The sequence below is a fragment of the Zea mays genome, chromosome 10 (genome assembly GCF_902167145.1).
Source record: "Zea mays cultivar B73 chromosome 10, Zm-B73-REFERENCE-NAM-5.0, whole genome shotgun sequence".
NCBI lineage: Eukaryota > Viridiplantae > Streptophyta > Magnoliopsida > Poales > Poaceae > Zea > Zea mays.
In genome coordinates this window covers 126337326-126402411 of record NC_050105.1, presented here as the reverse complement: position 1 = coordinate 126402411, position 65086 = coordinate 126337326, and the positions used below count along the sequence as shown (strand labels likewise).

Here is a 65086-nt window from a genome sequence, read left to right as displayed (position 1 = left end):
TTCGCCGTCTTCCGGGGCTTAGCCCGAGTCCGAGCCCTGGGTCGGGCGGAGCGGAGTTCGCCGTCTTCCGGGGCCTAGCCCGAGTCCGAGCCCTGGGTCGGGCGGAGCGGAGTTCGCCGTCTTCCGGGGCTTAGCCCGAGTCCGAGCCCTGGGTCGGGCGAAGCGGAGTTCGCCGTCTTCCGGGGCCTAGCCCGAGTCCGAGCCCTGGGTCGGGCGGAGCGGAGTTCGCCGTCTTCCGGGGCTTAGCCCGAGTCCGAGCCCTGGGTCGGGCGGAGCGGAGTTCGCCGTCTTCCGGGGCCTAGCCCGAGTCCGAGCCCTGGGTCGGCCGGAGCGGAGTTCGCCGTCTTCCGGGGCCTAGCCCGAGTCCGAGCCCTGGGTCGGGCGGAGCGGAGTTTCCTATGGCGCCTTTGGCAAGGCCTGACTGCCTGTCAGTCTCACTCTGTCAAGTGGCACTGCAGTCGGAGTGGCGCAGGCGGCGCTGTCCTTCTGTCAGACCGGTCAGTGGAGCGGCGAAGTGACGGCGGTCACTTCGGCTCTGCCAGGGGGCGCGCGTCAGGATAAAGGTGTCAGGCCACCTTTGCGTTAAATGCTCCTGCGACTCGGTCGGTCGGTGCGGCGATTTAGTCAGGGTCGCTTCTCAGCGAAGGCAAGGCCTCGGGCGAGCCGGAGATGTGTCCGCCGTTAAAGGGGGGCCTCGTGCGAGACGGAAATCCCTCGAGGTCGGCTGCCCTTGTCCGAGGCTAGGCTCGGGCGAGGCGTGATCGAGTCGCTCGTATGGACTGATCCCTGACTTAATCGCACCCATCAGGCCTCTGTAGCTTTATGCTGATGGGGGTTACCAGCTGAGAATTAGGCGTCTTGAGGGTACCCCTAATTATGGTCCCCGACAGTAGCCCCCAAGCCTCGAAGGGAGTGTTAGCACTCTCTTGGAGGCTTTCGTCGCACTTTTTTGCAAGGGGACCAGCCTTTCTCGGTTGCATTTTGTTCCGGTGGGTGCGCGCGAGCGCACCCGCCGGGTGTAGCCCCCGAGGCCTCGGAGGAGTGGTTTCACTCCCCCGAGGTCTTAATGCCTTGCGTAATGCTTTGGCTGGTCTGGTTGTTCCCTCATGCGAACTGGCCGTAGCCCGGGTGCACGGTCGGGGCCCAAGCTCTCGGGCTGGTATGTTGACGCTGTCAATGGTTCGGCCGGAGCCGGGTTTGCGAGAGCAGCCCCCGAGCCTCCGCACAGGGAGAGAGGGCGATCAGGGACAGACTCGGCTTTTTTACATACGCCCCTACGTCGCCTTTCCGCAAGGAGGAGGGGGGGAGAGCGCCATGTTACCCTCGATGGGCACCGAACATGGTGTCTCCGGTGAGCTGCAAGCGGGTAATCCGAGTGGACGTCCGTGCCCCGTTCGTTGGGGGTCGGCTAGGGGCCCAGAGGCACGCCCAAAAGTACCTGCGGGTGATCTGTCGGACCCGGTCCCCTGGCGACGGGGTCCGAGGGCTCGATGCCTCCCTCTGATGGGATTCCGTTACAAGATCGCTCCCGCTGGTCTCGGAAATGTCCTAGGGTACCTCGGGAGTGCAGCCCGAGCCTTGGTTATGTATCGAACGTACCCCTGGTCATCCCTCGCTCGGCGTCTGAGGCGACTGTGAACCCTTCGGGGGCCAGCCTTCGAACCCCTGATCAGTAATGGGCGCGGAGCCCGAGTAGCCTGAGGCGGCCGTGGAGCCCTTCGGGGGGCCGGCCTTCGAACCTCTGACCAGTAGTGGGTGTAGGGCCCACGCGCTCTGAGGCGACTGTTGAACCCCTCGGAGGGCCAGCCTTCGAACCTCTGATCAGTAGGGGGGGCTCGGAGCCCGGTTCCTTCACAGGGAAGGATCCTTTTCGGGGTATCCCCCTTTCCCGGTCCCTGTTGCAAGAGATAGAGAAAGAGGAAAAAAGGAAAAGGGTACGAAATCAAACGACGTGGCGTACCTTTTTTGGCGCGGTTATTACGGCGAAGGCGAAGCGTTGCCCGCTTCTCCTGCCAGAAGCGTCGCCTGTCCTGCCGCGGAGTTAATGCGACGGGGCGAGTGGTTGGCGGGGCGGCCGTTGCGCGTGCGCGAGCCGTTCGAGGAACGGATCACGGGCGCCCTATCTTCACGCCGTGAGAGGGGGTTCTCTTGCTGCCCCTGGATGGGACGTGAGTCTGGCCGACGACGTGACCGCCACTCCCACCCCCTGCCACCGTCATTATTGCCGGCCCACTTTCGGCTGCATTGACCGTCGCGCCAGGCTGGCGCTGCTGGGTCGTGCGCTGGGCCGCCTCGAGTCGCGGTATTGGTTCCGCAACCGAAGAGGCGCGGTGGTGGCGCAAGTGGCGGTGCAGTTGCTTGCATGCAGCATCTGGCGCGCCGGTCGCGTGACGCGTGGGCCTGGGCCTCCATGCTGGCGTGTTGGGAGTCGGAGAAGCGCGTCCACCTTGCGCGGTTGCATGCCGCCTGCATGGCTGCCCGCCCCTTCCGCCCGTTGGTCTGGGCAAAAGTGGGGGGTCGCTTGTAACTGCTGGGCGGTTGTGTGCGCCACGCGCGGCGGTTTGGCTTCTTCTGTTCTGAGCCGGTTTGCATGACATGCGGGACCCAGCCCCCGCGCCGCAGGGGAGGGCCTTGGAGCGTGTTGGAGAAGACTCAGCCCGTGACGTTTTGGGGCGCACGTAGGGAGAGTTGCCTTTAAAAGGAGGGTGACCCCTTTCGGAAGGCGACCATGTCTTCTTCCTCCCTTATGCGTCGTGTCTTTCCATCTTCCAAGCCCCCGGATGGGGGGTACCCGCCGTCTTTCCTCCTCATCGTTGGAGGAACGCAACTCCGGGGGAGTTGGTACCTTTCAGCCATCGTTCGGCTTCAAGGATTTTCATCATGCAGCCCGGCTGCACCCCTCCACCGGCGGTCACCCAAGATGGTGACCTCCAGCTTGATGGTGGGGGAAAGCGAGCCAGGCTGCGGCCCCTCCCCCTCCCTCAGCCTCAAGGATTTTCATCACCAAGGCTGGGGAGGGGAGTGTGCCGAGTTGGGGTCGGCCCCCGCGTGGGCGGTGGCCCGCTCCTTCACTCAGTGATGGGGGGGAGGAGCGGTTGTCGTCCGTGGCGCTGGCAGCTGCAGCGTGCCCGGCTTTTGGACGCGAGTGGCTTCGGAGCCGCTCGCGGCGCCGGCGTCTGCCACGGCAGCTGGAAGAGGTTCTTCCGCCGGCGTGATAGCCATGGCTGGCCACGGACTGACCTCCAACTCTACGGCCTTCTGCCCGTCCTTGCCTCACAAGTTTTGGCATGGGCGGGGGCCTCCTGGCGGCAGCATCCGCCCTGAGGTCAGTGCTGCCGCTGTTCGGCCCCCCGGAGCAGAAGTCGTCGTCGTCACCACTGCTGGAGCAGGTGACGGCGCACCGTTCGTCGGTCTTCTGTTGCTCCGCAGGCCCGCCCCCATGGAGTGGGGTTGTTCGTACCTGCGGAGGGGGAACCGGAGTTCCATTTGTAATGGCACTTTGAATGCTAGTGTCTTTGTTCATCATGGCTGTCGAGGCCTGAACATGTATGTAATTTTGGCACGGAGCCGTGTTTTTCCTCATTTTCGAGCACTAAGTCTCGCCTGTTGATTATCTGAACCGCTTCACCAAGCATGAGTCGCCCCGTGTCAAGGTGACGAGTGAGGTATCCGTATCCCGGAGGCGTAGGAGTCCCTCGGCTCGATCGGCCTTGTTGTCTGAGGCTCCTCTAGCTTAGTTAAAGAGACCCCTTGGCCGCTCTTCGACGAGCCGAGGCCAGGGGTAGCGATATCAGCACGAACAGAGGCGGAGTTGGCTCGAAAATGAAAAACCTGGTTGGTCGGAGCCTAGCCGGGTTGTCCGTCAGCGGGACCGACGCCGGAGTTGATCAGCCGAGGTCTCAGACCGGGCTGGCGCCCTTGAAGATGGTTGGCCGAGGCCCCCTGGGGTAACCGGCCGAGCCGCCTGCTCGGGCCGGATTCCCGGAGAAGTCCCTGGACCGCGTCGCCGTCCGAGGCTGGGTCGGACCTCGCTGAAGGTGTCGTCGAAGCCGAGGGTGCTAGCCCCCTTCCAGCGTGAAGACCCGAGCCTGCAGGATCAGATTGTCTTGTAGCGTGTGCCTTCTGCGGCCGCTGAGGCCAGAAAACACACCCTCGCTGCGTTGTAAAGCTGCGTCTCCTTTCCTCTTATTTCGAGCATCTGGACTTTTTGTCGGTAACAGGGATGTTTGTGCGAGCGAGAGTTGCTTCTCGCGGAAGGTGATGAGTGAGGTATCCGTATCCCGGAGGCGTGGGAGTCCCTCGGCTCGGTTGACCTTGCCGCTTACGCGTACTTTCACCCGTCCATGAGGCCCTGTCACCGATTCAGTCGAGAAGGCTTGAAGGACCGCTTCGGTAGAAGAGCTTCCGAGCGTAAAGACTTGTCCGGTCCGCGGAATCACTTTATCCGAACGCGAGTTACTTATCGCAGAAGGTGATGAGTGAGGTATCCGTATCCCGGAGGCGTAGGAGTCCCTCAGCTCGGTCAGCCTTGGCTGCTTACGTGTACTCCGTCGTTTTCAGGATCCGCTTTTCGAAGTAGTCAAAAAGCACGAAAGATATTCTGCTAAAAGAGATCTTTTTTCGAGAAAATTTCGACGCAGAGGGGGTCTCCCCCCTTTTAGCCCTTGAGGGAGGGTCGGGCTTCGCCGAGGCGAGGCCGACCCTTCCTTGATGACTAAACTTTGCGTGGGTGCGAGGTATATGAACAACTTGAAAACATCTTAAGGGTAGAAGCGACGTAGCTGTTTGATGTTCCAAGCGTTGTCGTAGATCTCACCTTGATTGTTGGCCAGCTTGTATGTTCCGGGCTTCAGAACTTTGGCGATGACGAATGGCCCCTCCCAGGGGGGCGTGAGCTTGTGCCTCCCTCAGGCGTCTTGCCGCAGCCGAAGCACCAGGTCGCCCACCTGGAGGTCTCGGGGCCGGACCCCTCGGGCGTGGTAGCGTCGCAGGGACTGCTGGTACCGCGCCGAGTGTAGTAAGGCCTTGTCCCGAGCCTCTTCCAGCTGGTCCAGCGATTCTTCTCGGCTAGCTTGGTTGCTTTGATCGTTGTAGGCCCTCGTCCTCGGGGAGCCGTATTCCAGGTCAGTGGGCAAGATGGCCTCGGCCCCGTAGACCAGGAAGAACGGCGTGAAACCTGTGGCTCGGCTTGGTGTTGTCCTCAGGCTCCAGACCACCGAGGGGAGTTCCTTCATCCATCGCTTGCCGAACTTGTTGAGGTCGTTGTAAATCCGGGGCTTGAGCCCTTGTAGAATCATGCCATTGGCACGCTCTACTTGCCCATTCGACATGGGATGAGCCACGGCGGCCCAGTCCACCCGGATGTGGTGACCCTCGCAAAAATCCAAGAATTTTCTGCCGGTGAACTGGGTACCGTTGTCGGTGATAATGGAGTTTGGGACCCCGAAGCGATGGATGATGTTGGTGAAGAACGCCACCGCCTGCTCGGACCTGATGCTGTTCAGGGGTCGAACCTCGATCCACTTGGAGAATTTGTCGATGGTGACCAGCAGGTGCGTGTAGCCCCCGGGCGCCTTCTGCAAGGGACCGACGAGGTCCAGACCCCATACAGCAAAGGGCCAGGTGATGGGTATCGTCTGCAGAGCCTGAGCGGGCAGGTGGGTCTGCTTCGCATAGAATTGGCACCCTTCGCAGGTGCGGACAATTCTAGTGGCGTCAGCCACCGCCGTTGGCCAGTAGAAGCCTTGCCGGAAAGCATTCCCGACAAGGGCTCGAGGCGCTGCATGATGGCCGCAAGCCCCCGAGTGTATTTCTTGCAGGAGTTCCTGACCTTCGGCGATGGAGATGCATCGCTGGAGGATGCCCGAGGGGCTGCGGTGGTAGAGCTCCTCCTCATCTCCCAGCAAGACAAACGACTTGGCGCGTCGCGCTACCCACCGAGCCTCGGCTTGGTCGAGGGGTAGCTCTCCTTGGCGGAGATATTGCAGGTACAGGGTCTGCCAATTTCAATCAGGCGTGGCTCCGCTCTGCTCCTCCTCGACGTGCAGTGCCTCGCCCTCGGGGGCCGAGGGTACCTCGGGCTGAACCGAGGGCGCCTCGGGCCGAGCCGAGGGTGCCTCGGGCCGTGCCGAGGGTGCCTCGGGCTCGGGCGTGTCGTCGATCTTGGCGGAGGGTTGATGCAGATCCCGGGAGAAGACGTCCGGGGGAACCGTTGTTCGTCCCGAGGCTATTTTAGCCAGCTCGTCCGCAGTCTCGTTGTAGCGCCGAGCGATGTGGTTGAGCTCGAGCCCGTAGAACTTGTCTTCTAGGCGCCGAACCTCATCGCAGTAGGCCTCCATCTTCGGGTCGCGGCAGTGGGAGTTCTTCATGACTTGGTCGATGACGAGCTGCGAGTCACCGCGGGCGTCGAGGCGTCTGACCCCTAGCTCGATGGCGATCCGCAACCCGTTGACCAGAGCCTCGTACTCAGCCACATTGTTGGACGCCGGGAAATGGAGGCGTAGCACGTAGTGTAGGTGTTTCCCAAGGGGCGAGATGAAGAGCAGGCCCGCGCCGGCTCCCGTCTTCATCAGCGACCCGTCGAAAAACATGGTCCAGAGCTCCGGTTGGATCGGAGCCGTCGGCAGCTGGGTGTCGACCCATTCGGCTACGAAGTCCGCCAACACCTGGGACTTGATGGCCTTCCGAGGGGCGAACGAAATTGTGTCGCCCATGATTTCCACCGCCCACTTTGCGATCCTACCCGAGGCTTCTCGGCACTGGATGATCTCCCCCAGGGGGAAGGATGACACCACAGTTACCGGATGAGACTCGAAGTAATGTCGCAACTTTCGCCTCGTCAGGATCACTGCATACAGCAGCTTCTGAACTTGTGGGTAGCGGATCTTGGTCTCGGACAGTACCTCGCTGACGAAGTAGACTGGCCTCTGAACGGGCAATGCATGCCCCTCTTCTTGCCTCTCGACCACAATCGTGGCGCTAACCACCTGAGTGGTCGCGGCGACGTAGACCAAGAGGGCTTCTCCGTCAGCTGGGGGCACCAAGATTGGCGCCTTTGTAAGGAGCGCCTTCAGGTTCCCGAGAGCTTCCTCGACCTCAGGGGTCCAAGCGAAACACTCGGCCTTCCTTAAGAGGCGGTACAGAGGCAGACCTCTTTCGCCGAGGCGTGAGATGAAGCGGCTCAGGGCCGCGAGACATCCCATGACCCTCTGTACGCCTTTTAAGTCCTTGATGGGCCCCATGCTGGTGATAGCTGCGATCTTCTCCGGGTTGGCTTCGATGCCTCGCTCGGAGACGATGAACCCCAAGAGCATGCCCCGGGGCACCCCGAAGACACACTTCTCGGGATTGAGCTTGACGCCTTTCGCTTTGAGACATCGGAATGTCACTTCAAGGTCGGAGAGGAGGTCGGAAGCCTTCCTTGTCTTGACTACGATGTCATCAACGTAGGCCTCGACCGTGCGACCGATGTGTTCGCCGAACACATGGTTCATGCACCGCTGGTACGTCGCGCCCGCATTCCTCAAACCGAACGGCATGGTGACGTAGCAGTACATGCCGAAGGGCGTGATGAAAGAAGTCGCGAGCTGGTCGGACTCTTTCATCCGGATTTGGTGATACCCTGAGTAGGCATCGAGGAAGGACAGGGTTTCGCACCCAGCAGTGGAATCCACGATTTGATCGATGCGAGGTAGCGGGTAGGGAACCTTCGGACATGCTTTGTTGAGACCAGTGTAGTCTACACACATCCGCCATTTCCCCCCTTTCTTCCTCACAAGCACAGGGTTGGCAAGCCATTCGGGATGGAATACCTCTTTGATGAACCCTGCTGCCATTAGCTTGTGGATCTCCTCGCCTATCACTCTGCGCTTCTCCTCGTCGAATCGGCGCAGAGGCTGCCTGACGGGTCAGGCTCCGGCCCGAATATCCAGTGAGTGCTCGGCGACATCCCTCGGTATGCCGGGCATGTCCGAGGGACTCCACGCAAAGACGTCGGTGTTTGAGCGGAGAAAGTCGACGAGCACTGCTTCCTATTTGGGGTCGAGCCCGGAACCGATCCGGATCTGCTTGGAGGTGTCGCCACTGGGGTCGAGAGGGACGGCCTTAACCGTCTCCGCTGGCTCGAAGTTGCCGGCATGACGCTTCACGTCTGGCACCTCTTTGGAGAGGTTCTCCAGGTCGGCGATGAGGGCCTCGGACTCGGCGAGGGCCTCGGCGTACTCCACGCACTCCACGTCGCATTCGAACGCGTGTTTGTACGTGGGGCCGACGGTGATGACCCCGTTGGGGCCCGGCATCTTGAGCTTCAGGTAGGTGTAGTTGGGGACGGCCATGAACTTCGCGTAGCATGGCCTCCCCAGTACCGCGTGGTAGGTTCCTCGGAACCCGACCACCTCGAACGTCAAGGTCTCCCTTCAGAAGTTGGAGGGCGTTCCGAAGCAGACGGGAAGGTCGAGTCGTCCGAGGGGCTGGACGCGCTTCCCAGGGATGATCCCGTGGAAGGGCGCAGCGCCTGCTCGGATGGAGGACAGATCGACGCGCAGGAGCCTGAGGGTCTCGGCGTAGATGATGTTGAGGCAGCTGCCCCCGTCCATCAGGACCTTGGTGAGCCTGACGTCGCCGATGATGGGGTCGACGACGAGCGGGTATTTCCCCGGGCTCGGCACGTGGTTGGGGTGATCAGCTTGATCGAAGGTGATGGGCTTGTCGGACCAGTCTAGGTAGACCGGCGCCGCCACCTTCACCGAGCAGACCTCCCGGCGCTCTTGCTTGCGATGCCGAGCCGAGGCATTCGCCACATGCCCACCGTAGATCATGAAGCAGTCGCGGGCCTCGGGGAACTCTCCTGCTTGGTGATCTTTTTTGTCGTCGTCGTGGGCCCTGCCACCCTCTGCGGGTGGCCCGGCCCTGTGGAAGTGGCGCCGAAGCATGACGCACTCCTTGAGGGTGTGCTTGACGGGCCCCTGATGATAGGGGCATGGCTCCTTGAGCATCTTGTCGAAGAGGTTAGCACCTCCGGGGGGCTTCCGAGGGTTCTTGTACTCGGCGGCGGCGACAAGGTCCGCGTCGGCGGCGTCGCGTTTCGATTGCGACTTCTTCTTGCCTTTCTTCTTGGCGCCGCGCGGAGTAGACGCCTCGGGGGCCTCTTCCGATGGGCGGCCCTGGGGCTGCTTGTCCTTTCGGAAGATAGCCTCGACCGCCTCCTGGCCAGAGGCGAACTTGGTGGCGATGTCCATCAGCTCGCTCGCCCTGGTGGGGGTCTTGCGACCCAACTTACTCACCAGGTCACGGCAGGTGGTGCCGGCAAGGAACGCGCCGATGACATCCGAGTCGGTGATGTTGGGCAGCTCGGTGCGCTGCTTCGAGAATCGCCGGATGTAGTCCCGGAGTGACTCTCCCGGCTGTTGTCGGCAGCTTCGGAGGTCCCAGGAATTCCCGGGGCGCACGTACGTGCCCTGGAAATTGCCGGCGAAGGCTTGGACCAAGTCATCCCAGTTGGAGATCTGCCCCGGAGGCAGGTGCTCCAACCAGGCGCGAGCAGTGTCGGAGAGGAACAGGGGGAGGTTGCGGATGATGAGGTTGTCGTCGTCCGTTCCACCCAGTTGGCAGGCCAGGCGGTAGTCTGCGAGCCACAGTTCCGGTCTCGTTTCCCCCGAGTACTTCGTGATAGTAGTCGGGGGTCGGAACCGGGTCGGGAACGGCGCCCGTCGGATGGCCCGACTGAAGGCCTGCGGACCGGGTGGTTCGGGCGAGGGACTCCGATCCTTCCCGCTGTCATAGCGTCCCCCACTCCTGGGGTGGTAGCCTCGGCGCACCCTCTCGTCGAGGTGGGCCCGACGGTCGCGACGATGGTGCTCGTTGCCGAGGTGGCCCGGGGCCGTAGGCGCGGTGTTGCGCGTGCGCCCGGTGTAGACCGAGGCTTCCCACATGAACCGGGAAGTCGCGGCATGAGGTTCCGAGGGGTATCCCTGCCTTCGGGAGGCAGAGCTCTCGGCCCGTCGGACCGCAGCGCCTTCCAGGAGATTCTTGAGCTCTCCCTGGATTCGCCGACCCTCGGTGGTTGATGGCTCCGGCATCGCGCGGAGGAGCATCGCTGCGGCTGCCAGGTTCTGACCGACCCCGCTGGAGGCGGGTGGCGGCCTGACCCTGACGTCGTTGGCGACGCGGTGCTGGAAACCCTGGGGCAGGTGACGTATTTCTCCGGCCGGGGGTTGGCCCGTCCATACCTGCCCGACGTCCCGGCGGATCGACTCAAGCGCTCCTGCTCCCTCGTCGAGCCTGGCCTGCGCCCCGCGGACTTGCTCGAGCTGTGGGTCGTGACCCCCCGCCGGAACGGGGACCACAGCTAGCTCCCGCGGGATGTCAGCGCGAGGCACCGGCCTAGGGAGGTCACCGTCCTCCGGCATGCCGAGATGGTTGCCTTCGGAGGGATCCCCTAGCTCGACGTGGAAACATTCGCGGCTTGGGCCGCAGTCCTCGTCGTCAAGGCTGCGGCTACCGTCGGAACAGTCGGAGAGGCAGTAGTCGCATGCGGTCATAAAATCCCGCATGGCACTGGGGTTGCCAAATCCGGAGAAATCCCAACAGACGCTGGGATCGTCGTCTTCCTCGGACCCAGAGGGCCCGTAGGTCGAGACGTCCGTCAACCGGTCCCAAGGCGACCGTATACGAAACCCCAGAGGGGTTGCACTCGCCTCAACGAGAGCGCCCGCCAAAGCAAGATTGCTAGGCGGGTTGAGGCCGAGTCGAAATGACGTAAGATGGGAATCAGTCAGTACCTTTTGGTCGACGAGGAGCGACACAGTCACGTCGGGGACTGATTGCACCGTCGTCTTAGGTACGATGGCGACGTCCTGCAAGCCCTCCGCGAGCGCGCTGGCGTCGTCCACTTGCTCAGGATTGGCATGTCGCGGGGGGACAGCGCTCGCCTTCGTCTCGAAGGCGAGGTCGACGCCCGGCGTGCCTTCCGTTGGGGCGCTGGGGACGTCGATTCGCTCGACAGCCGACGAAGTGCGGCCTCCCGCTTGGCCTCGGTTGCCCCGCCTCCTCCTCCGTTGGCGGGGGAGAGGACAGGGCGAGCTCGAATGTTGTTCTTCCACCACGCGGGGAAGATGTCGTCGATTCCGCCGCCGACGGGCGAGTTGTCGGCCGCCATTGTCGTTGTCGCGCGGCGGTGGAAGGAGTATCATGTCGTAGCTGCCGTCGAAGGACATGAACTCGAGACTCCCGAAACGGAGCATCGTCCCGGGCCGGAGAGGTTGCTGGAGACTGCCCATCTGGAGCTTGACGGGAAGCTGTTCGTCAGCACGCAGCAGGCCCCTACCTGGCGCGCCAACTGTCGGCGTTTCGAGACCGGGGGGTCCCTAAGCCGACGAGTGAGTGTGTCGCGTGCCCCAGCCCAGATGGGTCGAGCGCCTGGGCGAGCGCGAAGGGGGGAAAGCGAGGTGGCCGGAGACGGGCGTGAGAGAGGTGGAAATCCCGCGGCCTTCGTGTTCGTCCCGCGCCCAGGTCGGGTGCGCTTGCAGTAGGGGGTTACAAGCGTCCACGCGGGTGAGGGAAGCGAGCGGCCCCAAGAGAGCGCCTGTCCCGCCCTCGTCCCCGCGCGGCCAACCTCCTCTAAGAAGGCCCTGGTCCTTCCTTTTATAGGCGTAAGGAGAGGATCCAGGTGTACAATGGGTTGTAGCAGAGTGCTACGTGTCTAGCGGAAGGAGAGCTAGCGCCCTAAGTACATGCCAATGTGGCAGCCGGAGAGATCTTGGCACCCTGCTGGTGTGATGTCGTGGCTGTCGGAGGAGCAACGGAGCCTGGCGGAGAGACAGCTGTCGGAGCGGTTGAGTCCTTGCTGACGTCCCCCTGCTTCCGTAAGGGAGCTGAGAGCCGCCGTCGTCACAGGGCTAGCGGGGCGCCATCATTGCCTATCTGGCGGAGCTAGCCAGATGGAACACCGGTCTTGTTCTCTGCGCCCCGAGTCGGCTCGGGGTAGGGTGATGATGGCGCTTCCTGTTGACGTGGCGGGCCTGTGCCCTAGGTCGGGCGACGTGGAGGCTCCTCCGAAGCCGAGGTCGAGTCTGTCTTCCATGGCCGAGGCCAAGCCCGAGCCTCTGGGTCGGGCGAGGCGGAGGTTGTTCGGCAGAGCCCAGGGCGGAGTCCGAGCCCTGGGGTCGGGCGGAGCGGAGTTCGCCGTCTTCCGGGGCCTAGCCCGAGTCCGAGCCCTGGGTCGGGCGGAGCGGAGTTCGCCGTCTTCCGGGGCCTAGCCCGAGTCCGAGCCCTGGGTCGGGCGGAGCGGAGTTCGCCGTCTTCCGGGGCCTAGCCCGAGTCCGAGCCCTGGGTCGGGCGGAGCGGAGTTCGCCGTCTTCCGGGGCTTAGCCCGAGTCCGAGCCCTGGGTCGGGCGGAGCGGAGTTCGCCGTCTTCCGGGGCCTAGCCCGAGTCCGAGCCCTGGGTCGGGCGGAGCGGAGTTCGCCGTCTTCCGGGGCTTAGCCCGAGTCCGAGCCCTGGGTCGGGCGGAGCGGAGTTCGCCGTCTTCCGGGGCCTAGCCCGAGTCCGAGCCCTGGGTCGGGCGGAGCGGAGTTTCCTATGGCGCCTTTGGCAAGGCCTGACTGCCTGTCAGTCTCACTCTGTCAAGTGGCACTGCAGTCGGAGTGGCGCAGGCGGCGCTGTCCTTCTGTCAGACCGGTCAGTGGAGCGGCGAAGTGACGGCGGTCACTTCGGCTCTGCCGGGGGGGCGCGCGTCAGGATAAAGGTGTCATGCCACCTTTGCGTTAAATGCTCCTGCGACTCGGTCGGTCGGTGCGGCGATTTAGTCAGGGTCGCTTCTCAGCGAAGGCAAGGCCTCGGGCGAGCCGGAGATGTGTCCGCCGTTAAAGGGGGGCCTCGGGCGAGACGGAAATCCATCGAGGTCGGCTACCCTTGTCCGAGGCTAGGCTCGGGCGAGGCGTGATCGAGTCGCTCGTATGGACTGATCCCTGACTTAATCGCACCCATCTGGCCTCTGCAGCTTTATGCTGATGGGGGTTACCAGCTGAGAATTAGGCGTCTTGAGGGTACCCCTAATTATGGTCCCCGACAATATGTATATACGTTTTTGAAAAATAGAAAAATATAATCGTGTCGGGCCGGGCCAGCACTACGGGACAAGGCTACAGCCCAAGCACGGCACGACGTTCTTGGCTCTTGCAAGCATTAAGTCGTTTTTGAGACCATATTGGCGCAATGGACTTCATGGTGTTTGAGGTTGCTGAATTGGATGGAGCAACAATGATTTGTCACACTAACAGTTAAATTAAAGGTTATTTGTTGGTTTTAAACGTTAGTAATTGCTACGAAGTAGCATAATTTATATGGAGCGCATCCAATTTTTATTGATGTCTGACTTTAGTAATCACTCCATATTTTGATCAATCTTTTTTATAAGTTTGAGTTCGTGTGACTTATTTTAGAAACTTGAGCTCACAAACTTTCTCTTATTTGGTCTCTGTATGTTGGAGTTATGTCATTTTATAATTTTTGTCCGTTCAGTCAGTCGTTGTGAACTCTTTTCTAATCGCTCACTTTATTAACCGTGTTATACCATGACATATTGCATGGAGTAAACAATAACATCAGTTAACCAAATCAAAAAAATATTATACAGAGAGCAGAGACAATCAATAAAAAATCTTGTAGATAATTTATATGGGTATTGTTGTAAGCCGTCGCAAATCACGGGCAACCAACTAGTTGGTTATCTATACTTCAGAGTTTGTTTAGCGTTACGTTTCTTTTTCATCCTCCTTTTTTTCTTGGGGTGTCTCTGAAAGGGTGTGCTGCTGGTTCTACCAGGACGCTGCGACACTTTCCCTCCCATGGGAAATCTAGTTTACGCGAAACGCGGCATTTGTTTGCAGATGGATGGACATGGGCATTCGCAAACGCAGCCTTCTGTCCTCCATTCTGGAGAACAGGAAGGAAGCATGCCCTCCCTTTTTTTTGTCCGGGTGGCACGCAGCTCCTGAGGCATGGCTACTGTTCAAGGATACTGTATGTGCAGATCATGAAGATAGGTGAGTGAGTTGCGTTCTGGTTGGGGGTAGTCTGTACTCTGTAGGTAGACTGCGATCTGATAGCACGATGCATCTCATTTGCTAGGCCAACCGAACTGACAGATGTGCATGCAAGAATCCACCTCACAGCTATGATTTTCCTCTTGATTACAATTACTTGTTCACTTGTCTCACTCGGAATGATGCATACCTAATCAATGTTGCTGGCTTTCGTAGGCCTGTTAGGCTGTTACACTCCCATTGCATGGTTCATGTATTAATCTTCGTAGAAGGATCCATCATCTACCAATCTCAGTCAATTCTGACTTGAATGCAATCTCCGTGCTGACTTGACGGCGACGCAAAAATACTGTTCTGTTTCTATTGGATCATGATTTTCGTTGGTTTGGTAGGAAGGCTGTCGTCGGTTCCTGGCTTTTGCTCCTTCAGGATTACCAACTAGTACATCTTAGTTAAGCAAGCAAACTTTTCTGAGTTTTTTTATATGAAAATGCGTGCTTGGTTTGAGTTGCGAGTCGCTGCAGAAAAGGTTAATGCTTGCATAAGATTACAGTGACAGCTCAACTAAAAGGAAAGGAAACTACAGATGAACTTACCTGAAGTACAAGTACTCTAATGTTGATTCCATGATGACAAGTTCTTTCCATATATTCCTTGTTCTAGTCGGGTTGGTCGTCAGTTATTACTACTGCAATCTTAGGAATAGATTTAGTAATTTATATATATGGTGTTTGGTTCGAGGAATAGCGTCAATCATCTCCTCACTTTTTTTGTTTGATTTGTTGAATGAAATGAGTGTCACACCGGTGGATGCCATAGCGGAGAATGCAGTGAGCCATGGAGTGGAGTCAGAAGGAGATGAAGTCTGAAGCAGGGGTTGGCGTGCGCCATTCTGGGTTGTTTTGGTTGTGTGCGTGAGTTGCGTTGTGGGCCGGCCCATGTAAGCGAACTATATAAGTTTTGTCTCAGACTTGGAGAGGGGTTAAGAAATAATTGAAGAAGAAATACCACCAGATACTTCGTTACCTGTTTCTGTCGGCGTCCACGCTCACGTCGCGGCGATCTCCACTCGCCGGCGGCCACGGGCCATCACAACCTGGTATCAGATTCAGGCGTCCTCGGCGTGGCTTCCCTTCCTCGCGTTCCCGCATCGATTGCCGCTACGGCGCCCCCACCGAAGCCATCGGCGCAGACCAAGCTTCTCCTGGAGGTGATGACGAACAAGGAGCGCGATGATGTCGATCGTTGGGATCGGGTGATGGCGCAACTCGATCGGCTCACGGAGAAGATGATGAGTATGGATGAAGTTCAACAACAGTTGCTGGCGCAAGCGGGGTTGGCGGCAGATGTGGCTCGGCAGGCGATGGAAGAGCGGGTTCGCTTCGCGCAGCAGTTGGATCAAGCAGAGAAGGCGCTCGCGGATCTTCGTCTGGAGCAGATGGCGTGGGATATGGAGTCAGCGCAGTCTGTGCGCAGTGCACGGCATCGCGGCGGGCCTCCACCATCTCCGCCGCTTGCTCCTCCAGGTCCACAGCGCAGGTATGTGGAGGTGCCATTGGGTCGTCCGCGAGGGAATGGCAGGCGGCGGGTTGAGGATTTTGAAGGAGGGCATCTTCCCATTCCACGTATGCCATTTCCTAAATTTGAAGGGGAGGAACCTCGTATTTGGATTGATCAGTGTGTCGATTATTTCACTTTGTATCGGGTACCTGAGTCGGTTTGGGTGATGTCAGCATCGTTGAACATGGAGGGGAATGCTAAGCGGTGGTTTCAGATTTTTAAAATTCAGTATGGTCCGTGTTCCTGGGAGGAATTTTGTGAAGCGGTGATGCTGAAGTTTGGGTCGGAGGAGTATTCACAGGCTATGCAGTCCTTGTTGGAAATTAGGCAGACCGGATCTGTGGAGGAGTACAAAAAAGTGTTTGATGAGGCGCGGTATGCAACTTCTGTCCATAATCACGATTTAGATGAGACTTTGTATGTGGCCCATTTCATTAAGGGGTTGAAGCAAGAGCTGCAAGGACCAGTTAAGTCTCATTTGCCAGCTTCGGTGGAACGAGCAGCGTTGTTAGCCAGGATCCAACAAGGTATTTTCGACAAACAACGACAGAAATCATTCAAGCTGGTCAATCCGGGTCGACTGGGGAGTGTTGTGTCCAGGTCTGACACTAGTGGGTCTACTTCCTTACCTGAGTTGTCTAAAGAGAGATTGGTGAAGGAGTATAGGAGGCAGAATGGTCTGTGCTATACTTGTGGTGACAAGTTTGAACCTGGCCATCAAGCTCGCTGTCCCAAAAAAAGTCCAGATGCAATTGCATGCCCTCACTGCCGAGGATTTGAGTATGACCCTCTCGGAGCAAACGTTGACACAGATTGCGCAGGAGGAGAAAGGGGAAGAGGAGAATTTTATGTTGTCACTTAATGCTCTGAGTGGTACCACAAATGAGGAATGTATGGCTGTGCGAGCCTTATTGCAAAATCAGGTGATGTTGGTGTTGGTTGATTCGGGGAGCTCCACAAGTTTCATTAGCAAGCAGTTGGTCGATAGAATGGGGCTGCCAGTGTATCCTTGTTCGTCAGCTAAAGTGAGGGTGGCCAATGGGGAGATTATGTATAGTGATACGATGGTACGATCATTGGAATGGTGGGCTAATGGGCATACATATCAGAGTGATATGAGGGTGTTGGGGCTAGGTGCCTATGATGCTATTTTGGGCTATGATTGGTTGCGTCGACACAGTCCGATGAATTGTGATTGGGATGATAAGGTGATTAGCTTTGTGGACAAAGGGGTGGAAGTTCAGTTGGTGGGCAATACGGTACAGCAGCAGGTGGTGGAGGAAGTTTCTACTCTACAGGTGGAGAAGTGGCTGCGAGGAAATGATATCTGGGTGTTTGCATTGTTGGAGGAGGTACGTGAGGAGAACAACAATGAGATCCATCCAGAATTGCAGGTGTTGTTGGGGGAATTCAGTGACATTTTTTTACACCAACTGAATTGCCTCCATCTCGACCATTTGACCATCATATTCCTTTGCTCCCTGGAGCTATCCCGGTCAATGCTCGACCCTACAAATATTCTCCTCATCATAAGACGGAGATTGAGAAGCAAGTTGCTGCGTTATTGAAGTCAGGACTGATCACCCCCAGTGTGAGCCCATTTGCGTCTCCGGTCCTTTTAGTGCAAAAGAAGGACGGTACGTGGCGGTTCTGTGTGGATTACCGTAAGTTAAATGATATGACTATCAAGAATCGGTTTCCAATGCCGGTGGTCGAGGAGATTTTGGATGAGCTTGCTGGCACTCAGTTCTTTACCAGTCTGGACATGACTTCGGGGTATCATCAGATTCGCATGGGAGCCTCGGAAGAGTTTAAGACTGCGTTTAAAACTCACCAGGGCCATTACCAGTTTCGAGTCATGCCTTTCGGGCTTACTAACGCTCCGGCTACATTACAGTGTGCGATGAATTTGGTGCTAGCTCCTTTCCTTCGGAAATTTGTTATGGTCTTTATTGATGATATATTGATTTATAGTTCCACTTGGCACTCTCATTTGGAGCATCTGAGGTTGGTCTTTGCTGCTTTAAGGGACCACAAGTTCTATCTCAAAGCGAAGAAATGTGTGTTTGGTAAAAAGGAGCTGATTTATTTGGGTCATATTATATTGGGTGAGGGGGTGGCTACTGACCCTCAGAAAACCGACGCTATGCTCAAGTGGCCGCACCCACAGACTGTCACGGATTTGAGAGGCTTTCTGGGGTTGACAGGGTACTACAGGCGCTTTGTGCAAGGGTACGGGATCATTGCTCGGCCACTCACGAAGTTACTGCAGAAAGGGGCTTTTAAGTGGACATCAGCAGCTGAAATGGCTTTTCAGTGTCTGAAGCAGGCTATGGTCTCCACTCCGGTATTGGCATTACCTGACTTTAACATACCTTTTGTTGTTGAGACTGACGCCTGTGATGATGGGGTAGGCGCAGTGTTGATGCAGCAGGGGCGGCCTATAGCTTTCTTGAGTAAGGCATTGGGCGTTACTAATCAGAAGTTGTCGATCTATGAGAAGGAGTTTATTGCCCTGATTATGGCTGTGGATCGTTGGCGTCATTATCTGCAGCGGAGCGAGTTTGAAATCCGAACTGATCACAAGGCTCTCAGCTTTTTGGGTAGTCAGGAGCTTCACTCGGACTTGCAACGTAAAGCCATGGCAAAGCTTATGGGGCTGCAGTTCAAAGTCGTTTACAAGCAGGGTAAAGAGAACAAAGTAGCTGATGCGCTGTCTCGTGTGGGCTGTGTGATGACATTGACAGCAGTAAGTGAGGTTCAACCTCTCTGGGTCCAAGAAGTTACGAATTCCTATGTGACTGACCCGGCTGCGCAGTCACTTTTGGCTCGGTTGTGTGTCCATAGCCCGGATGAACAGGGCTACTCTCTCTCCCAAGGAGTCATCAGGAAGGGCAGTTTGATTTGGGTTGGCCAAAATTCTGCTCTCAGGACGAAGCTGGTGGCAGCATTGCATGATAGTGCAACGGGTGGTCACTCAGGAGTGCACGCCACTTATCATCGACTGAAGAAGTTGTTTGTTTGGAAAGGTATGAAGACTGATGTGGAGGATTTTGTCCATCAGTGTCAAATTTGTCAAAAGGCCAAAGGAGAGCGAGTCCACCCGGCTGGTTTATTGCAACCACTTCCGGTTCCTCAAGGTGCATGGCAAGATATTGCAATGGATTTCATAGAGAAACTGCCCAAGTCCAGTGGATATGACACAATCTTGGTGGTGGTGGATCGTTTCTCGAAGTACGCCCATTTTATAGCTTTGAAACACCCTTTCACTGCTGCACAGGTGGCCCAAGTTGTTTTGGATCAGGTGGTCTGCTTGCATGGTCTTCCGAGGTCTATTGTCAGTGATCGGGATAAAATATTTACAAGTATTTTCTGGAGTCAATTATTCAAGTTGTTGGGCACTAAGCTGAACCTGAGTACGACATATCACCCACAGACGGACGGTCAAAGTGAGCGGGTTAACCAATGTGTGGAGATGTACCTGCGGTGTGCAGTTCATGCCCAACCTACGAAATGGAAGAATTGGTTGCCTTTGGCGGAATTTTGGTACAATACCACATACCACACTTCCCTAACTTGTTCTCCTTTCAAAGTGTTGTATGGTTATGACCCTCCGTTTGCAGCAGCACCTCATATTCCTTCTGATGCTACCGTTGATGTGGCACAGCTGTTAGCAGAAAGGGCTCAGTTTACCGTGATGTTGAGGGAGCAGCTTGCAGCAGCCCAGAACCGCATGAAGCTGAAGGCCGATCGTCTGAGGACTGAACGCACATTTCAAGTGGGCGATATGGTTTTGCTCAAACTCCAACCGTATGCCCAACACACTGTGGTCAGTAGGCCATGTCCTAAGCTTGCCTTCAAGTTCTTTGGCCCTTACAGGATATTGGAGCGGGTGGGTGCCGTGGCTTACCGTTTGGAGCTGCCGGCTACTGCTCAGGTGCACCCGGTGTTCCACATCTCACAACTGAAACCATATATCCCAGACTACACTCCTGTCATTACCACTCTTCCTACTTCCTCGGATCTGAGTGATCACAACGTCCAGCCTCTGGAGATATTGGATCGCAGGTGGAGTCACATTCCAGCGGATGCCACAACCTGGGAAGATTACTATGTTCTGCGTCAGCGTTATCCAGATGCTCTTGCTTGGGGCCAAGCAAGCGTTGCAGGGGGGGCAGATGTCACACCGGTGGATGCCATAGCGGAGAATGCAGTGAGCCATGGAGTGGAGTCAGAAGGAGATGAAGTCTGAAGCAGGGGTTGGCGTGCGCCATTCTGGGTTGTTTTGGTTGTGTGCGTGAGTTGCGTTGTGGGCCGGCCCATGTAAGCGAACTATATAAGTTTTGTCTCAGACTTGGAGAGGGGTTAAGAAATAATTGAAGAAGAAATACCACCAGATACTTCGTTACCTGTTTCTGTCGGCGTCCACGCTCACGTCGCGGCGATCTCCACTCGCCGGCGGCCACGAGCCATCACAATGAGTTGATCCATCACCATCTTATTCCTAATAGTTAGTCAGTACTAACATGAGGAAATAGGATCATCCCACCAAATTTGAGAAATGTACTCATAATGCACCACCTTATCTTGTATGGAGTGATTTCTGAAACCAAACACCTCCTTATTGACTTTAGAAACAATAATAGGGTGTTTGATTTGAAGAATCAATCAATTCTAGATGAGGTGATGCATCATGAGTTCAATCTATAAATTTGGTGGATGAACTTATTTCTATATTATTACTAATTATTAGTTTATAAGGAATGAAATGGTGATAGATCGACTCATTCTATTTCACAAACCAAACATGAAAGTGAGAAATGAGAAGATTATGGACTACCACATTTCTCAAACCAAACACGCTATAAATACTGATTATGATATATGTTTGCTTCATTAAGCCCCTGTACCCCTCTGTTCACAACCTTAATGGCTGGTTTTAATATCGCTACGCAGATGATGTAAGGCCATACCAAAGCCATATTTTTCATGAGGTTGCATCCAATGGCAGTCCTAAATTAGACTCTGACGTCGAAAGGCAAAGTAATAAAAAAAATTGGCAGATAACATGGTCGAACAGACCAATCAATGTGAGCTTAGTTTTGTGAAGGCTGAGCAGCTGAACGGAGGTAAAACCGGGCAGGCACACGTTGAGAACTATTCGTACGACAAGGATGTTGTAGAGATCAAACTGCCAGACACAGTTCTTTCTCCTGATCATGGTGCCCATTAATTTTGTTAAGGATGTCTGCATCGATGAAGGAGTTCGTCCTGATCAAAGGGCTCCAGCAGACAGGCTAGTAGATCAAGAGGTGTCCATACACCTTGATTACTCAGAATGTATAAATGGTGACCTCAGGGAAGAGATTAGTGCTGACTCTACAAAAACTGCGCTTGAACTAAAACCACAAATGGTTATCCTGCCTGTCATGTGTGAAACTGATGGCAATACTGGGGAACAGAACTCATGCAAAAAGCATGATCTTGAAGATAGCAACACTGCAGATGTATCTCCTGGTTCTAATGAGGATGAATTAAATCCCAAACAACTACCATGCCATGAAGTTGCACAAGATTGCCAGGAGGTTGGCAGTGTCATTCCGGAGAGCAATGAAAATCAGGACCGGTTTTTCACTGCAGAAGCAACCCATCAGGTACGCGATTGCTTAACTAATATACAGTACAATACATCTGCAAAAAAAAAAATTTGAAAGGATGGCAAAAATATTTACGGCAATTTTTGTTAGAAAGATAAAACTAAAAACAAGTTTTTTTCTCTGAAAAATGTGATTTGGTACTACGTCTGCAGTGTTTATTTGGTTTCAATAAACGAGCAACCGCACGTATAATTTTAACCATTTCATTGCTTGTATACCTCTCTACACCATCGGAGCACATAACACGGTTGATCTTAATTTGGTACAGGTTTCATCGAATGATTGTTACGGAACTGGAATTGGTATTGTATTGGAGACCAGTAACGTCATTCACAGCGATTTACCAGCACAGCCAGCCGCCGCCGCCGCTGATTTCTCGGCGGCGGCGACACCTGAGGAAGTCGCTGTCAGCGCCGCATCCGATATGGAAGGGTGCAAGCAAGCTAATCACTACAACCCTTTCATCGCCTATGGATCACTATCACTAGACGGGACATGGGACCAACCTGGTTACTACTACCCTCTCCCTGCTACCGTTGTGGATGCCGCCTCTACAGCGCCCACCTGTCCTGTTGAAAAGACAGACAGTTTTAGCTGGGAGGGTTGTTTCATCCTGTTGGAATGGGCGGTGAAGCTGCTGAAGCCACCATAATTGAGGAGAATAGGTTAGATCGTGCTGAAGAAAGTTCAAGAGCGTTGGACGACGTCCAAGCATCTGAACAGTGTAACGGCCAGAGAGAGAGTCACGTACCTTATTCCGGCAACGTCTCTCTTCGATCGGAAAGTAGCACAACGAGCGCTCGGTCCTTTGCATTTCCAGCGTAAGTGCAGAGTATCATGGACATTAATATCATTTGTACGAGGCTTTCTTTTTTTTGTTCTCGTTTTCAACTTTTCATGGGTTCAAGCGTCTTTCTTCTATGTCCAAGCATCGGCCATGGTGTTCAATGATCTTTCTTTCTTTCTCTTTTTTTGTTTTCCAATTCGCAGACTGCAGAACGAGTGGAACAGCAGCCCCGTGAAGATGGCGAAGGCCGACCGCAGGCGTGTAAAGGAAGACCGGGGCTGGGGCTACAGAATCCTTTGCTGTAAATTCTGAATGCGCTTGCCCCTCCCTGCATCCTCTTTTTTTTCTTTTTGCCTGTCGAGTGAATTCTGAAATTCGTTCAGATGTTTCTCTCCTCTTTCTTTTCCTGGCCCCCCAATGCCCTGCTAGTTGTTCTTATTTATCTCTAGCAGGTTAATGGCTTGTCGTCGGATCCGGTAGTGGCTTGTAATTTACAAAACACTATGGTGAGTGAGGAATGAAGGTATAGTTTTGATATAGAATTATTTTGTGTATACTACTTGTTGAAGTATTGTCATTCCTGATGACAATCTGCCGCCAGAACATAAGCCGAGAACTGGTGCAAAATACATGTAAACCACTGGAGCTATTACAATACAATCAGGCATATGAGCACATCTGCGACCTGATACTGATGCAGATGTGCATACTACATGGCATCTATCCTCAAGCATGAACACCAGTGACAAAATCGCCCATCTGCACATGGATGATCGATCCATGCTGTTTCTGCAGATTGGGCTAAGCAGGTTGTCCAGCAGCTCGAAGGCTAGATTAAGGCTGGGCACACAAGGCATCATTCCTATTCCATATGGGGCAACTAAGTGCCCAAACCCTCTCCTAATCTACTAGGGCTAGCAACTAAAGCCTGAAGAAGGAAGCAGCCAGGTAGCTCTAAGCCTCTAACTATATGTACCGAGCACGCCGGGGAGGCGGGGAAGAAGTAATCTACGACGTACGGTATAGCTCTCTCTAGGGCTTCTTGTTCACCTGCAGCGGCGTGGCGCCGTTGTTGATCGGCCGGCGGCGCCTCGCCTTGGACGCGTAGTCCCTCCTCAGCATCTCGTACACCTCGGCGACCGCGTACCCGTGCTTGACTGCCGCGCGCATCTTCACCGTCCGCGTCGTCGCCGCCGCCGCCGCCGCTCCCACGGTGGAACTAACCTTCTTTCCTCTGCTGTTCATCATCCCATTATCGCTTGGATTTAGCACGACAACTGCAACAACAGTGAAGATGGACGGATCAACAAGGCGGGCGCAGTCTCAAGTGCATCGACTGCGGCTAGCTGCACAGCAAGATGAACCAGCAGGACTCACCGTGGCGACGACCACATGCGATGGGGAGGTGAAGAGTGAGCAAGGAGACGATGAGCAAGATGCTTACAGCGAGACTACTCATTATTGCACTAGTTCTTCTGATGCAGCTCATCGTGGTCTATGCATACATCAGCTCGATTGGTGGCTTGTGTGTGGGGCGATATAAGCCCTCAGTTGCTAAGATAGGAAGAAGAATTTGTCGAGGAGAGAGGAAGCGCGCCGTGGGGGTTGTGTGGTCTTTTATAGAGAAGAAGATGACCCAATGCTTGTACTAGTGTAGCTAGTACATCTAGCTAGGAACGGATGGGTGGATGGATGGATATGCACTTGTGCAGTCAAAGCAATCTGGAGAGAAGAGCGAAGAATATCTGTTCCAGCCGTACTCCAGTGTTAGTTTTGTTTAACAAACCCTAGGTAATAGTTTATGGATTAGTCCTGATTGCGCCTGGCCAAGTATCAGCCGAACCCAAGCATCCAAGACCAAGGTTTTTTTGAATTAGTTCTGAACAGGATTTGTACTCTCTGCGTATATTTCATCGACTCAAATGTGTTAGCAACGAAACATAGAGATAAGCTGATAGTAACGTTACAAGACCAAATACAAATAATTTAGGATGGAATACATGATTTCCTTAGGGTCAAAGTAACTGTAATGAGGGCTAGATGTTCTTGTTGTGCCTTGGCAAGTTCCTCCTGCCGCTTTAGTTGGTCTTGCAGCCGTTCTATCTCCAGATCCTTCGTGTGATGCGTCGACTGCTACCAGATGAGGGCTACAGGGGAAAGACCGCTTTGAAGGTCGTGCCGCCTCTCCCATGCATGTCAATCATGTCATTGAATAAGCGATACCTTAAAAAATAATATATGTTAAAAATAATGCATTATAGCAGCACACATTCACAGATTAAAGAACATATATGACATCTCACCGCCCATGGGTGATATAGGCCTTTATGCCTCCGCTTGCATACGCATCCGCCTCGTCAATCGGTCCATGTCACCAATCGTAGTATTCTCCATAAGTCTTGACCATCTTCTGCCCAATAACTCTCCTAAAGATGGAAGCAAACCATGAACCTTAAGTGCACCAGAACTTGACAAACTAACCATGTCTTTAAGGTTATTCACAATGGGGATTTCATGTCACTGTTTCCAAAAATGCCACATCAGATTTATGGATGAATGAAATACCCTCTCTCAATAGAGAGTTTTATCTCACTATTTCATATGTCAACATACTTCTTAAATGCTGCATATAAATAACCAATAGGATTTACTCAATTATATGAAGATGAAACAAAACACTCTCAGTGGAGGTTTCACACAGTTTCCAAGATCTTGGAAACGAGTTAACATGGTTTCATCCCCATGAAACTCCATGAAACTCTTCCTTCTTAAATGATGTGACATGTCATCAAAATAGCTGATGTGGCAGGCTAATTAATACATGAAACACCCCATAAAACCTCCATTGTGAATAGCCTAAGAAATGCATGCAAAATACGAAGAGTGTCCCACCAATTGAGCCGGCGGCACCGGGGTGTGTGCACAACTCACCAGGCTGTGAAGGGTTATTCGAAGCATGAGCTTGTTGATATACTTGGTGTGTTTTTTTCTTGCCATGCGTTTGATCTGGTGTCTATCTGGGCCATACGCCCATACGTATGCCCTCCGATGAGGCCTCTGCACTCTCGGTTCCTCTTTGACTTGGCGATCCATTCGGGCGAAGCCCGCATCTCAAAAAAGAGCACGGTAAGCTTCTGGCCGGTCTTTCAACCACCAAACTACCAAAGCATTGGCGATCCAGTTGCATGCGTCGGCCGGATTTCTTCCGGGTGTCTTTGGTCGACGTGTACGCACGCGTACGCCGCCGCCACTCTGGCAAGCAGCTAGCTCTTGGAGGCTCTGGCAGTCGGCACACACTGTTCGTGCATCAAAGTGCTGGAGAGTGTTGACGACTTGACGCCTATGTACACGACCCCCACATCCGATCCCCAGCTCTGCACCACAGATGCACCGTCGCTTTATTATTTACCGTACTGGACATCTCTTGCCTGCTTTTCCACCTTTTGAATTTCCTTTTTTTACCACCACACAGTAGTACTAGAGTTGGTGAGACCTGGCGGGCCGGCAGCCTCGGCGTCTCGGGTTCGGGCACAGCACGAGCGGTGTTCTGCCCAAGCTAGCCCCGACCTTGTGGCAGCGCAGGCGCAGCGGTGGGTGGCTTTCGGGAGCCGAGCTCGCTGCCAGTTGGTGGTGGTGGTGCTGGCTGGCTGGCCGGACGACGGAAGCAGCGGCCCAGCTGGGATAGCACCGCGCCCGCGCCCGCGCCGTGGACCGTCGCCGGCCGGCCACGTGACCGAGCGACGACCCCGACCGGCAATCCACTGGTTGCTTTAAATCATTGTTATCAAATTTTACCACGGGCCAGCAGTAATCTATCAGTTGAATCTGGAAAATTACTCCGTACTATTATTTAGGAGTAGACGCTATCTTACATTCTTACTTGCGGGGCATCCGATGGCTGTGAGCCTGTGAGCTAACGATAGTGGTGCTTGAGGATGCAATGCAGGTTCGATAACTGAAAGCCATGTTGTGTAACTTTTGCACCTCCAACCGCCGTTCAGCAACTTGTGATTGTGGGCGGTCTTCCTTCGGCCCAACCCAACTTCACATACCAGGCTCCCTATAAAAAATATGGACCGATGTTTTGATGTTTAATAATCAAACAAATCTTTGGACTGATATCGTTTGCTAGTGTTTGTAGGCAGAGAATGCAATGTAGAAATCGGTAGCTATTTCTTCAGTATAGTGCAACTTGTATCTGATGCTCCATCGAACATGTTTGGTGTTGTTGAGCAGCATGTTTTTATCAGTTTCTACGTGTTTCTTCATTTGGCCTTCTTCCATCTTATATCTTGGATTCATGTGTGTTCTTACAAGTCTTATAATATCTTCCTTGAGGTGTTGATAATCTGAATCACCACTCTGTGTTCGTACAAGTCCACATTACATCATTCGAACAAGTCCATGTTACATCTTTTGAACTATAGCAAAAACGCTAGCAAATAATGTTAGACCAAATGACTGCGTTGTTCGTCAAACGCCAAAACTTAATTGTCAAATGGACTTCAATCCATTTTTTTCTTGCACAATGGTTACTCTTAGTTGTATTTTAGAACCTCTCAAGATGAGCTATTTCGGTTGACCAAAAACTAATCTCAAGATGAGCACCTCTTACTGTGGACTGATGGTCAAATAGAGTGTGTCAACCAATATTTGGAGACCTATCTAAGATGTTTTGTGCATGCCTGTTGCGCCCAATGGAAACCATGGTTATCCTTAGCTGTATTAAAGTATAATGCAAGCTATCATACTTCCCTCAATAGTATACCGTTTGAAGTGTTGTGTGGACACAAGACTAGACACTTGGGGATTGATGTGGTGGAACCTTGTGTTGTGCTATATCTCACCGTCAAATTTGGCTCAATGAGAGAAAGCTGGTGCTCTGGCTTGGGGACAAGTCGTGTCTCCGTGTCTCAAGGGAAGAGGGTGTCACATATCCAGAGAGAAGGCTGATGATAGGCAACACCAAGTACTAAACATGTGAAGACCGAAAAGATTGAGGCCTAACAGGCTGAAGAAGCCCAACGCCAAGTACTTGGGCCCAACTTGGAGGTCCAAGTAGAAGCTGTCTCCAGTAGTGAGGTCTGAGGAGAGCCGTGTCTCACATTCACATCCAACTGCATACGGGTGGGTGGCCTTGGCCGGATTAATCAACGCCCTAGGTGCATCGGCGCTGTACGCCAGCCGCCGCGCACAGTTGCATCGGACACCGACGCGCCGGGATTGGTTCACCGTTCGCCCATAAGCCAGCTCGTATGCAGCCAGGCCGGCCAGAGACGGTTATGTCATGTGGGACGTAACGAGTGAATACAGCCAAATGACTTTAAAATAACTTATATTGTGTCCACTGTAGAACCCCGCATGACAAAATATATACTATGACAAAGTTAACGCACGTAATGACTTAAGATAAGAATATAGATGACTTAAGATAAATAATATACGGGCAGCCAATCAGGATGATAAAGGCCACGAATTGTAGACAGGAACTAGTACAATTTTGATCCACGCCTGTGTGGCGTTTGGCCGTTTGTGCCGTATAGTATAATAGTACTCATACAGTATGTGTCAACGAACTGCTGGCGTGGCTTATTTCGCGAGCGTATTGGTGAGCGTGATAACGACAGGAGCAGCATACAAAACAATACTACTCGCAAGCTCTTCATCGCCCCTCGCGTCGACGCCGGTTTCAGCTAGGACGGGCGCACGGGCTGCTGCTGCGTGATGCAGTGAATGTTCCCACCTCCCAGCGCGATCTCCCGTCCGCCTTCGACCATCACCACCTGCGCGTGCCAACCACAGCATTCATCACACCATCTTCTAACCTCTAACAAGTGTTCAACCGCACACAATGCGATTGTGAGCAGCCTTAAAGTTCGGAGGTGGAACAAAAAACAAAGATATACAACCTCGTGATCGGGGAATGCCTTCTGGAGAACCGCATACGCCTCCTCGTCCCACCTGTCGCCGAAGGAAGGCGCTATGATCCCACCATTGGCGATGTAGAAGTTGACGTACGAGGCGGCCAATCTCGTGCCCGCTGGCCTCGGCACAGAATGTCCCTGAAAAGCCGTCCAGACAGACATTCTTCGCTGTTAGCATCATCGCATGTCTGGACAGACGACATCTCCATGCAAACGGCAGATAGATAGTAGCACGGATAACCAGTGTAGCTGTGTGTGATACTGACCGATGAAACAACGCCCTGTGCCTCTTCCTCTGTCATGTACAGAGGCCCGGGGACGTGGATCTTCACCACTTGGAGCTGCCGCCCTTTCGCGTCGACGGACTGGGAGAGAACAGACAGCGCCTCGACCGACCGTTCGTACTGATAATCCTTCTCGTCGTCGGTCCACGACAGCAGGATCACACCGGGTTTGATGAAGCAGCACATGTTGTCAACGTGGCCGTTTGTATCCTCGTCGCCTGCGGAATCGTCGAAGGCTTCTTTATCAGTGATAAGGTGAACACCCAGATGTGGGAAACAGAAATGTTTTACAGTGTACTACATTTTTGAGAACCAGTTTAGTGTTTACCATAAAGTCCACGAGGTATCCAGATGACCTTCGAGACTCCAAGAAAATCCTTCAGCTCATTCTCTATCTCTAGTTTGGTCATGTTGGGGTTCCTATTAGGATTCAGCAAGCATTCTTCCGTTGTAATGCATGTACCTGATGAAATGTGACCATTAACAGTGAAGAAAATAATGCATAAGACAAACTATATATTCATTGACAAAGATTATGACACATCGCCGGACCTTCTCCATCTACATGAATGCTTCCACCCTCAAGGATAATTTTTTGGGGAAACCTAGGGATCCTCTCGATCTCGACTATCTGAAATCCGCGGCCGAAACAAGAGAGCCATCAGTATGGAAAATAGTGTACCACAAACATCAGTTTCCTCTTGAACAGGGCTCAGTTGCTTACTTTCTTGGCAACATCGCTGTCAAGACTCCAGTCGTCATAGATTCCTGTAGGGCGCAAGCAGCAAAACTAGCTTATTTTCCATGAAAAGAAGGTAACTGATATCCGGGTCATCAATTTATAATGTTAAGAAATTCTTATTTGGAAAATAAATAAGTGCTTCTATGCATGCTCTCCTAGAGCAAACTAGATCCACGGGCTTCTATGACCTTTGGAAATCACTTGCTGGTTGCTACTAAAAATAGTTATTTTGTTTAGTATGGATTAATAATTGGAAATCTGGGGCCTTTGTGTGAACAATAGTAGTAGATATTTTGTGAGAAAAAGAAACTGTCATCAGCAAGACATCATAACTGAAATAAGCAGTATGAAACAGTGCAGAACAAACATGCATACTTCAATAGTTCAATTAAACATACCTCCCCAGGCATTGAATTGCCAATCAATTCCTGCTATTGTTTGTTCTGCAATTCCTGAATCCCCTTTACAGGTGACAAACTAAAAACCAGGAACATTGTTAGCAAGCAAAAACACCGGATTGAAAATGAGAATAAAAGAAGACAAAGATTTAAATGGCGCACAGTGGGGCCCATGTCGCGGAACCAGGAATCGTTCATGCTCATCTCAACGACCCTGATGTTGGTTTGATGTTCCATCAGCTCGTGGACTTTGGGGTACTACCAGAGACAAAAATGTGAAAATGAATGTCAGTGTTACTGTACCGTGTATGGCAATGAAGTAGCCCACAACACAGTTGAAGTTGAAATGAGGCAGAGATGAGATTATCTGATACCTGCTTGGCACTTGCACATAACGTGACGGGTTCAAACTTTGAAATGGCAATTGCAGTTCTAGCAAATACCTCTTGAGCTGGACCAGCATTCTCCCTCCAGTTATCTGGACGCTCCTGGCATCCGAAAGAAATTTGAAAAATGTTTACTATAGTAATGCACATGGAAATATTCACGAGTTTTATGAGCACATGCATATACATGTTCAGTAGTGGAAGACAAAAGGGAGCAGGAATTATTAGGATAATCTTTAGTACATTGAACATCATGTTCAGTTTAGTATATGATATTGGCAAAGTTGCAGGATCAGGTTATTTATGTATTCCCATAGACCATCATCGATAGATTAGGATATGGTATATTGCACATCAGAGTTGGTGTGCGCTTAAGAAAGAAGAAACATATCACGTCCTCCGAATTCAGGATAATAGAATTTGGATACCCCGGTGATTCATTTATTGCAACTGAGTCCAAATTGAACACAGCACATACCTACTCAGATTCCAACTTCACACAGCAATAGTAATTGAGCAGGGCTCCCAGCAACATGCGAGTTAGGTGCCAATTCGATTTACAACAGAAAAAACCGTTTGAATCGTTTCTCAGCTCAAGGAAGAGAAGCCACTAGGTGTCTAGGTAGACTAGGGCCATACAAAACAATTCGCACAGCACTGCGGCCGCACATGATCGATCCAGACTATCCAGATCATCCGGAATGAACCTCTGATGCACTGCAAGCCAAGAGACTAGCTTCTGCCAGATAAGGATTTTAGTGCTGCAAAAGCAGTTGGAAAGAATCATCCTAATTTTGATTTCTTTTCCTAAAAGCACGCCTGAAGAGGCGAGAAATTCCTCGCAAAAAATGTGAGAAATCGCACACGCAGCGCTCAATCTCATGACCGAGAGCCACGAACACAAGCAACCATTTCCCAACCAAACATCCGACGCGCTGTCGAGATCAGAACCAGATTCCTGCGTCACAGCACAAGACACGGATGCCTGCAACCCCAAGTCCCAACCGGCCAACCCCGTAGCACGGAGGGCAAAAAATGAAAGCACGAAGACCACAGGAGAAGGAGCACGGATATGAGAGGCGAATCGGAGAGGAGAAGCGGGGAGGGATGGGGGAAGTGCGTACAGGCCATCCCATCCAGCACTGCTCGTGCGGCTCCCACTCCGCCGGCATCCGGAACCCCATCTCGGCCGGGCGCCCCTGGATGACCTTCACCATCTCCGCTCCTCTCTAAACCCTGGAATCGCCCGCCTCGACTGATCTGCCGCTGGGCTGGTGCTCCCGCGGCCTGGCAGGAAGACGAGGCGGAGGAGGAGATTGTCGTGATGCACGTGACGTGACGGCGTTGCCCGCGGCGACGCCGCTGCGCCCCGGCGGTCGGTGGGGCCGCCGCGAGGGGTAAAAATGTGTGCGGATGTGGGGACTGGGGAGGCAGCGATGGCCGATGGAGATGGGCAGGCAAACCTCCTCACTCACACTTGCTCGTGTCTGTCTGTGATTGCTGCAGTGCTGCAACTGCAAGTGCAAGTGCAGGTAGATGAGGCGGAATCCTACCAAGGCCCACAGGCCAGGCTGCCCGTCTGAGCGATACGTGGCCACTGCAAGGACAAGCCGACACATAACCTAGCGCGGGTGGACAATTGGGCGCAGAGGCCAGTGTCTAATGCAGCGCACGGTGGATGATAAGTGAAAAAATTAGGACTGGGCATTCGGCTTTTTGAAACTTCGGTTCGGTTTTTTCAGTTTTCTAGACATTAGAAACCGATCGGTTTTCTAGAAAATGAAAAACCGAGAAATTCGGTTTCGGTTTTTACTTTGGTTTTTTGGTAAATTCTAGAAAATGAAAAACCGAGAAGTTCAGTTTTGGTTTTTTACTTTGGTTTTTCGGTAAAAACCGAATACCAAACTTGTATCATGACAACACATGTAACAAGTTATATGATAGATAAAGTTTGGTATTCGATTTTTTGGTATTTCGGTTTGGTATACGGTGAAAACCGATTACGATACCGAAAACCGAACTTCTGAGATACAAAAACCGAAACCGAACCGAACTACCGAAAAAACCGAAATTTCGGTTCGGTTCAATTCGGTACGGTTCGGTTTTCGGTTTATGGTAAAAAAAGTACCCACCCCTAGAAAAAATATCAAAAATACGTATCTTCGTGAAAGATATGTCACTTACATGATTTTTAAGATAATAGACTCCAGTTCGTACAGAAAGTGGCGAATCTAGGATTCCTAGATCAAAATAGGAGCTACTAAAATTAAGCATGTTTGACGAAAGCCCTATCAATTGCGACAACCGCTTTGTGGGTAGCAGACGACACCGTGTCAAGCGAGAGCGTCGCGGCGACGTCCTCGCAGGACAGGCGTGCTGCTGCAGCCTACATGCCTGTCGCGGTGCCGCTTGCAGCTCATGCTTTGCACTAGCCACTAGACACACGTGTGCTACTAGCTGTTGGAGATGCGTTGGGCGTGCATGCTTGCTCATGTCTACGTCCCGCGTTGTGGCGTGGGTGCCAAGTGATGCCTGTCGAGTCTTTACGCTATGGTGCTAGCACTACTACAGTGTTGTGATATGTAATGGGTTAGACTGTCTTCAACGCTTGCTCCTAGCTTCTCCCCTTAGTGCATGTAGGGGCTACAGGGTGACGCTAAAGCGTACATCGCTTGCCCCTAGCGCCTCCCCTATCAGCGAAAACGCTGGTGTCGGGCATAGTACACCGCTATATCTAGAGGTAGCACGAGCGCCCCCCTTGCCTCGGCACATAAGTATTTATTAGTTGAAAAAAATCGATAATAGATGGTGAATAGGTATGGAAAATGATATTTTATGATTATAGTGGGTATAGGGGAAGGATTTAGGGGGAACCGTTGTACAGGGTGAAGATATAGGGGGAAGAGAACGCTGACGTGACATGTGAGTGGAATATAGGGGGAGAAATTTAAGGGTAACCACTGAACACAGTCTTAAACACGGATGGCGTACGATCGTACGTTGCCAGGTGTTAGCGTAATGGTGGCGTGGAGGAAGGTCGAACACAGGTGTTGAATGTCGTGGTTACAAACGAGGTTATGATCTATTTTAATTAAGATTAGTGAGATAAATTTATAATATAATATAGATGTTATTGAGGACGACCGGGGTTATAGCCCCGCTAGCCCCCCTCCTCCCTCTTGGATCTGTCCCTGCTGTACAATATCGTTAAATATATATCTCTTAAATTGTCTTTAAAGTTAATATATTTATGATTTAAAGACACACTCTTCTTTTATTTTTTTAGTTATCTGTTATGTTTGGCATGTCGTAATGTTTAGAGAACTTGTTTGGCACCAAAATGAGCACGCGGACGGTCCGGCCCTAAGGCCGGACAGTCCGCGGTCCGGACAGTCCGCGCCCATGGGCCGGACGGTTCGCGCGTGCGTAGAATAGATTAGGGTTCCGAGTTTTGTGCTATGTTTGTTAGCTATATTCGCGGAATTAGCTCGGAATCCGGTCGTGTAAAGGGTCCAGCCCCCCTCCTCTATAAAAAGAGAGGTCTACGGCCGATTTGTAATCATCATCAATCGAATCAAACACTTCTATTTCGCATTTTATCCTAGGAGTAGTTCTAGTCTAGTTTAGGTTTAGCCTCTCGATCCCCAAATTCTCCGCCTCTCCTTGACTCTACGTCGATTAGAGGAGTCTAGGTCGGCCTGCCCGAGCCTAGACAACTCCTAGGATCTCTCCTCCCCGACGGGGTCCCTCCCGGGAGCGAGATCCAGGCGCCGCCGACGATCTTCCGCCGCTCCTGCGCACGCGCGGACCGTCCGGCCGTCAGGCAGGGAATCCGAGCTCCTTCACCAGGTCACGGACCGTCCGACCCTGTGCCGCGGACCGTTCGCGCCTGACCAGAGAGCACCGCCGCCTCACGCCAGGTCGCGGACCGTCCGGCCCTGTGCCGCGGACCGTCCGCGCCTGACCAGAGAGCACCGCCGCTGGTTCTTTTGAAGTGATTGGCGCCTCCAAAAAGATGTCAACATACTTTTTGGCGACTCCGCTGGGGAGTACATATTTAGACCTATCAAATCGGCCCTCAATGGCCGGTTCGAGGGATAGTTCTGAAGTCTCTCCAAGCAACATCATAGAACCGACTTGGGAAACCTTGTGGGCTGACGAATAGCTTCAGTTCGAGGAGCATAAGGAGCAGATGATCCAGGAGGCAAAAGCAAAGTTCTTGGCCAACTTCAAAGTGGACAGGAACAACAAGGTCGTCCGACATCGGGCGACGGATCCGGCTTCACTGCGACCCACGCCAGATATCCCTAATGTAAGTAATACAAACGAGCTGCAATCTCTTAAGAATTATGTAGATGAACAGCGTGAACAGATGCAAAATATCATAGGGGATATGCAAAACGATTATAGGAGACTAGTACGTGCGTTTGATAAATCTAGTATAGCAAGTTTTCCTTCACACGAGGTTGAATTAGGGGATAACGCACGTAATACATCGGCTAGAGGTTGTCACGACCAGTCACAACCCCTTTATGGGATGCCGATGGACACGTACCCTGAGCAACCGCAAATCGACAGCAAAACAGTCGATCTGCACATGTCCGGACCGTCCGCACGTGAGCGCAGACCGTTCGGGCCAGCCACGGTCGGGCCCATTTATAATGAGTTACCTAGACATGCACCCGAGCCACCACATACGTCACAGAACCCAAACTACCCAGTCGGACGGTCCGCATACAACGACAGACGGTCCGCATATAACCACGGACGGTCCGGGTACATATCCGGACAGTCCGCGCATGAGTCTTTTGAGGAAGATTATTACCTGAATCATCACCAGTCCCAGCAACACTTCCCATCACACTATGCAATGCACCAGCCCATTAATTCAAGAACTAGAGCCCAAAAAAGCTTTCCGGCCCCACCTAGAAGGCCGAAAAGAAACGATCAAACCTATGAGCCATATAGGGCAAACGGAAATGCACCACGTAGCTCAAACCAATGGGGGGAAAGACAACATACTAACATCCAACCAACCCCACCTATGTTTGACCAGAGAGCCGGTGGTCTTGCACCGGCTGTGTCACACCCGGTTTTAGAAGGCAAACCGAATGCGAACCATGTACGTGCCAGGATCAGTTATTCACGTACACAACAGTTACATAACATGGACATCATCACACAGTGCTCAAAATAGTATTAAAAAGGGAAATAATTGTCGATTACATCATACGTCTGGGACGTCCATATAGTCCTTACAATAAATCAAAGTGCGGAAAAGAAACGTAGATAATTGCGGCCTTCACAGGCAGCCGACTGGGGGTTGCCGCTAACCCACGCCTAGAACTCGTCGTAGTCTTGGAACTCCTGGAAGTCTCCTTCCACAGCTTCATCTTCGCCTGAGCAGTGGTTGCAATGCTGACAACCTGGGGATGGGGGGTTTGGTGTGTAGAGCAAGGGTGAGTACACATCAACATACTCAGCAAGTATCATGTTTGGCTGTAGTGGACTAGCTTTATGTGGGGATAAGTCAAGCAGTTGCTTTTAGTTGGTCAAATTATTATTTACTAATAGAAAGCCAGGTTTTAGCATTAACCCAAGTTATTAGCCCGATGTACCCTTTCCAAACGGAAAGAATACCACTTACCAGCACCATAGTCATAACCAAAACCATCAGTCTCATTGCCACCTGAAAACCAAAGTGTCTCTGATCAAGTACCACTAATCACTGGAGCTCCCTTGGCCGCTCATAACCGCGAGCACGGCTGATATATCAGTTTTCAAACACTCTGCAGAGGTTGTGCACTTTACCCACAAGTCGTGATTCCCTTTCTGCCTGGAGATCATGACTTTCCATTGATCACTACCAAGGTGACCCAGCAGGGCATCACTACGTAGCCTTTACAAAGATTCCCCGGGGCTGTAGCCGCCCGTTAGGTTTCCTAAATGCACCGCACTCCTCCCCAAGGGGCGAACCCAAACTTGGCAGAGCGAGCCGCATACACCGAGCCCCATTGACGGCACAACGGCTAAGCGAACTACACCCCGGATCCTCTAATTATTTAGCTAAGGGCATCCCATTCCACCCTCATGGTTGCACTGTTTTCCCGGGCGGTCATCCATAGAACAGGTCCTTACGGAGAGGCACTCGAGAAACCGCTCGAGCCCCCTTAAAGGCCACAACTACAACATCATAATAAGAGAAGTGAAAACAACGTATCATAGATAATCTCATCATGTTCATTGATTAGAGTTGAGCAATAGCATAAAGCTAAACAATAATAATCCAACCCAAATAGGTAAACAAGGACATGGATAACAAAAGCTAGTCAATCCTTAGGTATACATGTGTAAAGCGGGAGGTGAATTAAAGAATGAATAGGACAGAGATAGGTCAAAGGACACTTGCCTCCACCAACCGACTGCTGCTCAGGGGCTTCTCCTGCGAATACTTCGGGCTCTTCAACCGGATCGTCCTCTATGCGAGTGCAAACATACATACATTCATCCATTCAAATTAGGAAACAAACGGTACACCATGTAGGAGAAAAAATAAAGTATATATGCATAGAATATCACATACGATAATGAACTCACCAAGGTTAGAAAGAAATGGGAAAAGGTCTCGCGAGAGTTAAAGCTTATGCCCGAGACGCACTACGGGTAGGCGAAGAACTAGACGTTACGTGTTCTAGTTCCAATTGGTTCTAACAAAATAATTAGCTACATGCACTAATGTAAACGTGACTACTTTTAGTAGATTAGCATTGAATGAGATAGATGATTAGTTATACAAATTAACTAACGTAACCAATTTCCAAATTGAGACTCCTATCTTATTAATATAAACACGTGATTAGCGCACACAGGACACGGGGGGGGGGGGGGGTAGACAGGGACACGACGGGTCGTGCCAAGGCACTGCGCACTACGCGAGGCCGCGCGCGAGGCCGCACGCACACGCCACGAACTAGCCGTGCACACGTCGGGGCCGTACGCTAGCCGAGCTCAAAGCCGCGTGCCATAGGCACACTGGGCCGAGCTCGAGGCCATGCAGGGGCCGACACGACGTGAGCAAGGCACGGCGGGGCGAGGACACGACCGGGCGAGGACACGGCCGGGCGAGGCCGGGCGCGGTGGCGGGCGGCCGAGCCGGGGCGCGATGGGGGCGGTCGAGCCAGGCACGGGACGACCGAGCTCGCCGGACACGGAGGCGGGCGGCCGAGCCGGGACGGCGCGGGCGGGGCCGAGCGGCGCGGTCGGGCGCGGGACGGAGGCGGGGGCTCGCCGGAGCGGCCGGGCCGGGGCGGCCGGGGCGGCCGAGCGCGGGACGGGGCGGGGGCTCGCCGTAGCAGCCGGGCAGCCAAGCCGGGGGCGGCCGAGCGCGGGACCGGCGCGGGGAGGGGCTGGACGGGCGCAGCCGTGCGTGGCCGAGCCGGGGGCGGCCGGGGTCGGTGACGAGCGGCGCGGCCGGGCGCGGGGCGGAGCGAGGCTCGCGCGGGGGCGGGGGACGCCGGCGCGGGACGGGGGGGCGCCGGGGCGGCCGAGCCGAGCGGCCGGGCGGGCGAGGTCGGGGCCAGGGCCGAGCTCGCCGGGGCGGCCGAGCGCGCCCATGGCGCGGGGGAGGGCGCCGATGGGAGGGAAAGGAGGAGGGAGGAGGGGGGGAGAAGCCTCACCGGAGGGGAGGACGGCGCGGCGGCGGCGCCGGGGAGGGGCGGCTGTGGCGCTAGGGTTAGGGGAGGTGGCGGCGGTTAGGGTTAGGGGGAGGGAGAGAGAGAGGGGGTGACGGGCGGGGCCCGCGGGGAGGATTTTTGGAAAAAGAAAAGGGGAGGGGGCGGTTGGGCCGGCTGGGCCCAAAGGGGGGAGGGGGGCGCGGCTTGGGCCGCCAGGACGGCCCACGGCGGGGGAGGGGCGGCTGGGCCGCCGCGGGGCCCACGCGGGAAGGGGAGGGGGCGGGTGGGCCGGCCAGCTGGGCCGCGCGCCAAGGGGGGGGGGGGGGGGGCGCGGCTGGGCCGAAATGGGGAAGGAGGGGGAGGGGAGAGAGGAAAAGGTTTTCCTTTTCTTCAATTTTAGATGAGTGATTTCCACAATCTCAACCAAACAAAATAAATGCATAGGTCGGCATGGTGCGGCAAACAAAATAAAGCATTTTAGGGTTTTGCTTTACACGAGATCTAAAGCCAAAACCCGCTATAACTTTGGAAAAGATCAAGGTTTAGCGAGGGGAAAAGGGAAAAGGAAAGGGTAACGCCTGAATTTGGTGAGAGAAAAGAAGAAAAAATTCTACCCCCAAATTCAGGGCGTTACAAACCTATCCCCCTTAAAAGAATCTCGCCCTCGAGATTCAGGGTTGGCTAGCAAATAGCTCAGGGTATTTGGCCATCAGATCATCTTCACGCTCCCAGGTTGCTTCTTCCTCTGAATGGTGATTCCATCTGACTTTGCACATTCTGATGGTCTTCCTTCGGGTGACTCCGTCTACAACCTCAAGGATTTGCACTGGCTTCTCAACGTAGGTCAAGTCCTCCTGGACTTCGAGACCTTCCACTGGCAACTGCTCTTCTGGCACACGCAAGCACTTCTTCAACTGAGACATATGAAAAACATCATGCACTGCGGACAGATTCTCTAGCAGACTGAGCTGATAGGCCACTTCTCCACGCCTTGAGAGAATTTGGTACGAACCAATGTAGCGGGGTGCTAGCTTGCCTTTGACCCCGAACCTTCTGACTCCTCTGATCGGTGACACTTTCAGATAGACGAAGTCTCCGACTTCGAAACTCAGCTCTCTTCTTCTTGTGTCTGCATAGCTTCGCTGCCTCGATTGCGCTATCTTCAGATTCTCTCGGACCATCTTGATGTTCTCTTCAGCTTCAAGTAGAATGTCTGGCCCGAACACCTGCTTTTCTCCAGGTTGATCCCATTGCAACAGAGTTCTACAACTTCTTCCATAGAGCGCCTGAAATGGTGACATCTTCAAACTGGCCTGGTAACTGTTGTTATAGGAGAACTCTGCATAAGGCAATCTCTTGTCCCATCCGGACTGATCTTGCAACGCACAGGCTCTCAACATATCTTCAAGAATTTGATTGGTCCTTTCGGTCTGGCCATCTGTCTGCGGATGATAAGCTGAACTGAAATTCAGATGTGTGCCCAAGGCTTCATGCAACTGCTGCCAGAAATGAGAGGTGAACTGCGTTCCTCTGTCTGACACTATCTTCTTTGGCACACCATGAAGACAAACGATCCGAGACATATACAACTCTGCCAATACTGCACTGCTGTAGTTGGTCTTGACTGGTATGAAGTGGGCTGACTTGGTCAAGCGGTCCACTACTACCCAAATGGAATCGTAGCCGGCTCGAGTGTGAGGCAATCCGACTATGAAATCCATATCGATTTCATCCCATTTCCACTGAGGAATTTGCAACGGTTGCAACAATCCAGCTGGTCTCTGGTGCTCTGCCTTAATTCTTCGACAACTATCGCACATAGCCACATGCTCTGCGATTTCCCTCTTCATTCTGTACCACCAAAATTTCTTCTTCAGATCCTGATACATCTTCTCACTGCCAGGGTGAATCGAATAGGCTGTCTCATGAGCTTCCTTGAGAATCAACTCCCGAATGGATTGGACATTGGGAACACACAAGCGGTCTTTGAACCATATCACACCCTCTGCATCTTCCCGAAAATCTTTGCCTTTGCCTTCCAGAATCAGTCGCCGGATCTCACTGATCTTCTCATCATTCTTCTGTGCTTCTTTGATTTCCCGCTCCAAGGTAGGTTCCAACTCAACTGTGACTCCTCGCGAATTGTTCAGAAACCCGAGACTCAACCTGTCAAACTCCTTGGCCAACTCATAAGGCATCGGACGAGCGACCATCAGGTTGACTTGACTCTTCCTGCTCAAAGCATCTGCCACTACGTTCGCATTGCCTGGATGGTAATGGATCTCCAACTCATAGTCTTTGATCAGCTCTAACCATCTTCGCTGCCTCATATTCAACTCTGACTGAGTGAATATGTACTTCAGACTCTTGTGGTCTGTGTAAACATCCTATTTCTGTCCATACAGATAGTGCCTCCATGTCTTCAGTGCGTGAACCACTGCTGCCAACTCTAGGTCATGGATTGGGTAATTCTTCTCATGAACATTCAAATGTCAGGACGAGTAAGCCACAACTCTTCCCTCTTGCATCAACACGCATCCCAAACCAGTGTAACAAGCATCACAATACACCGAGAAGGGCTTGTGCACATCAGGCAAGACTAGGACAGGCGCTGTTGTCAACTTCTCTTTCAGCGCTTCAAAGGCCTCTTGGCATTTCTGGGTCCACTTGAACTCAACCTTGTTGCCTAGCAACACTGTCATTGGTTTCGCAATCTTCGAGAACCCTTCAATGAATCGCCGATAATATCCGGCCATTCCAATAAAACTCTTGATTCCTCGAGCATCTGTTGGCGCTTTCCAGTTCAGAATGTCTGCCACTTTCTTCGGATCCACGGTCAATCCTTCTTTATTGATTATATGACCCAAGAACAGGACTTCTGAAAGTCGCCTAGAGGGGGGGGTGAATAGGGCGAAACTGAAATTCTCAAAAATAATCACAACTACAAGCCGGGTTAGCGTTAGAAATATAATCGAGTCCGCGAGAGAGGGTGCAAAACAAATCGCAAGCGAATAAGGAGTGTGACACGTGGATTTGTTTTACCGAGGTTCGGTTCTTGCAAACCTACTCCCCGTTGAGGTGGTCACAAAGACCGGGTCTCTTTCAACCCTTTCCCTCTCTCAAACGGTCCCTCGGACCGAGTGAGCTTTTCTTCTCAATCACTTGGAACACAAAGTTCCCACAAGGACCACCACAAGATTGGTGTCTCTTGCCTCAATTACAAGTGAGTTTGATCGCAATGAAGAATCAAAGAAAGAAGAAAGCAATCCAAGCGCAAGAGCTCGAAAGAACACAAGCAAATCTCTCTCACTAGTCACTAAAGCTTTGTGTGGAATTTGGGAGAGGATTTGATCTCTTGAGTGTGTCTAGAATTGAATGCCTAGCTCTTGTAAGTGGTTGGAAGTGTGAGAACTTGGATGCAATGAATGGTGGGTGGTTGGGGGTATTTATAGCCCCAACCACCAAACTAGTCGTTTGGTGGGGCTGACTGTCGTATGGTGCACCGGACAGTCCGGTGCGCCAGCCACGTCACCAAAGCCGTTGGGTTCTGACCGTTGGAGCTTTGTCTTATGGGCCCACCTGGATGTCCGGTGGCGCACCGGACATGTACTGTAGAGTGTCCGGTGTGCCAGTATGGGCGTGCCTGACTTCTGCGCGCGCTGGCGCGCATTCAATGCGCTGCAGGTAGCCGTTGGCGCCGAAGTATCTGTTGCTTCGATGTCACACCGGACAGTCCGGTGTACACCGGACATGTCCGGTGAATTATAGCGGACTAGCCGTTGTGAATTCCCGAAGTTGGCGAGTTCCTGAGGCGCCGTTCCTTGGAGCACCGGACTCTGTCCGGTGTACACCGGACAGTCCGGTGAATTATAGCGGAGCGCCTCTGGATTTTCCCGAAGGTGACGAGTTTGACTGGGAGTCCTCTGGTGCACCGGACACTGTCCGGTGGTGCACCGGACAGTCCGGTGCGCCAGATCAGAGGTGCCTTCGGTTGTCCCTTTGCTCTTTTGTTGAACCCAATACTTGATCTTTTATTGGCTAAGTGTGAACCTTTGGCACCTGTATAACTTATACACTAGAGCAAACTAGTTAGTCCAATTATTTGTGTTGGGCAATTCAACCACCAAAATTATTTAGGAACTAGGTGTAAGCCTAATTCCCTTTCAATCTCCCCCTTTTTGGTGATTGATGCCAACACAAACCAAAGCAAATATGGAAGTACATAATTGAACTAGCTTGCATAATGTAAGTGCAAAGGTTGCTTGGAATTGAGCCAATATAACTACTCATAAGATATGCATGGATTGTTTCTTTGTTTTTAACATTTTGGACCACGCTTGCACCACATGTTTTGTTTTTGCAAATTCTTTTGTAAATCCTTTTCAAGGTTTGCAAATAGTCAAAGGTAAATGAATAAGATTTTGCAAAGCATTTTCAAGATTTGAAATTTTCTCCCCCTGTTTCAAATGCTTTTCCTTTGTCTAAACAAAACTCCCCCTTAATGAAATTCTGCTCTTAGTGTTCAAGAGGGTTTTAAGATATCAATTTTGAAAATACTACTTTCTCCCCCTTTTGAACACAATAAGATACCAATTTGAAATTTACCAATTGAAAAATCATTAGTTTTTAAAATTAGGTGGTGGTGCGGTCCTTTTGCTTTGGGCTAATACTTTCTCCCCCTTTGGCATGAATCGCCAAAAACGGATATTTAGAATGAAATATTAGCCCGTGAAAAACTCTCTCCCCCTTTGGTCATAAGTAAATGAGTGAAGATTGTACCAAAGACGGAGTCCTTTTGCTTTGGACTCTCCCCCAAAAGATGGAGAGATGCGTGGAGCGACGGCGAAGGATGAGTTGCGGAGTGGAAGCCTTTTGTCTTCGCCGAAGACTCCAATTCCCTTTCAATATGCCTATGACTTGGTTTGAAATTCACTTGAAAACACATTAGTCATAGCACATGAAAGAGACATGATCAAAGGTATATAAATTAGCTATGTGTGCAGATTAACAAAAGAAGTTCCTGGAATCAAGAATATTTAGCTCATGCCTAAGTTTGTTAAAAGTTTGTTCATCAAGTGGCTTGGTAAAGATATCGGCTAATTGATCTTTAGTATTAATGTAAGAAATCTCGATATCTCCCTTTTGTTGGTGATCCCTTAAAAAGTGATACCGAATGGCTATGTGTTTAGTGCGGCTATGCTCAACGGGATTATCCGCCATGCGGATTGCACTCTTATTATCACATAGAAGAGGAACTTTGGTTAATTTGTAACCATAGTCCCTAAGGGTTTGCCTCATCCAAAGTAGATGCACGCAACAATGTCCTGCGGCAATATACTCGGCTTCGGCGGTAGAAAGAGCTACAGAATTTTGCTTCTTTGAAGCCCAAGACACCAAGGATCTTCCCAAGAACTGGCAAGTCCCCGATGTGCTCTTTCTATTGATTTTACACCCCACCCAATCGGCATCCGAATAACCAATCAAATCAAAAGTGGATCCCCTAGGATACCAAAGCCCAAACTTAGGAGTATAAACTAAATATCTCAAGATTCGTTTTACGGCCGTAAGGTGAGATTCCTTAGGGTCGGCTTGGAATCTTGCACACATGCATACGGAAAGCATAATATCCGGTCGAGATGCACATAAATATAGCAAAGAACCTATCATCGACCGGTATACCTTTTGATCGACGGATTTACCTCCCTCGTCGAGGTCGAGATGCCCATTGGTTCCCATGGGTGTCTTGATGGGTTTGGCATCCTTCATTCCAAACTTGGTTAGAATATCTTGAGTATACTTCGTTTGGCTTAGGAAGGTGCCCTCTTGGAGTTGCTTTACTTGAAATCCTAAGAAATACTTCAACTCCCCCATCAGACATCTCGAATTTTTGTGTCATGATCCTACTAAATTCTTCGCATGTAGACTCGTTAGTAGACCCAAATATAATATCATCAACATAAATTTGGCATACAAACAAGTCATTTTCAAGAGTTTTAGTGAAGAGTGTAGGATCGGCCTTTCCGACTTTGAATCCATTAGTGATAAGGAAATCCCTAAGGCATTCATACCATGCTCGTGGGGCTTGCTTAAGCCCATAAAGCGCCTTAGAGAGTTTATACACATGGTTAGGGTACTCACTATCTTCAAAGCCGGGAGGTTGCTCAACATAGACCTCTTCCTTGATTGGTCCATTGAGGAAGGCACTTTTCACGTCCATTTGATAAAGCTTAAAGCCATGGTAAGTAGCATAGGCCAATAATATGCGAATTGACTCAAGCCTAGCTACGGGTGCATAGGTTTCACCGAAATCCAAACCTTCGACTTGGGAGTATCCCTTGGCCACAAGTCGAGCTTTGTTCCTTGTCACCACACCATGCTCATCTTGCTTGTTGCGGAAGACCCATTTGGTTCCTACAACATTTTGATTAGGACGTGGAACTAAATGCCATACCTCATTCCTAGTGAAGTTGTTGAGCTCCTCTTGCATTGCCACCACCCAATCCGAATCTTGAAGTGCTTCCTCTACCCTGTGTGGCTCAATAGAGGAAACAAAAGAGTAATGCTCACAAAAATGTGCAACACGAGATCTAGTGGTTACCCCCTTATGAATGTCGCCTAGGATGGTGTCGACTGGGTGATCTTGTTGGATTGCTTGGTGGACTCTTGGGTGTGGCGGCCTTTGTTCTTCATCCTCCTTGTCTTGATCATTTGCATCTCCCCCTTGATCATTGCCGTCATCTTGAGGTGGCTCATTTGCTTGATCTTCTATTTCATCAACTTGAGCTTCATCCTCATTTTGAGTTGGTGGAGATGCTTGCGTGGAGGAGGATGGTTGATCTTGTGTATTTGGAGGCTCTTCGGATTCCTTAGGACACACATCCCCAATGGACATGTTCCTTAGCGCGATGCACATAGCCTCTTCATTACCTATCTCATCAAGATCAACTTGCTCTACTTGAGAGCCGTTAGTTTCATCAAACACAACGTCACAAGAAACTTCAACTAGTCCCGAGGACTTGTTAAAGACTCTATATGCCCATGTGTTTGAATCATATCCTAGTAAAAAGCCTTCTACAGTCTTAGGAGCAAATTTAGATTTTCTACCTCTTTTAACAAGTATAAAGCATTTGCTACCAAAGACTCTAAAATATGAAATATTGGGCTTTTTACCGGTTAGGAGTTCATACGATGTCTTCTTGAGGATTCGATGAAGATATAACCGGTTGATGGCGTAGCAAGCGGTGTTGACCGCCTCGGCCCAAAACCGATCCGAAGTCTTGTACTCATCAAGCATGGTTCTTGCCATGTCCAATAGAGTTCTATTCTTCCTTTCCACTACACCATTTTGTTGTGGCGTGTAGGGAGAGGAGAACTCATGCTTGATGCCCTCCTCCTCAAGGAAGCCTTCAATTTGAGAGTTCTTGAACTCCGTCCCGTTGTCGCTTCTAATTTTCTTGATCCTTAAGCCGAACTCATTTTGAGCCCGTCTCAAGAATCCTTTTAAGGTCTCTTGGGTTTGAGATTTTTCCTGCAAAAAGAATACCCAAGTGAAGCGAGAATAATCATCCACAATAACAAGACAGTACTTACTCCCGCCGATGCTTATGTAAGCGATCGAGCCGAATAGGTCCATGTGTAGGAGCTCAAGTGGCTTGTCGGTCGTCATGATGTTCTTGTGTGGATGATGGGCACCAACTTGCTTTCCTGCTTGGCATGTGCTACAAACCCTGTCTTTCTCAAAATGAACATTTGTTAATCCTAAAATGTGTTCTCCCTTTAGAAGCTTATGAAGATTCTTCATCCCAACATGGGCTAGTCGGCGGTGCCAGAGCCAACCCATGTTTGTCTTAGCAATTAAGCAAGTGTCGAGTTCAGCTCTGTCAAAATCTACCAAGTATAGCTGACCCTCTAACACTCCCTTAAATGCTACTGAATCATTACTTCTTCTAAAGACAGTGACACCTACATCAGTAAATAGACAGTTGTAGCCCATTTTGCATAATTGAGAAACGGAAAGCAAATTGTAATCTAATGAATCTACAAGAAAAACATTGGAAATAGAATGGTCAGGTGATATAGCAATTTTACCCAATCCTTTGACTAAACCTTGATTTCCATCCCCGAATGTGATAGCTCGTTGGGGATCTTGGTTTCTCCCCTGTCATGTGGTTTGTGCATCGGCTGTCGATGATCCAACTTGAGCCCCCGGATGCACAAACCTACAAAACAAGTTTAGTTCTTGACTTTAGGTACCCAAACGGTTTTGGGTCCTTTGGCATTAGAAACAAGAACTTTGGGTACCCAAACACAAGTCTTGGAGCCCTTGTGTTTGCCCCCAACAAACTTGGCAACTACCTTGCCGGATTTGTTAGTTAAAACATATGATGCATCAAAAGTTTTGAATGAAATGTTATGATCATTTGATGCACTGGGAGTTTTCTTCTTAGGCAACTTAGCACGGGTTGGTTGCCTAGAGCTAGATGTCTCACCCTTATACATAAAAGCATGGTTAGAACCAGAGTGAGACTTCCTAGAATGAATTCTCCTAATTTTATCCTCGGGATAACCAGCAGGGTATAAAATGTAACCCTCGTTATCCTGAGGCATGGGAGCCTTGCCCTTAACAAAGTTGGACAATTTCTTAGGAGGGGCATTAAGTTTGGCATTGCCTCCCTGTTGGAAGCCAATGCCATCCTTGATGCCAGGGCGTCTCCCATTATAGAGCATACTTCTAGCAAATTTAAATTTTTCATTTTCTAAGTTATGCTCGGCAATTTTAGCATCTAATTTTGCTATATGATCATTTTGTTGTTTAATTAAAGCCATGTGATCATGTATAGCATCAATGTTAATATCTCTACATCTAGTACAAATGGTAGTATGTTCTACGGTAGATGTAGAGGGTTTGCAAGAATTAAGTTCAACAATCTTAGCATGCAATATATCATTCTTATCTCTAAGATCGGAAATTGTAATATTGCAAACATCAAAATCTTTAGCCTTAGCAATCAATTTTTCATTTTCCTTCCTAAGGCTAACAAGAGATATGTTTAATTCTTCAATCTTAGCAAGTAAATCATCATTATCATTTCTAAGATTGGGAATTGAAACATTACAAGCGATAGAATCAACCCTAGCTAATAAATTAGCATTCTCATTTCTAAGGTTGTCTATAGTCTCATGGCAAGTGCTTAGATCACTAGATAATTTCTCACATTTTTCAACTTCTAGAGCATAAGCATTTTTAACTTTAACATGCTTTTTGTTTTCCTTGATTAGGAAGTCCTCTTGGGAGTCCAAGAGATCATCCTTCTCATGGATGGCACTAATCAATTCATTTAACTTCTCTTTTTGTTGCATGTTTAAGTTGGCAAAAAGAGTGCGTAGGTTATCTTCCTCATCACTAGCATTTTCATCACTAGAGGACTCATATCTAGTGGAGGATTTAGATTTAACCTTCTTCTTTTTGCCGCCCTTTGCCATGAGGCACTTGTGGCCGACGTTGGGGAAGAGAAGTCCCTTGGTGACGACGATGTTGGCGGCGTCCTCGTCGTCGGAGGAGTCGCTAGAGCTTTCGTCAGAGTCCCACTCACGACAAATATGGGCATCGCCGCCCTTCTTCTTGTAGTACCTCTCCTTCTCCTTTCTTCTCCCCTTCTTGTCGTCGCCCCTGTCACTGTCACTAGAAATAGGACATTTTGAATAAAATGACCGGGCTTACCACATTTGTAACACACTTTCTTGGAGCGAGGTTTGTAGTCTTTCCCCCTCCTTTGTTTGAGGATTTGGCGGAAGCTCTTGATGACGAGCGCCATTTCCTCATTGTTGAGCTTGGAGGCGTCGATTGGTTGTCTACTTGGTGTAGACTCCTCCTTCTTCTTCTCCGTCGCCTTAAATGCAACCGGTTGAGCTTCAGACGTGGAGGGACCGTCAAGCTCGTTGATCTTCCGTGAGCCCTTAATCATAAATTCAAAGCTCACAAAATTCCCGATTACTTCCTCGGGAGTCATTAGTGTATATCTAGGATTACCACGAATTAATTGTACTTGAGTAGGGTTAAGGAAAATAAGAGATCTTAGAATAACCTTAACCACTTCGTGGTCATCCCACTTTTTGCTCCCGAGGTTGCGCACTTGGTTCATCAAGGTTTTGAGCCGGTTGTACATATCTTGTGGCTCCTCCCCTTGGCGAAGACGGAAGCGACCGAGCTCCCCCTCGATCGTTTCCCGCTTGGTGATCTTGGTGAGTTCATCACCATCGTGCGCCGTCTTGAGCATGTCCCAAACTTCCTTGGCGCTTTTTAGTCCTTGCACCTTGTTGTACTGTAACGCCCTGAATTTGGGGGTAGAATTTTTTCTTCTTTTCTCTCACCAAATTCGGGCGTTACTCTCTTTTCTCTTTCCCCGTTTGCTCCTTTTTCCCAATTTCAAACCAGTATAGCGGCAGGTGTCCGTGTCATGTATAAACCAAAACCTAAGTGTCATGGGTGTTGCATCATGCCGAAGCACATTTCTTTGTCTGATGTTGAGTGTTCGTCTCGTTCCGTTCCGGATTTCGGTTCGCGATTTAATTCCGTTTAGTGGTCGCGCTCGTCGTGGGTTTTCGATCCGCGAAGTGGCCCGACCCAACCTAGCCCAGCCCAGCCGGCCCGGCCCGCCCCGGCTTGCGCGCCCCTGGCGCCCAAAACCCCCCCATGCGCCCCCCTCCTCTCTCCCTCTCTCATTTGGATCTCCCGCGCAACAACCTCTCCTCTCCCTCTTCCACCTCTCTCTCCCCGTGGTGCCCTAGGATTTGGAGACGGCGATCACCGGATTTTGGACCCCGAGGTGAGCTCCCCTCCCCTCCCCTCCCCTTCTCCTCTCTCTCTCCCTCTCCCTCCTCTTCTTCCCCGCGCGCGCGCCCTCCCTTTTCCCCCTGCCCGCGCCCGACCCCGTCCCTGCCCGGCGCGGCGGCGCCCCTGCCCGCCCGCTCGGCCCCTCCCCGCGGCGGCGCCCCTGCCCGCCCGCTCGGCCCCTCCCGCGGCGGCGCCCCTGCCCGCCCGCTCGGCCCCTCCCGCGGCGGCGCTCGGCCCGCCCGGCCTCCTTCCCCGGCGGCGCTCGGCACCCCGTCCCCGGCCTCCCCCCGCTCGACCCCTTCCCCTCCCCTGCCCGGCGCGGCGATCCCGCCCCCGCCCGTCCCCGCCCCTGCCCGGCGCGGCGACCCCGTCCCCGGCCTCCCCCCGCTCGACCCCGTCCCCGTCCCCTCCCCCGGCCTCGCGACGATCTCGCCCGCCCCTGCTCGCCCGCGGCGGCGCCCGCTCGCCCCTGCCCGCCCGGCGGCGCTCCCCGCCCCTCCCCCGCGCGCGGTGGCGATCCCGCCACCCAGCTCGGCTGCCATGGCCGGCTCGGCCGCCCCCGCGCCCTGCCCCGTGCCCGCCCGGCTCGGCCGCCCCCATGCCCGCCCGGCTCGGCCGCCCCTGGCCGGTTCAACCGCCCCCCTGGCCGGTTCAACCGCCCTGGCCCCAGCTCGGCCGCCCGTTCCCCCGTCCCGGCCTCGCCCGACCGTATCTTCGCTCGCCCGCGCTCGCGATGATTATTCGTTAATTAGCGTGTTGCGTCGCGCGCTTCGCCGCGCGACGGATTTGTCTAAATTCAGATTCTATCTTATGTTGTGTCGTGCGCTTCGTCGCGCGACGATCCATTTTGTTTCAGGTTGTTTAAGGTGTAACGCCGCGTGTGTATTCACGCGACGTTCCACTTTGGACTCAGTTTAGTCGGCGTATGCCGTCGTGCGCTTCGTCGCGCGACGCTTAACGTCTCCTCTTATCTAAGGCAAAGTGTCTCGTTGCGTGCTCGGTCGCGCGACGAGTCGTTAACTTTTAATTTGTTTTAGAGAGCTCTGTCGCGCGTCTCGCCGCGCGACCATCCTTTTATTTATCTCCACCTGCTTATAATAATTAGACATGAAACATGACTTTACTTTACGCTAAACATAGTGTCTACATTAAATTTCCTTCCATTAAGCGAGTGGTTAATTTATAATCATGTAACGTGATCGTTTCTCGACTGTCTTTTTCTCTTTCTCTCTTAACCGTACTCGCGAGCCTGCGTAGAACGTCCGTTTACTTATTGCATTCTATTGTATGGTGTACTGTTCTTTGGTATTAAATATGTGGATGTGTGTATGTTTGCGCTCGCATAGAGAACGATCCGGTTGAAGAGCCCGAGGAACCCGCAGGAGAAGCCCCTGAGCAGCAGTCGGTTGGTGGAGGCAAGTGTCCCTTGACCTATCTATGTCCTATTCATTATTTAATTCACCTCCCGCTTTACACATTTATGCCTAAGGATTGACTAGCTTTTGTTATCCATGTCCTTGTTTACCTATCTGGGTTGGATTATTACTATTTAGCTTTATGCTATTGCTTAAACTCTAATCAATGAACATGATGAGAATATCTATGATACGCTGTTTTTCCCTTCTCTTATTATGATATGGTACTTGTGGTCATCAAGGGGGCTCGAGCGGTTTCTCGAGTGCCTCTCCGTAAGGACCTGTTCTATGGATGACCGCCCGGGAAAACAGTGCAACCATGAGGGTGGAATGGGGTGCCCTTAGCTGAATAATTAGAGGATCCGGGGTGTAGTTCACTTAGCCGTCGTGCCGTCAATGGGGCTCGGTGTATGCGGCTCGCTCTGCCAAGTTTGGGTTCGCCCCTTGGGGAGGAGTGCGGTGCATTTAGGAAACCTAACGGGTGGCTACAGCCCCGGGGAATCTTTGTAAAGGATACGTAGTGATGCCCTGCTGGGTCACCTTGGTAGTGATCAATGGAGAGTCATGATCTCCGGGCAGAATGGGAATCACGGCTTGTGGGTAAAGTGCACAACCTCTGCAGAGTGTTTGAAAACTGATATATCAGCCGTGCTCACGGTTATGAGCGGCCAAGGGAGCTCCAGTGATTAGTGGTACTTGATCAGAGATACTTTGGTACAGGTGGTTATGAGATCGATGATTCTGGTTATGACTATGGTGCTGGTAAGTGGTATTCTTTCCGTTTGGAAATGGTACATCGGGTTAATAACTTGGGTTAATGCTAAAACTTGGCTTTCTACTAGTAAGTAATAATCTGACCAACTAAAAGCAACTGCTTGACTTATCCCCCACATAAAGCTAGTCCACTACAGCCAAACAGGATACTTGCTGAGTATGTTGATGTGTACTCACCCTTGCTCTACACACCAAACCCCCCCCATCCCCAGGTTGTCAGCATTGCAACCAATGCTCAGGTGAAGATGAAGCTGTGGAAGGAGACTTCCAGGAGTTCCAAGACTACGACGAGTTCTAGGTGTGGGTTAGCGGCAACCCCCAGTCGGCTGCCTGTGAAGGCCGCGGTTATCTACGTTTCTTTTCCGCACTTTGATTTATTGTAAGAACTATATGGACGTCTCAAACGTATGATGTAATCGACTATTTCCCTTATTAATGCTATTTTGAGCACTGTGTGATGATGTCCATGTTATGTAACTGCTGTGTACGTGAATAACTGATCCTGGCACGTACATGGTTCGCATTCGGTTTGCCTTCTAAAACCGGGTGTGACATAAGTGGTATCAAAGCCGTGCTGACTGTAGGACCGCTAACCTAGAGTAGAATGGTCGTTCTAAGGACTATAGACCTCTGTCTCTGCCTTGACTTTGATATCCCTTCAAAAGTTGGTCATACCGACCAAACCTATGTTCTACTATATATTATACCTTGCTGAAAATCATGTTTTATTCTAATCCTTCATTTACTTATGATTCATTATTTGCTGGTCATATTAATTCTGTTCTCACCCTTTTGCTTGCGATGTCTTTTGTAGATGGCTCGACTTAGACACACTGCACGAAAGTCAGTCATCCCCTTCTTACCCTCCCGCCTTGCTGAGCGTCCGCTTCGCCGTCCCGTGGCCGGACAGTCCAGCCACTTGGAGAGACTACACCACCGCCTGCGTGAGGAGCAGGAACGTCGACGACAGGAGCAGCAGGGCTCTTCCTTCTCGCTCCAACAGGAGATAGAGTCTGTGAGGAGCTGCTCCCCTGTGCTTCCTCTGGAGCCGCCCCCCTGCACCACCACTGGGCGCCCCAGCTTCTGGAGTAGCTGCTGGAGGAGACCCAGACGACGGAGATGGCGACGACAGCTCGAGCCACGACATCGACTTCTCTGCTAACCTTGAGCCGGAAGGATGGGTTGCTCGACCCATCACTCGCGACGCTGCTCGCGGGTGTCACTTCCATGATGCGCTCGACACCCTGCTACGTCGGGCATTTGACCGGCATACTTGGTCCGTCGAGTATCGCTGTGTGGTCTACCAGCATAGTCGCGGGGTCTACCCGGACCGCTGGGAGGCAACTTGCTTGGTGCGCTGCCCGGAGAACAGTCTCCAGGGTGCGGAGGCCTGCTCGGAGCACTATTCTATCTCTGAGCGGGACTCAGCTGAGGCAGCCATGCAAGATGCTGCACGGCGTGCGCTTTCGCACTACTGCTCGGTTTTCGGTGGGGCAGCTGATGGTCTTGACCTGAAGTATTACCCCCGCCGTCCATCTGGCAGCACAGGAGGCGTGATTGTCTCGCCTGTCGGTGAGGGCAATCCTAGGTTGAGCAGCACAGTCAACCTAGCCGTCGTGCTAAACACGGAGCTGGACCATGCATTAGACGAGCTGAGTAGGGCTCGTGCTGAGATCGCCCTGCTGCGGGCTGAGCGCGCGGAACGTCGTCACCTGGATGGTGGTTCCCCCGCTCCCGTCGGGACTCAGCACCCGTACCGCTCACCTCAGCGTGGACACCAGTCTTATGGCAATCCCGCCTGCAAGACCAAGATAACTCTAGAACCATAGATCGTTAGAGTTGGATCTTGTAATTAATACGAAATATATACGTAGAAGCTTCAGTCTTAGCGTTGGTTTTGGTCTTAGTTAGTCTTAGTTAGACAGGATAGTTTGCTATATCCTGTGCATTTATGTTTGTCATGATGAACTATGTTTGGTTTGGATCTTTGTAATGACTGTTACCAGAGTGTGGGTATCCCCTGCATTTTGGTTTATCTATTATGTTAATGGAGTTAGTTATATAGTTGGGAAACCCCTTTTATTTCACTTTCCTCTTTATCTGAGAAGCTGTGTGGTCTGTGTTGGAGATCAGTGAAGATGCTCATCTGTTCAGTGCTGTTGAAGAATTCTATTCTCTTTTCTTATGCTGCAAGATTTGCCAGATCAGTTCTGATGTGTGGTTGCATTCTGCAGATGTCAGAAAACAGGCGCAGAGGAGGAAGGCGTGCTCAGCAGGAGCGAGCCGCTCAACAGGAGGAGGTGCCCCAGCAGCAGCACCTGCCACCCCCGCCCCCGATGTCCATCGAGCAGATGTTTCTGATGCAGACTCAGGCAGTTCAAGCCATCGGTCAGACTTTGGCCGCCATTCAGCAGCAGCAGCAGCAACAGCAGCAGGCCCCACCTCAACCTCAGATGCCTCAGATGCCCAGAGACAAGCGTGCTGAATTCATGAGAGGTCATCCACCAACGTTTGCTCATTCTTCTGACCCCATGGATGCTGAAGATTGGCTGCGCACTGTGGAGCGGGAGTTGCATACCGCTCAGTGCGATGACAGGGAGAAAGTTTTGTATGGTCCCCGTCTGTTGAGAGGAGCAGCCCAATCATGGTGGGAGTCTTACCTCGCCACCCATGCCCATCCTGACGCCATCACCTGGGAAGAGTTCAGAGGTAGCTTTCGTCAGTACCATGTTCCTGCAGGTCTGATGACAGTGAAGAAGGAGGAGTTCCTGGCCCTCAAGCAAGGGCCATTGTCTGTCAGTGAGTACCGGGACAGGTTTCTGCAGTTGTCTCGCTATGCTCCTGAAGATGTCAACACCGACGCCAAGCGACAGTACCGTTTCCTGAGAGGCTTGGTTGACCCTCTGCAGTACCAACTGATGAATCATACCTTCCCGACATTCCAGCACCTGATTGACAGAGCAATCATGACAGAGAGAAAGCGTAAGGAGATGGAAGATCGTAAGCGCAAGATCAGTGGACCCCAGCCTGGAAGCAGCAACCGTCCTCGTTTCTCAAGCAATCAACCTCAGCAGTTTAGGCAGAACCAGCGTCCACCTCAGCAGCATCAGCAGTTTCAAAGGCAGTATCCTCAGCACCAGTACCAGAACCGTCAGAGCAATCAGTTAGGAGGTCAGTTTCCGAGGCAGAATCAGCAGGCACCTCGCCTTCCTGCCCCAGCAAACCAACAGAACAATCAGGCAGCACCAGCTCAGGTTGGAAACAGAGCATGTTTCCACTGTGGAGAGCAAGGCCACTGGGTGATGCAATGTCCGAAGAAGGCAGCCCAGCAGCAGTCAGGCCCCAATGCCCCAGCGAAGCAGAATGTGCCTCAGCCTGGAGCAGGCAATCGCTCTCAGCCGCGCTATAATCATGGAAGGCTGAACCACTTGGAGGCTGAAGCAGTTCAGGAGACCCCCGGCATGATAGTAGGTATGTTCCCAGTCGACTCCCATATTGCAGAAGTGTTATTTGATACTGGAGCAACACATTCTTTCATTACTGCATCATGGGTAGAAGCACATAATCTTCAACTACCATGTCAACCCCCATTCAAATTGACTCAGCCGGTGGTAGAATTCGAGCCGATAGCATTTGTTTGAATATAAGTGTGGAAATAAGGGGGATAGCGTTTCCCGCCAACCTTATAGTAATGGGTACTCAGGGAATAGATGTCATCCTAGGGATGAATTGGCTAGATAAGTATCAGGCAGTTATCAGTTGTGATAAAAGGACCATCAAGTTGGTGTCCCCACTAGGAGAGGAAGTGGTGACTGAGTTAGTCCCGCCTGAGCCAAAGAAAGGAAGTTGTTATCAGATGGCTGTTGATAGCAGTGAAGCAGACCCAATCGAGAGTATCAAGGTTGTGTCCGAGTTCCCAGATGTGTTTCCAAAGGACTTACCGGGTATGCCACCAGAGCGGAAAGTTGAGTTTGCTATAGAGCTTCTTCCCGGAACCGCCCCTATCTTTAAGAGAGCTTATAGAATATCTGGACCAGAGTTGGTTGAGCTTAAGGAGCAGATTGATGAGCTGTCAGAGAAAGGTTACATCCGGCCAAGCACCTCGTCTTGGGCCGCCCCTGTCCTATTTGTGGAGAAGAAGGATGGCACCAAGAGGATGTGTATCGATTATCGAGCTTTGAATGAGGTCACGATCAAGAACAAGTATCCTTTGCCCAGAATAGAAGATCTGTTCGACCAGTTGAGAGGAGCCAGCGTGTTCTCCAAGATTGATCTGAGGTCAGGTTATCATCAGCTCAGGATCCGACCTTCGGACATTCCGAAGACGGCATTCATTTCCAAGTATGGGTTGTATGAGTTCACAGTGATGTCTTTTGGTTTGACCAATGCGCCAGCGTTCTTCATGAACTTGATGAATAGTGTATTCATGGATTACCTTGATAATTTTGTGGTGGTATTCATTGATGACATTTTGGTTTATTCTCAAAGCGAAGAAGAGCATGCAGATCATTTGAGGATGGTGTTTCAGAGATTGCGAGAGCACCAGTTGTATGCAAAGTTGAGCAAGTGTGAGTTCTGGATCAGTGAAGTCCTGTTCCTGGGTCACATAATCAACAAAGAAGGATTGGCTGTGGATCCGAAGAAAGTGGCAGACATTTTGAACTGGAAAGCGCCAACAGATGCTCGAGGAATCAAGAGCTTCATTGGAATGGCCGGATATTATCGGCGATTCATTGAAGGGTTTTCGAAGATTGCGAAACCAATGACAGCGTTGCTAGGCAACAAAGTTGAGTTCAAGTGGACCCAGAAATGCCAAGAGGCCTTTGAAGCGCTGAAAGAGAAGTTGACTACAGCGCCTGTCCTAGTCTTGCCTGATGTGCACAAGCCCTTCTCGGTGTATTGCGATGCTTGTTACACAGGTTTGGGATGCGTGTTGATGCAAGAGGGAAGAGTTGTGGCTTACTCGTCCCGACAGCTGAAGGTTCATGAGAAGAATTACCCAATCCATGATCTAGAGTTGGCAGCAGTGGTTCACGCACTGAAGACATGGAGGCATTACCTGTATGGACAGAGATGCGATGTTTACACAGACCACAAGAGTCTGAAGTACATATTCACTCAGTCAGAGTTGAACATGAGGCAACGAAGATGGTTAGAGTTGATCAAAGACTATGAGTTGGAGATCCATTACCATCCAGGCAAAGCAAACGTAGTGGCAGATGCTTTGAGCAGAAAGAGTCAAGTCAATCTGATGGTCGCTCGTCCGATGCCTTATGAGTTGGCTAAGTGAAAGTCGCCTAGAGGGGGGGTGAATAGGGCGAAACTGAAATTTACAAATATAAACACAACTACAAGCCGGGGTTAGCGTTAGTAATAAAGAAACGAGTCCGCGAGAGAGGGCGCAAAACAAATCCCAAGCAAATAAGCAAGTGAGACACGGAGATTTGTTTTACCGAGGTTCGGTTCTTGCAAACCTACTCCCCGTTGAGGAGGCCACAAAGGCCGGGTCTCTTTCAACCCTTCCCTCTCTCAAACGATCCACGGATCGAGTGAGCTTTCTTTTCTCAATCACTTGGAACACAAAGTTCCCACAAGGACCACCACAAGATTGGTGTCTCTTGCCTCAATTACAAGTGTGTTTGATTGCAAAGAATGGATCAAGAAAGAAGAAAGCAATCCAAGCGCAAGAGCTCGAAAGAACACAAGCAAATCACTCTCTCTAGTCACTATGGCGTTGTGTGGAAATTGGAGAGGATTTGATCTCTTTGGTGTGTCTAGAATTGAATGCTAGAGCTCTTGTAGTAGTTGGGAAGTGGAAAACTTGGATGCAATGAATGGTGGGGTGGTTGGGGTATTTATAGCCCCAACCACCAAATGTGGCCGTTGGGAGGCTGTCTGCTCGATGGCGCACCGGACAGTCCGGTGCACACCGGACAGTCCGGTGCCCCCTGCCACGTCATCACTGCCGTTGGATTCGACCGTTGAAGCTTCTGACTTGTGGGCCCGCCTGGGTGTCCGGTGCACACCGGACATCTACTGTTCCTTGTCCGGTGTGCCGGAATGGGCGCGCCTGACATCTGCGCGCGCAGAGCGCGCATTAAATGCGCGGCAGAGAGCCGTTGGCGCGGAGATAGCCGTTGCTCCTGAGTCGCACCGGACAGTCCGGTGCACACCGGACAGTCCGGTGAATTATAGTGGACAAGTCGTTGGCGTTTTCCCGAAGCTGGCGAGTTCCTGAAGCCGACCTCCCTTGGCGCACCGGACACTGTCCGGTGTACACCGGACTGTCCGGTGAATTATAGCGGAGTCGCCTCTGGAAATTCCCGAAGGTGGCGAGTTGGCGTTGGAGTCCTCTGGTGCACCGGACACTGTCCGGTGGCGCACCGGACACAGTCCGGTGTACACCGGATAGTCCGGTGCTCCCAGACCAGAGTGCCTTCGGTTCCCACTTTGCTCTTTTGTTGAATCCAAAACTTGGTCTTTTTATTGGCTGAGTGTGAACCTTTTACACCTGTGTAATCTATACACTTGGGCAAACTAGTTAGTCCAATTGTTTGTGTTGGGCACTTCAACCACCAAAATTAATTAGGGACTAGGTGTAAGCCTAATTCCCTTTCAATCTCCCCCTTTTTGGTGATTGATGCCAACACAAACCAAAGCAAATATAGAAGTGCATAATTGAACTAGTTTGCATAATGTAAGAGTAAAGGTTGCTTGGAATTGAGCCAATATAACTACTTACAAGATATGCACGGAATGTTTCTTTCTTATATAACATTTTGGACCACGCTTGCACCACATGTTTTGTTTTTGCAAAGTTTTTGTAAATCTTTTTCAAAGTTCTTTTGCAAATAGTCAAAGGCAAATGAATAAGATTTTGCAAAGCATTTTCAAGATTTGAAATTTTCTCCCTTTGTTTCAAATGCTTTCCCTTTGACTAAACAAAAACTCCCCCTAAATGAGATTCTCCTCTTAGTGTTCAAGAGGGTTTTGATATATCATTTTGAAATACTACTTTCTCCCCTTTTTGAACACAATAGGATATTAATTGAAAAACATTCAACACTTAAGTTTTTGAAATTTGAATTAGGTGGTGGTGCGGTCCTTTTGCTTTGGGCTCATTTCTCCCCCTTTTTGGCATGAATCGCCAAAAACGGAATCATTAGAGCCCTCGAAGTGCTATCTTCCCCTTTGGTCATAAATAAATGAGTTAAGATTATACCAAAGACGAAGTCCGGTCCTTTTGTCTTGGGCTCATTTCTCCCCCAAAGACGAAGTCCGGTCCTTTTGCTTGATGCTCATGCTTGAAGTGACGGCGAAGTATGAGTTACGTAGTGGAAGCCTTTGTCTTCGCCGAAGACTCCAATTCCCTTTCAATATACCTATGACTTGGTTTGAAATAGACTTGAAAGCACATTAGTCATAGCATATAGAAGAGACATGATCAAAGGTATATAGGAGAGCAATGTGTGCAATTTTAACAAAAGAAGTTCCTAGAATCAAGAATATTGAGCTCATGCCTAAGTTTGTTAAAAGATTGTTCATCAAGAGGCTTGGTAAAGATATCGGCTAATTGATCTTTAGTATTAATGTATGAAATCTCGATATCTCCCTTTTGTTGGTGATCCCTTAAAAAGTGATACCGAATGGCTATGTGTTTAGTGCGGCTGTGCTCGACAGGATTGTCGGCCATTTTGATTGCACTCTCATTATCACATAGCAAAGGGACTTTGGTCAATTTGTAACCGTAGTCCCGCAGGGTTTGCCTCATCCAAAGCAATTGCGCGCAACAGTGACCTGCGGCAATATACTCGGCTTCGGCGGTAGAAAGAGCGACTGAATTTTGCTTCTTTGAAGCCCAAGACACCAAGGATCTTCCCAAGAACTGGCAAGTCCCCGATGTGCTCTTCCTATTGATTTTACACCCCGCCCAATCGGCATCCGAATATCCAATCAAATCAAATGTGGATCCCCTAGGATACCAAAGCCCAAACTTAGGAGTATAAGCCAAATATCTCAAGATTCGTTTCACGGCCGTAAGGTGAGCTTCCTTAGGGTCGGCTTGGAATCTAGCACACATGCAAACGGAAAGCATAATATCCGGTCGAGATGCACATAGATAGAGTAAAGAACCTATCATCGACCGGTATACCTTTTGATCTACGGACTTACCTCCCGTGTCGAGGTCGAGATGTCCATTAGTTCCCATGGGTGTCTTGATGGGTTTGGCATCCTTCATTCCAAACTTGCTTAGAATATCTTGAGTATACTTTGTTTGGCTAATGAAGGTGCCCTCTTGGAGTTGCTTTACTTGAAATCCTAGGAAATACTTCAACTCCCCCATCATAGACATCTCGAATTTCTGTGTCATAATCCTACTAAACTCTTCACATGTAGACTCGTTAGTAGACCCAAATATAATATCATCAACATAAATTTGGCATACAAACAAGTCATTTTCAAGAGTTTTAGTAAAGAGTGTAGGATCGGCTTTACCGACTTTGAAGCCATTTGCAATAAGGAAATCTCTAAGGCATTCATACCATGCTCTTGGGGCTTGCTTGAGCCCATAAAGCGCCTTAGAGAGCTTATAGACATGATTAGGATACTCACTGTCTTCAAAGCCGGGAGGTTGCTCAACATAGACCTCTTCCTTGATTGGTCCATTGAGGAAGGCACTTTTCACGTCCATTTGATAAAGCTTAAAGCCATGGTAAGTAGCATAGGCTAATAATATGCGAATTGACTCAAGCCTAGCTACGGGTGCATAGGTTTCACCGAAATCCAAACCTTCGACTTGGGAGTATCCCTTGGCCACAAGTCGAGCTTTGTTCCTTGTCACCACACCATGCTCGTCTTGCTTGTTGCGGAATACCCATTTGGTTCCTACAACATTTTGGTTAGGACGTGGAACTAAATGCCATACCTCATTCCTAGTGAAGTTGTTGAGCTCCTCTTGCATCGCCACCACCCAATCCGAATCTTGGAGTGCTTCCTCTACCCTGTGTGGCTCAATAGAGGAAACAAACGAGTAATGTTCACAAAAATGTGCAACACGAGATCGAGTAGTTACCCCCTTATGAATGTCGCCGAGGATGGTGTCGACGGGGTGATCTCGTTGGATTGCTTGGTGGACTCTTGGGTGTGGCGGCCTTTGCTCTTCATCCTCCTTGTCTTGATCATTTGCATCTCCCCCTTGATCAATGCCATCATCTTGAGGTGGCTCATTTGTTTGATCTTCTTCTTCATCAACTTGAGCCTCTTCCTCATTTTGAGTTGGTGGAGATGCTTGCATGGAGGAGGATGGTTGATCTTGTGCATTTGGAGGCTCTTCGGATTCCTTAGGACACACATCCCCAATGGACATGTTCCTTAGCTCGATGCATGGAGCCTCTTCTTCACCTATCTCATCAAGATCAACTTGCTCTACTTGAGAGCCGTTAGTCTCATCAAACACAACGTCACATGAGACTTCAACTAGTCCAGTGGACTTGTTAAAGACCCTATATGCCCTTGTGTTTGAGTCATAACCAAGTAAAAAGCCTTCTACTGTCTTAGGAGCAAATTTAGATTTTCTACCTCTTTTAACAAGAATAAAGCATTTGCTACCAAAGACTCTAAAGTATGAGATGTTGGGCTTTTTACCGGTTAGGAGTTCATATGATGTCTTCTTGAGGATTCGGTGTAGATATAACCGGTTGATGGCGTAGCAAGCGGTGTTGACCGCCTCGGCCCAAAACCGATCCGAAGTCTTGTATTCATCAAGCATGGTCCTTGCCATATCCAATAGAGTTCTATTCTTCCTCTCCACTACACCATTTTGTTGTGGAGTGTAGGGAGAAGAGAACTCATGCTTGATGCCCTCCTCCTCAAGGAAGCCTTCGATTTGAGAGTTCTTGAACTCCGTTCCGTTGTCGCTTCTTATTTTCTTGATCCTTAAGCCGAACTCATTTTGAGCCCGTCTCAAGAATCCCTTTAAGGTCTCTTGGGTTTGAGATTTTTCCTGTAAGAAGAATACCCAAGTGAAGCGAGAATAATCATCCACAATCACAAGACAATACTTACTCCCGCCGATGCTTATGTAAGCGATCGGGCCGAATAGATCCATGTGGAGTAGCTCAAGCGGCCTGTCGGTCGTCATGATGTTCTTGTGTGGATGATGGGAGCCAACTTGCTTTCCTGCCTGGCATGCGCTACAAACCCTGTCTTTCTCAAAATGAACATTTGTTAGTCCTAAAATGTGTTCTCCCTTTAGAAGTTTGTGAAGATTCTTCATCCCAACATGGGCTAGTCGGCGGTGCCAGAGCCAACCCATGTTAGTCTTAGCAATTAAGCAAGTGTCGAGTTCAGCTCTATCAAAATCTACCAAGTATAGCTGACCCTCCAACACTCCCTTGAATGCTATTGAATCATCACTTCTTCTAAAGACAGTGACCCCTATATCAGTGAATAGACAGTTGTAGCCCATTTGACATAATTGAGATACAGAAAGCAAGTTGTAATCTAAAGAGTCAACAAGAAAAACATTGGAAATGGAATGGTCAGGAGATATAGCAATTTTACCCAAACCTTTGACCAAACCTTGATTTCCATCCCCGAATGTGATCGCTTTTTGGGGATCTTGGTTTTTCTCATATGAGGAGAACATCTTTTTCTCCCCAGTCATGTGGTTCGTGCACCCGCTGTCGAGTATCCAACTTGAGCCCCCGGATGCATAAACCTACAAAACAAGTTTAGTTCTTGACTTTAGGTACCCAAATGGTTTTGGGTCCTTTGGCATTAGACACAAGAACTTTGGGTACCCATACACAAGTCTTGGAGCCCTTGTGCTTGCCCCCAACATATTTAGCAACTACTTTGCCGGATTTGTTAGTTAAAACATATGATGCATCAAAAGTTTTAAATGAAATATTATGATCATTTGATGCACTAGGGGTTTTCTTTCTAGGCAACTTAGCATGGGTTGGTTGCCTAGAGCTAGATGTCTCACCCTTATACATGAAAGCATGATTAGGGCCAGAGTGAGACTTCCTAGAATGAATTCTCCTAATTTTGCTCTCGGGATAACCGGCAGGGTATAAAATGTAACCCTCGTTATCCTGAGGCATGGGAGCCTTGCCCTTAACAAAATTGTACAATCTCTTAGGAGGGGCACTAAGTTTAACATTGTCTCCCCTTTGGAAGCCAATGCCATCCTTGATGCCCGGGCGTCTCCCACTATAGAGCATACTTCTAGCAAATTTAAATTTTTCATTTTCTAAGTTATGCTCGGCAATTTTAGCATCAAGTTTTGCTATATGATCATTTTGTTGTTTAATTAAAGCCATGTGATCATGTATAGCATCAATATCAACATCTCTACATCTAGTACAAATAGATACATGCTCAACAGTAGATGTAGAGGGTTTGCAAGAATTAAGTTCAACAATCTTAGCATGAAGAATATCATTTTTATCTCTAAGATTCACTACAAGAAAACGTTGAAGGAGTGTCGGTTATTTAAAGAGTGTCGGGGCCAACACTCTTAATGGAAGTAAAAGTGTGGGTTTTACAGCACCGACACTCTTAATTTAAGAGTGTCGGGGTCCCACAGAAACCGACACTTTTAATTTAAAAGTGTGGGTGTTTTCCACACCGACACTCTTATAGAAATTACCCTAATCCCCAATCCTCTTCTACCGTCGCGCGCGTTTCCCAGTTATATCCTTTTGCCAGTCCGCCGCCGGCCGTGCGCTGCTCCTCCGCTCCGCCGTGCGCCGCCTGCTCGTTCTGGCGACCTCGCCGAGCCGTGCGCTGCTCCTCCGCTCCCCCGTGCGCTGCTCCTCCGCTCCGCCGGTCGTGCGGCTCCTGGCCCGCCAGTCCTCCGCCGCTCTACCGTGCGCTGCTCGTTCTGCGCGCCGCTCCGCCGCTCCCTGAGCTCCTGCGCTGCTCCGCCGGCCGTGCGCCTCCCTGGCACAGTCCTCCGCCGGCCGCGCGCGACTGAGGTAATCCGCCGTCCTCCGCCGTCGGTATCGCGCAGTCCTCCAGCTACCGCTATCGCGCGTCTCAGTCCTCGCTCCGCCGTGCGTCGCTCCCTATGCAGTTCGCCTGTGGTCGTGGTGGGGACCAGCGGCGCGGGGCTCCGGGCGGCCTCGCCGAGGCGGGCGGCCAGCGGCCTCTCCGAGCTCCTGGCGACCTCGCCGAGCCGAGGCGAGCATCTTCCTCGCAGAGCAGGGCTGCCTCGCCGAGCCGGGCGGCGCAGTGCATCACCAAGCTCTTCCCCACGCGCTCGCACACCGTCGCGACACAGGTAATTTATTGCATAACCTTCATGTTGTGGTGCTGGTTCAGTTAAAAATGTTGATTCTAGTATATAGCTGACATTGTCTGCTTCAAATAATAAATGTTGTTTTGTCCTCATTTGGTCACTGGGATGATTCTAGTGTAGTCCGCTAATTGAGTGCGTGCAAGACTTAAATTTAGTTATCTCAATCTCAGCTACTGCCTTGACCACGCTCAATTTGATTTGGCTGAAATTTAGTAGTCCGATAATGTTGTTACTCGTATCCTTGATTATATATTTTTCTAATGTGTAATTGTAGTGATGCATTAACCTGTTGATTAACCTATAATTGCTTTAGTGTTTAACTGTTTATAAATGGCCTTTTTGTACCTAAGTGTATATATGTTGTTAAATATGTGTTGTTTCTTTAGCTTTGAATATGAGTGACGATCGAAGAAGGGCGATGTACGATGGATTCGACAATGTCACTCATGGGCACTCTGATGCATGGGTGAGAGTTGCAGATGAATTCGTGGCACTCGCATTTGCTGGTGATGCTCGTTTAGCGAAGTGCCCATGTATAAAATGTCAGAACTTGGTTCGGTTGAAAAAAGTGGAGCTCTCGTATCATGTTTTCAAACATGGCTTTATGTCGAACTATCTGGTATGGCATGAGCATGGAGAGGTGGACCATACTATTGAGTCGGATGGGGACCAGGATGTAGACCGAATGGAAGAGATGTTGGAAGATATTAGAAATGAGTACCCAGAACTACAGAATAATCAAGCTTTTCCAGAGGATGTGAGAGAGTTCTACAAGCTTCTTGAAGCCTCAGAGGCTAAAGTGCATGAAGGAACCAGTGTGAGCGTACTGCAGGTGGTAACACGTCTTATGATACTCTTACAGGTTAGCAATTGGTGACGGTGTTGTCCCCCGTCGGAGTTACACTAGACGGTCCAATTTCTCAGCTGGGTCAAATCGACCCCGACGACCATCTGCACGTGAAGGAGAGCTGCTTGAGAAGATGACTCAAATGGAGGAGAGTATGGCCCAATATAAGCAACAAGTACAGCAACAGATGCAACAAATGCAAAATTGGATGCTACATCAGGTATCAATTTTTTGTTATTTCGTTGTTTCTCAAGTCCGATTAACTGAAAAACTGATGAATAATCTATTTGCAGATGTACGGAGGTGCCGGAACTCAGTTCGGCATGCCTCCTTTTCAACAACCCCCTATCATCACACATCCGGTGTCTGGACAATCATCGGACCGCTCCACTGCAGCGGCGGATGGATCACAGGTACAATCGTCTACTAAACATCATTTGTCTGATAATCATTGGTTGCTTGCTCTCTGTCTTTCTACATGTTTGCTTTTACATGATCACAGGTACAATCGTCTACTAAACTTTTGTCATTCGCATGATCTATAGTTACTTTTATTGTTGATCATCGTAACTTCTTAATCATAAACAAGAGTGTGTCTTCTGTTTCAGGGTTCTGCAACTTCTGTCCAAGACCAATTGATGGCATCGGGTGTGATAGGAGGGCAAATGATGCCGTGGGCACCTCGCCAGCCAGGCATTTGGCCACCGATGCAAACACAGATGCCACCGCCGATGCCGTGGGGATTTCCTCCTCGCGGGCAGTCACAATCACGAGGATTGCCCTCACACTCACCAGGATCAGTACGTTAAGTTGATATCCTTTGCATCTCTATTTGCTTCATTGTTTAAGCAGTTACTAGAAAACATGCATGTATATGTTGCAGTCTATGTATATGTTTAATTAGTTACTCGGTAAACTAACAAATGTTTGTTTCTTTTAAAGGGTTCGGGCTCACATCATGCTAGTCCGCCTCCGGATCCGAGCACGTTTATGGACTTATTGATGAACACAAGTGGCGGCGGCTCCAATGACCCACCAACGGAATAAATTAATATGGAGGCTTATGTGGAACTTACTATCAATGCGTTTTGTATGGACTTTAACTTGTTTTAGATGGATTTGAACTTATTTCTTATGGACTTGAAGTTGTATGAATATTGAATATGGTGCTTGTGTTATGTTATGTTGAATATGGTGCTTGTGTTGTGATATATTGAATGTTGTGATATATTGAATATTGTGTTTGTATTGTGCTGTTATGGAGGCTTCCCATCCGGGGAGGGAGAAAAATAAAATTGGGTATTAAAAAAAATATTCACTAAGAGTGTCGGCCCCCACATTCTTATATGTGCCCAGCTAGGCTTCTGGTCGTGCGCGCAGTAAGAGTGTCCGCCATGTGGCTGGCCGACACTTTTAAAATAAGAGTGTCGGTTGCGTGTTGAACCGACACTCTTACCT

At 50.9% G+C, this 65086-nt stretch overlaps 3 protein-coding genes across 3 annotated transcripts; 1 reads left to right on the top strand and 2 right to left on the bottom strand.

The window, feature by feature from the left end:
• Positions 1–20306: 20306 nt before the first annotated feature.
• Positions 20307–22078, top strand: LOC103641744 (uncharacterized). Its single transcript, XM_020546118.2, has 2 exons — positions 20307–21254; positions 21526–22078. The coding sequence occupies exons 1-2, from the start codon at positions 20820–20822 to the stop codon at positions 21907–21909; spliced, it is 819 nt and encodes a 272-aa protein (XP_020401707.1). The 5' UTR covers positions 20307–20819; the 3' UTR covers positions 21910–22078.
• A 495-nt stretch (positions 22079–22573) lies between these two features.
• Positions 22574–23659, bottom strand: LOC103641743 (uncharacterized). Its single transcript, XM_008665075.4, has 2 exons — positions 23422–23659; positions 22574–23321 (listed from the first exon to the last, which is right to left on the bottom strand). The coding sequence occupies exons 1-2, from the start codon at positions 23531–23533 to the stop codon at positions 23077–23079; spliced, it is 357 nt and encodes a 118-aa protein (XP_008663297.1). The 5' UTR covers positions 23534–23659; the 3' UTR covers positions 22574–23076.
• A 3791-nt stretch (positions 23660–27450) lies between these two features.
• Positions 27451–31379, bottom strand: LOC100280344 (agmatine deiminase). The gene is made up of 10 exons (NM_001326440.1): positions 30903–31379; positions 29767–29880; positions 29555–29650; positions 29393–29471; positions 28977–29020; positions 28805–28883; positions 28581–28715; positions 28235–28470; positions 27954–28106; positions 27451–27827 (listed from the first exon to the last, which is right to left on the bottom strand). The coding sequence occupies exons 1-10, from the start codon at positions 30993–30995 to the stop codon at positions 27738–27740; spliced, it is 1119 nt and encodes a 372-aa protein (NP_001313369.1). The 5' UTR covers positions 30996–31379; the 3' UTR covers positions 27451–27737.
• Positions 31380–65086: the final 33707 nt, after the last annotated feature.

Bases quoted from the DNA above. Each gene is read 5' to 3' on its own strand.
- LOC103641743 (XM_008665075.4), bottom strand. From the start codon at position 23,533: ATGAGCTGCATCAGAAGAACTAGTGCAATAATGAGTAGTCTCGCTGTA. The intron at 23,322-23,421 runs GTGAGTCCTGCT...CTGTTGTTGCAG, and splicing joins CGCATGTGGTCGTCGCCACG to TTGTCGTGCTAAATCCAAGC.
- LOC103641744 (XM_020546118.2), top strand. From the start codon at position 20,820: ATGGTGCCCATTAATTTTGTTAAGGATGTCTGCATCGATGAAGGAGTT. The intron at 21,255-21,525 runs GTACGCGATTGC...AATTTGGTACAG, and splicing joins CTGCAGAAGCAACCCATCAG to GTTTCATCGAATGATTGTTA.
- LOC100280344 (NM_001326440.1), bottom strand. From the start codon at position 30,995: ATGGTGAAGGTCATCCAGGGGCGCCCGGCCGAGATGGGGTTCCGGATG. The intron at 28,716-28,804 runs GTCCGGCGATGT...ACATTTCATCAG, and splicing joins CATTCATGTAGATGGAGAAG to GTACATGCATTACAACGGAA. The intron at 28,471-28,580 runs GTAAACACTAAA...ACGATTCCGCAG, and splicing joins GATACCTCGTGGACTTTATG to GCGACGAGGATACAAACGGC.